This window comes from Pieris rapae, chromosome 24 (assembly GCF_905147795.1).
Source record: "Pieris rapae chromosome 24, ilPieRapa1.1, whole genome shotgun sequence".
In the NCBI taxonomy this organism is placed as follows: domain Eukaryota; kingdom Metazoa; phylum Arthropoda; class Insecta; order Lepidoptera; family Pieridae; genus Pieris; species Pieris rapae.
Genome location: NC_059532.1, coordinates 2,326,553 through 2,398,641, shown reverse-complemented (window position 1 = coordinate 2,398,641; position 72,089 = coordinate 2,326,553). Strand labels below are relative to the sequence as shown.

The following is a 72,089-nucleotide window of genomic DNA, read 5'->3' as shown; positions in this document are numbered from 1 at the left end:
ATCACTGCTCAGTTATTTGAGCCACGTCCATCACACATTGGCACGGTTTATGTCTCCTTTTGTTTGACAACTGGTGGAAGCAAAATCAACTACGATAGCATTCGCCCATACAATAAATACTACATAATTTTTCTCGACTAAATTTGTATGTATTTAGCCTTCAAATCAGTCACTAGATAGTGGTTATAGGTAATGAATGCTACAAACAGCACTCACAAAAACATTTACCTATATACATACATTTTTCATACTTGTGAAAACATTCCCTGTATACAATATGATGACTCGCAGAGGATTGCCTTCTAGCCTACTACTAACATATCTAGATAGCCCTTAAAGACCTATCGATTGATACTAAATTTGTAATTTTTGGACAATCATCAGAATTTTTAGGGGGCAAAAACTAGTATTTAGCCCCCCATTCAGCGGCGCTTTTATATTTTATAAATTTTTTAAAATCTCTTTAAAATCCGCCAGAACAAGGGCTATCCGTAGACATTCTGGTCACCAAAATCGGATAAGAAATATCCCCTCAATCCAGTAAAAAACAGTTTTTGGGGGGAAAGTGGTTTCAAACCATTTTTCATCACCACCAACATATACCCATTAGAAGGACCTAATTGAGACGCAACTGACAACACCCAGATCAAGCGGTTCCGTTCACTACATCCGGAGCCAGAGCCAATAAAAAAAGGAAAACGGTGATAATGGTGATAAATGGTGGTGAGATACCGTGTCATACATCATTAAAACGGCCTTTTAAAGGGCTTTCATTGTATATACATTTAATGATTTGCTTAAATTTTTTCCAAAATAAGGGTATTTGCAGAAAGTGGTCGAGCCCTTAAAAGTTTGCCACTTTCTAGCACCAATAATTTGTTTAACAGCTCATAATAGATTTCAATAGTAATTTTTGTTGCTTTCTTAGTCAATATTTTCATTTTCATTTTAATTGTCTTGCAAGAAACGGCCGCCGACACCATTACCGTACCGCTTAAGTTTGTCGGCTTTCTAGCGGACAAACGGTGCGTCGGAGGCAAATTCTGAGCGAATTTTCATTCACTCTGCGTGAAACAATCTTAAGGGCAACCGACCCAACGGCACCTTTTGCTGCCCCCCCCCCCGCAATAAAATTTCCCCCTCCATCCCCACCCCCTCGAGTTGGGTATCAAACGACTCAGCTCGAAGAAGTGAATCCAAATACATACTCCTATAACACTTTAGCCCCCCCCCACCTCTCCCTTCAACGTCAAAAAAAATGTCTTTCTTTTATACTTCTACATTATGATTAAACGTACACCTCCTCACACACCCCGGGCTCTCAGCCCCTCGAATTCAGCCACAAATAATACACTACAACACTCCATACCAACAAGTAGACCGCTAGGTCAATTTCTCGCCGCGGCTCTTTCTGGGTCTGGACCCACCGCTAGGGCCCCGCGTCTAGTTAATTCAAACCTAACTACACACGCGGAGGCTAAGTTGTGGCTCCAGAAGGCCAGGGAGGCCCTGAACACGTCTAGAAATCTTAAAACAGAGCTTAAAGCGACCATCGAGAAAGCAGTGCAAAAACTCTACGATCTAGCGGTCTCACCCGTCGTTCCGCTACCTTCGCCCCAAGCTGAACCCCACCTAGTTCCTCAGCCCACGCCTGACATCGCAGCCTTCACCGAAGCTGCACACGCCCTTACGGCCAAAATCGATGCACACACCAAGGTACTACAGGACAGCAAGAATAGTATAGCACAAATAACTAATAAAATAGACTCATTAAAGAAACAAACCCGCGCTACACCCATTTCTCACCACACCAAAGATACAGCCCCGTCATATGCCACAATTGCGGCCACCACCTCCCCCTCCCCGAAACCCACACCTGGCCCTTCCATAGTAGTCAGCGGCGGTCCTGAAGCTACACCGCAGACTATTATTGAACATGTTAGAACAGGCATTAATTACCGACAGGGGGGATACGCCCCTCTCAAAATCGCCCCCCTCTCAAAGGAACAGAATTGCCTGTCTGAACAGAAAACCCTGCAGAATTGTTAGATGCTGGAGAAACAGTCAAACATGCTCTTTCTACACTAAAAGAAACTATGAGCAATCGACAAATTCAAGAAGATTATGAATTTGACTTCCATGGAAAACTTATAGCTAAAAAGTTAAGAAAATTACCCTATAATGAACGAACGCGATTTGTGTGTGAAATATATAACATGTTTTTGCATGACAAGGTACTAATAAGGTACAAATGTAAATCTTTGTTATTCGTTCAGTCTCTTTTTCTTTCTTTTATAAAAATATGTTAAAAGTAGGCGTACTAATGTTTTTTCTGTCTTGTTATTTAAAAGCTTTTATTTAATTTTTAGGTATTCTCCAAAATCCTAACCACAAAGAGTATGTTCTCAATTCACATGTACTCCGATGTGCCACAATGAGTATGGTTAGATGTTACTGAAAATCTTTCTGCTCAGAGTCCTGCGGCTTTCACCTCAATTACTGCTTCAACTTCGCCTGCTCATGGTTCGGCATCTAATCGGCAAACAAGCGGAAAAGTAATGATCTAACAAAATACGTTTTGCAATCCGTTCAGGACCACTTCAAATGGCCGACATATCAAGAGGATCGCTACGACATTCTCGGAAAAATGGTAGCATTGAAACTTCGAGACTTAAAAATAAACAGCAACAGTTGTTGGCTGAAAAAATAATAAATGAAACTTTATTCGAAGCTGAGATGGGGAATCTTACAATGTCTATTTCGCTTTTTGGTATTTAATCCAGAAATACTAAAGCGGTAAATATATTGCTTTAGAAAAAAATTACGAAAATATTGGATTGTTTCAATTTTATAAAAACATTGAAGACCTACTGAGAAAAACTAAAGTCTTACCACCAACTGAAAATCTCTCAACCTTGAATATTTCTACAAACATTCTATAAACAACGAGAAGAAAAAGACTGAATTAGAGAATCAGAAAAAAAGGAAGACTGAAAAAGCACGAAAACTTAAGACTGATAAGAGGTTATTAAAGAAAAGTGAAAATATAATAAAAAAATCGGACTCTATTTACAAAAGTGCACAGAAAGAATGAATCAAACTTATTCGATATTACAAAACTGATCCCACCATACAGTAGACTATAGAGGATGAAGATAATTATTAGCATTATTATGTAATGCTATTTTATTTTTATTTTTGGGGGTAGGAGAACCGGAAACTAGGAAATACCTAGTGATATTTCTTTATTTAGATTATTATTTATCTATTTTGTTTTTATAAATTTAATTTAGTTTTCTGTGTTAGTATGTGATAAAGAAACTAGTTTTGTTTGTCTATGATGTATCAGTCATTTTTAATTTGAACTGTTTAAATTTAACTGTTTGTTCTTAGTAAATAGAATAAAAAGTGATTTAAACTGAAATAGCAAACTTTACATATTGCTTCTTAAAATAAATATTTTGCAACACATTTAAGTTTAATTTCCTCACATAGATATTACAAATATGTTTGTATTGTCCAAAAAGTAACTAAAACAGAAATTGAAATTATGGCAATAGTAGCATGTGATAAGTATAAAATAATTTTCAAAGAAAATGATAGGGATACCGTTGCTATAACTGAATCCCAAACTTCATCAACAATAACACTGATATCGCATTCATACAAGAGCCATACATTAATATTGTACTTCTGTATAGTAGTCATAACCGTTTGCTTTGTTTGTAATATTTTTCATGTTGATTAGTCTAGATCCAACCAGTGTACTTACAGCTCAATAAAAATTAAATATATTTAAAATTAACAAAAAAAATATATTCTATTTTGGTCCGTTTAATCCAGATTGAAAATATTTAAGATTTAATCTTGAGCGTAATCGCGTAATACGATTAAGATCATTCACTAATTCATTCGAAAAAAAAATTCATTCATACTTCGACGTTATACATTTACTGACTGGTTAATCACCATATTTGTTTTATACCAAATAGTTGAATTTATTCGGAGTTTACGGTACTACAGTGTAGCCCGTCCTTTGTTTTCGCGCCACTGTCAGCCGAACGAGTTAAGAGTACCAACCCTACTCATATAAGCTTTACTAGCACTAAACCAAATGTAGGTTGTGTGTCAGCAAAAGTGAATACTTAGTAAGTAATTTTGAATGTATAAATCCGTGAGGAAATAGATATTAAGTTGATTATTGTTTAGTTCTTAAGTGCTGTCACTCTGTTCATTTAAATAAATTTTTTTTAAATCTAAAGTCCGTTGCCGTTCCTTTACTAACGCGCGACTCGATGAACGAGAGCGTACGAGCTGAGTCACTTGAGACTCTTAACTCTCTTGTGCCTACAAAACAATTGAACAGCTCGAACTTAAAATTAACAGTTAGAATCTTCTCATACTCAAAGTCTGTATGAAGAACTGGTCATGTTAAATAAAGGTAAATACTGTATCGGGTCCACTGCAACAATTGACTTGACTGGTGATGACTCTGTATCGCATACACCAACTCAATTCAATTGTAACAGCAAAAACAAATTAAAGAAATATATTAAATTGCAAAAATTCATTGAAAAAACCAAAAGATTAATAAAAGGGATAATATTTACAGGAATCACATAAACTTATCAAACAAATATAGGAATGTAATTAATCAATGTAAAATATTTTTAAGTGAGGTTGACTCTGTAAAATATAAATATGAAGCTGACATTTTTACATAAAATACGAGGATTACAAGTCTTCATGATTCCCTTGAAGACATGACAGATAAATACAGTTGTGCCCAACAAATAGGGGAACACATATCGGCCATGGATGAGATTCTGTTGTTGTCTCAATACAATGAACAACGCTTCCTGTCTTTGACCAATAACTGTCAGTGTCATTTTAATGAGACAAATGTGGAACCACTATTGTTAACAAGTAAGCCTAGATAGTGTTAGTGACAGTTTCTATATAAAAGTGAAATTTTGTTGTTAAGTGATGATACAGGGAAAAATTATATCAGTCCTCCGACAAAATTTTAACTAATAATTGTATGCCCGGAGCCACCCCTGTAAACATTTTAGACAAAGTTTTGTGTGGAAACTATACAAGTAACACAACCATAATATTGTTTTTTGGTAGAAGGGGAAATGTATGACAAAATGAATTGTTGATATTTATTGACAAATTAAAATCTCTTACAGTCCGGTCATTTTAGACAATTGAAATAAAGAAAATTCCGACAGAGCCAAATCTTCGTAGAGACCTTAGGTTTACCACAAGGAAAAAAGTGTCAAAAGTCCCCATCAGTCCCATGTGAGCTTAGGGACTTATTGGGGGCCCAAGGTCAAAATTTTAGGTTTTTTGGATTTTTCTCGAAAACGGTAAATTTTACCTCAGAGCAAAGTTGTAGATCTTAAAATTCTCTATAAAAATAGTTCCTATGATTTTTCCTCTAAGACCCCTCTATTTCCCAGATATTGCGCTTGTAAGAATCAAGTTCTACTTATTATGCACACATATGCTACGTATATACATATTTAGGTACTCAAGCAAGCAAAAATGCCTACTCAACATACTAGTAGTATTATGTTCATTGTGTTTGTGTAGTGTGGATTGTCTTGTATATGCGAGTACTTTTAATTTAAAAATCGGCTCACAGAGTTGGCCGTAAATATTTTTTTAAAAGTGGAGGTGGTTTTTTAACCACAACATTGCGGGAGGTTAAATCACCAATTGAGTACCATCGTCTCCGCCGTGATCAGGCGGTTTGATTTCATACCTCATAGTTGAGATTGGGAGAAAGAAGAAGGAATTATTGACCTAAGCATCATTTTTAGCTAGATAATATTATAAGACGCCATCTTGTTATTGACAAGTAAGGTGCAAAGGACGGCATTGTGTGGCGCCGGTCGTCTGGCGGCGGTCTGACGTCATACGGTTTATCGAGTGGGCGTTCAAGTTTCCGAAATGGATAGAGACGATATTCTTAGTTTTAATTTTTAGTATATAATTTAGATTAAAAGTTAGAATTAAGATTGTACTATAATATTATCTCTATTCATAAATATATTAATTATTTATTTATATATTTGGTGGGAGGACTTTCTGTCTATTTCGCAAAATGCGAAAACGGCGGGTTAAGCCGCAGGCCTCGGACAGCGAGGAAGAAAACATGTCCAGGGCTGGCTCAAACGAGCGGAGAAAGCGGTCCTTTTTTAAAAACCCTATTAGGGATGGGGACGAGGACGTGTTTCCTCCTCCTAAGGGTAAGCCGCCAAAGAAAGCGGCTGCCCACAGTGAAGGAATTAAGGAGGCGGAGGAAGAGTTGCGTGCTCTCGAGGCTCGCTCTCTTCCTGGAGGTGAAAATAGTGGTCCACCAGCCAGACGGGGCCTCGACAAGTACAGGTCGGGCCCCGGACGGGCCCCCGTCATCGTGGGAGGACTACGAGGACGATGTGGTCCTCCTGGGGGTGCCAGAAATAAAAGAGAGGTCGGTTTCCCGAGTTCGCAAAATTCTAGAGATTGCGGCGAAATCGGGAAACCTAAAAGGTACGTACGTCCGCGACCTGAAGGTCGCGGCCAAGGAAATTGGAGATATCGTGGAGGATCTCGCCGATAGGTGTCTGGGGGGGGAAGAGGGCAGACGCCTTCAGAGAGACAATAATCGTCTGAGGGCCCAGGTCAAGGAGCTGGGCCTGGAGCTTGCGGCAATCAGACGGGAGTTCCACGAGCGCACTGCGCAATTTGCGCAATCAAAGGGGGACAACAGGGATGCTTATTTCTGTTATTGGGCACATAACTTGTTTCTTTCAGATTTAACAAGAAGACTGAAGATAGCTTTACAATGAATAAAAGCAGATACCTTCTTGTCTTCGCACAAGTAAATTCGCAGCATTGTATTATTTACTATTTAGGCAATTCTTCAATGAAGTTGATGAATTTTTGCGACTGGCAAACTTAACTGACTTAAAGAAAATCAATTTAAAGGGTTTAGATTAAGTTAAAAATAAGAATTGTGTATAATATAAAGTGATTGTACAGAGTTTATTGTTGCGAGAACTTGGCCAAGCAGGGAACTAAAACCGACTGTCCACTCAACTCCTTAACCCGGGGAGTATTTTGTTCTGTTTAAGTTATATTTACTGACTACACAACATCACAAAACACTGCTCAGTTATTTGAGCCACGTCCATCACACATTGGCACGGTTTATGTCTCCTTTTGTTTGACAACTGGTGGAAGCAAAATCAACTACGATAACATTCGCCCATACAATAAATACTACATAATTTTTCTCGACTAAATTTGTATGTATTTAGCCTTCAAATCAGTCACTAGATAGTGGTTATAGGTAATGAATGCTACAAACAGCACTCACAAAAACATTTACCTATATACAATATGATGACTCGCAGAGGATTGCCTTCTAAGTCTAAACTTTAATTACAACTGACTGAATTACAATCTTGCAGGGATTTATGTACCCAATTAACATGTAAAAGAAAAAAAAACGAAATGTCCTTGCTATTTCAGGAAAATACTTCAGTTAAAGATGACTGAGATATGCTTCAGCAGGAATTAAATAAACTTGACAGTTATGGTAATGAGTATGAAGTTGTTTTGCAAAGCATTAGAAGTCTTGAAAAACAGCTATGGAGGATCAACAATATATTAATCTGGAGGCAGTATCACAAAGTGAAAAATGGCGCACCCACACATGCATTCTTTACTTGCGGCACGCGCGGCTTACATATACCATAACATAATCAGATAGAGGAAAATGTGAAACCAAAGGAAAGGAATATTAGGTATTCCGATGAAACGAGTAAGGACATGGATACAATTAAATAATGGACAAACATTTATAAACAGCTGTTATCCCAATGCCACATTCAAAAACATTGTGAAAAATCATAATTTAAAGATCAATTCTAATTGTAATAATTTAATTAATAATTTTTGTAGAGAACAGGGTAAATCGGCGTCGGGACATGACCACCCCATCGACCACTGGTGAAATAACCTGTGACAGAGGTTATTTCATCAGTCAACCCCTTCCTAGTGGGAGTGCCATGCTGTTACCTTCCGGCTGCAGCCAAATGGGCAGGCACGACCGGGGCAGTACCACTGTCTCTCAGAAAACCGGCGGCAAGTGATGCAATGGGTTCGCATACCCCAAAACTTATGAGGCTGAGTAAGATAATAACACCATTTTATCCTGAAGTAGGTGCTGACATAGCTTGTGTCCCACAAGAAGACATCACAACAAAATTGCCAGGACCAAAGACATGCAACAAAACCAAATGTAGTAGCTCTATATACACATTTGATAAACCTTTATGGGTAAACATAATATTTAATCTTAAATAAGTTTTTATACTATTTAAGATGGTTTTTCTTTGTTGTTAACTTTTATTTTTAATATAAAGTTTTTTATAGGCCATGCCCGAGCTTTCCACAGGCTGTGTCTAAACCTCCCTGCCATTGGGAGTATTAGGGACTTTAAGACTTAATTTCTGAAATTATCTCATATGTTGAAATTGATTATAATTTTAAGAAAGTTCCTTCCAAGATGTAGCCAAATATGTGGTGCAATAAGAATTGGCAATGAATGTTGATTAAAAAATCTGATTTTTTATGCATTAAATTAATAGTGCCTTCGCACCTCCCCGACAATTAAAAGGTAAGCTGACAACTAAAAAGATCTGAGACTAAGACTACAAAAACCAAGACTTTGTTTGAAAAAATAAAATAATGAGAAAGAGTACTTTTGTCCTTCTTTGCGGAAAATCTCTCAAAACATTTCATTGAGAAGCCACGCATACCAATAGAACAAAGGCTGTCGGTGGATAAATAGTTGTGTGTTACCAGTTGTAAGTTTTTTAAAGAACACCCACTAACTCAATGTCCTCTATTAACACACAAATTTGAGATTTATTCAAGCCAAGATATTTCTTGTTATTACTTCTTCTTGTATATTTACAGGGAGAGTAGATGGAGAGCCTGATATTAGAGCAACGGACACCATTGTAAATCCCTTGTATTGACAATTCCTAGACTTCATTGCTATTCGTTAATTGTTTAGCAATGGATGGTATTCACTGTTCAGTAAAACAACAGTAGTAAGAGAAAGCTACGGTGAAAGTCAAAACAAGAGGAAGCTTTGGAGAAAGGGTTTCTTCACATGGTTGTATTTCTTGACATAGCCTGTGTGTCCTGGAAGGACAACAAAGTTGTCACACTTTTATCTACATATGTCAGTTCATTAACAGTATTTACGGTTAAAAGATATGATAATAGCAAACAAGAGAAGACAATTTTATGTTCACATAGTACAAAAACACATAGAGAAGTGGATTCAATGGACAGTTTTCTGGTCAGATACCATGTAAAGTAAGGTAGAACATGGTACTTGAGAATAATAATTCATTTGCTGGACTTAACACTTAATTCTTCAACAATATATACACACAAACAAGGTGTGTTGAAAAATAAAATTCTTTGCTTGGGTTAGTGGCACATGAAGTTGGCTCATGTTTTTTGCACTTCAGGAGACAGAGGAAGGATAGGGTTGTCCAAGCACAAGTTCACTTAACATTAATTGTGCCTCGAGATAAAGAAGCCCAGCTACCGTTCCTCCCCCAAATAACATTAGAAGAGATAGGATGACCATTAGCAACTACTGTCTACTTCTCTAATATGTAAATATCCAAACAGTAAGGGCTATTTCCATAATTAATATCACCATAATTCACTGTAACAAAACCACAGACACTGACTTTAATCTAGAGCCTCAATAGGAGTATAGAAACTCCCCCATCTCTTGCACAATATTGGCAAAATACAAGCACTTGACATATTCTTCTCTACTTCACAAGGTGGATTTATTAATTTGACTATGTTTTGGCATATTGGTTGAAGCATCCTGGCAAGATATTTGAGTTCCAAATTTAAATTTTAAAGTAACATTAGAAAACTTATGATTATTCCAAAATTGATTACTAATTTCGCCTTGTCTCATTTTTGTCCTTGTATATTTTATTTTTGTCCTTTGTCAAACAAAACATTAACATATTATGTATAGATTAACACCCAATGTTCAAAATGGCTTTATAATATGTTTCCAAATATTAATAATACCATGGAATCATAAACTGTGCTGTATTGAATAACCTCCAAACAACCTTTCAACTGAATTAACACAGATGTAAAAAGCAAATCAAAACAATGACAACTTGTGCTCACCTCAAAACAAAGACAAAACAATAACAACAATATTCATACCAAAAAAAATATATTGATCAACACAAATGACCATTAAAAGGAAATACAACCGTCAACCACTATCCATATGTTGTATATAAGTGAAACCTATTGTGGATACATCTAATGTGTTTATTTTATGTTTAACGTTATTTTTATTGTTAAGCTGTATGTTTTGTTATAAATATCCTCCAACTTAAGATACAAGCATAACATACATTTTAGGATGATTTTCAAAAGCATAAAGAAATATACCAAAACAACCAAATGGAGGTATTTTTAAGGACATCAGAAAGAAAAAACACTCAATAGAAGTATCAGACAATAAAGATTTAAGGCAACTTGGGACCAGTCAAAAGCCTATGTATGGTATTATATATAAGACCGTGCGTTATTATTTGTTTAATTTAGATAGTTTTTAATTCAAAAATAAATAAATAGAAAAATAATATATTTTGTAACTAAGTTTGTCAAGTCATATTTCAGTTGTTTTGGTCCAAACATTGTAATCTATAATTTAAGGGAAGTTGCGAGGTTGCTCCATCACAAGTATTATTTAACTTACTGGGGCTACCTCAATTTTACATGTATGTTAATGTTTGTGAAAAACAAACTATTTTATTCATACTTTTAACAAAAAAACACTAAGAACAGAAAAATTCTTACATTAACTAGATATAGCTTTTCAAAATCTGAAGTGGGACATACATATTGTCATTTACAATGAAGTATGAATGATAGGAGACAAGACTTGCACAGAGACAAATTTAAGAGTTTACTTTAAGTTGGCTGAGGCATAGGCGGATTTGCCCAAAGGCCGAGTAGGCCCCGACCGGCAGCAAGATGCGAAGAGCTGCAAAATGTGCCAAGTTTTTTTTTAATTTGTCCACTATTTTCACTCAATGAAATGCTTTGCCCCTTGTGGTTTTTTCAACTATCTGTTATCTGTGACTATAGACAGAAGACAACCCAGACACAGTTTAATGAAGATCTTATCACAGATTTGCTGCACATGGATATCATAGTATCCGAGACACTTCCACACCCCATTGCCGCTTCCCTCCCATTACTACTTGCAGTGCCAACTCAGTGCTGAAAACTCCTTCAAGCCAATTTCACCATCAAAGGCCATTATCGACTCTTTGGTCAGGTTGTGCAGTCACATGCAAAAGTTTACAAAAGAACATCCAACAGAAGAGAGCCGTCGTATGCGAAGCAAGTTTTGAAACGGCCCTCATGACTGTTTTTTGGGGATGACTGGATCGCATTAACGCCACAAGCAAGAAACTTGTGTGGAAATTGACATTACCCTTGTCATAGAACTGTACGAGGCTTTAATACATTTTGTTGGCGAAACTAGAGACGAGGCGAGAGAGAACTTGGATGATTTCGAAAAGACAAGCTAAAGAACTGTCCTTCATACAGGAATAAGAAAAAGATTATCGACTCAATCGCAACCATAAGCTGCTTCCTGGCGAGACAAATGCAAATGCATAGCACTGTATTAGAGTGCTGTCCCTACATTTACTTAAGAACCCATGGAACTAAATACAATTTTTAAGGCTCCTAATAACAGGTACACTTTAGCTTACAGCGGAAACAGGACAAGTTCTCTTGCCGCAGTCATTACACATTTTCCTTAGCTTGTTGACCCGTAATGAAAAACTATAAAAATTGAAGACTAACATGACGAATTAACCATTTACCATTATATTTTTGCCATTTTGTTTTATCACAAATTATTAAATGACTGCACAGTGCACGCATCACGGTAGTCGGTACACAGATAGCCAATAGTCAGTGTTGCCGTTCTACCAAATTAGAAGTCCCTAGTAATATGAAAAAATCCGCTAGATATTGGTAAATATATTTTTAAAAAATCCGCTAGAAGTCGCTAAATCGTATCGCACACGCTCAAGTCTATTTTTGAAGTCCGCGCCTCATAACTTGGGGTTTTAGAGGGGGCCGATCGTCCAATTTTGGCAAATATTTTCAATTTTCGCAAAAAAAAACTAATCCATAATATTTATTCAAAAAATCACAATAAATGTTCTGGATAATAAAATCTGAAACTGTTACATATACTAACAATTACATAATTTATTTTTATATTTCAAAATCACAACATGTCAACCGGATATTCAGTATCAGTGGAAGTGGAGGCTTCTCCAATGCCTACACCAGCTTCTTTGGGCATTGGTTTTCCCACTTGATTAATTACTTCATCTGGTAGATCGTATCGATCTTTATTTTTATTTTTTAGTTGGTTTCTAATAAGTAGAATGGAGTTTAAAGTTTGTTCTGAAATTCTTCCTTCGCAAAGATTGTTATGGAAGTGATCATGATTGAGGTGATCTTTTATTTTAAGGTTGATAAAATCTTTGTCTGTTGTTGCCGTAGTTGGCAATATGATTCTTTTTGGCATACGGGACGCAGCAATGCCATTAAAAAACTTAACAGCTTTACGGAGTTGGCTTTTTCGCTTTCAAATATTTTTATGGTTTGTTATACTTCACCCAAAATGCTTTTCAAAAAGACCATCATCATTAAGTAGAGAAAAAAAGTTTGTGAACGAGACAAATTTTGGGGTTGCTATTTGAGGATATTTTATGCCAGAACGGATGTTTAAGGTTGTTCAGGTGTAGTGGTGGTCTTAAAAAACACATTATTTTCCAATTTTTTTTCAAGAAAAAGTCGCATATGCGACGGCTCAAAATCCGCTAGAAGTCTCTAAATATTTTTTTGTCGCTAACTCATTTTTTTTTGCCGCTAACCACACGTGAAAACCGCTAGATCTAGCGACAAAGTCTCTAGAACTGCAACACTGCCAATAGTCCATAGTCGGCTGTTTGCACCCCATAACCATAGTCTGCAGTCCACAGTGTATAATTATGTAATGTTACGATAGAGTCTGGCTGACGAAAGTAGATACTGGATTTTTTTGCAAACGTTTCATATGACAACACTAAAGTGTTCCTATCATCGGATATTTACCCTACAAATTGGGGTATTTTAAGCAGAAAGTACTTAGGAACAATTAATTCCAAAAAGGCATTTTCAAAACAAACTTATTTTAAACATTTTATAGATTCAGTTTTAAAAATTCGTACGTGAGCTAAACTTGTATTCATCGAAAATAAGTATCGTATGTACGTGTTGGGGATCATTTGAAGAGCAACACTAAGCCTTAAGTTGGTCTAATAAATAGCTTAATTAATTTCGTACACTATTTACTGGAGAAAAACTTGGCAAAATTATTTTAAAGAAATTAATTTTCGGCTGTTTTCCAAAAGATTCGGTAAAATCAGAATCAGTGTATGGTATCCCTATCTCTGACGCAACAAGATGGCGTGTTGTTGATGTTTCGTTGTGGTTGACTTGGTATAGTTTTGTTGTGATATATCCGTGTTAATGCTATAAAAATGAATTAAACTAAAAAGAGTGAAGTGCGAAAACTATTGTTTTGTATGATTTCGAAATATGAAGAGAAAAAGCTTGTGAAACAAGCCGTATTGCGAGAAAAACAGGATTGTTTACGTACTGTGACTGATTTTTTTGGTTAGTAAGGTCAAAATGTCTTGATATTTTTTTATTTTAAATAAGTACATATTAGTTTTAGTTACTTTATAAAATGTTATTGTTCTTTTACAGATAGTCTTGAGGATAATGCACGAAATGCTGAAGTAAAACAAGCAATTGAAAAAATCACAGATTTAGATCAAAAAGATATGATGAAATCGCAGAACCAGTACTTAGAAGAACTATCTTCACTCACCGGTAAGTTTTCACTCAACGTTAATCTTAGACTAGTTTTGTAATACTTCTGTATTTTCTATTATTTCTTAGTTATGAGACTCACGATAATTGACATTTTATTTTATTCTTTTTACAGATGTAAGTGTTATTACATTGAAGAGAATTAAAAAAGAAGGTGCGGTGAACGAAGGGGTCTGGAGGACTCCAGGTAAAAAAAACGACCTCACCCTTTAAAAGTGTCGAACTTAGATAGTTTCGATATGGATGTTATTCGTAATAAAATAAACGAATTTTACATTGTGAGGAAACAAGTACCAACATTAAGATCTTTGTTGGTAGAGTTAAAAGAAAGTATAGAATTTGGTGGATGTCGTGAAACTCTCCGTCGCATATTATTAGGCAACGGTTATGAATTTAAGAAAAATAAAAATGAACGTTCCTTATTAATTGAACGGTATGATATAGCTGCATGGAGAAATCGCTTTTTGCGTACCATTGCATCGAAACATGCAGAAGGCAAGCCAATAATCTACTTAGATGAAACTTATGTTAACAAAACCTATAAGTCTTAAAACTGTTGACAAGGTCCATCAACAAGTGGAATAATTGAAAATATATTGTCAGGAAAACGATATATTATTGTGCATGCAGGATCAGAGAAAAGCCCTGTTCCAAACTCATTGTTGGTATTTAGCACCAAATTGAAAATGTCCGACTACCACCATGACATGAATTCCACAAACTTTAACAAATGGCTTCAAGAAAAGCTTATGCCCAATTTGAATGAACCAAATGTAATTGTAATGGACAATGCATCATACCATTCTGTCATAATAAATGAAGGGCCCACATCTCAATGCTATAGAACTCATATGGAGTCTAGCAAAAAGAAATGTGGAAAGCAAAAATGTAAGCCAAACTCCAAAAGAGTTCGAGGATCTTATAAAACAATCTTTTGAGTGTATTACAGCAGATGATTGGAAAAAAATGACAGACCATGGCATTCATGTGGAAGACAAGTACAAAAGAAGAGACCATATAACTGAAAATAATCTAGAAAGCTTCATCATCAATTTAAGAGACAGCAGCGACTCCAGTGATTGTGACGATTCACTTCATGTTGAATTTTTAGATTCAGATTTTGATTATAGTGATTAAAAAACAGTATAAAAATATATGGTGTTGTTTTCTTTGATACATACTCACATAGATTTACAAATATTTAAAACTCATGATAATATTGATACTCATGATAGTGTTTGATAGCCTGTTTGTCCCTCTATATACGCCACAATGGAGTGACGTATCCGTGTGATAATAAAGAGTTAACAAGTGATATAAGCTACTTTTAATCTTGTCATAACGCGGACAAAATTTTGCAATTTTGTCCACTAGTAAAATAAAAATAAATGTCAAAGTATCAAAGTGAGTTGTTCCAACTTTCCTTTTTACTTTAGGGCTGCCATACTGATATTTTTTTAATTTGCCGCGCTTTTTCAGTATCAACTTTCATTAGACAGACTTTAATAAGATATATAAGAGAAAGAAAATTTTAAATTATTAAAAAGTAGAAAGGAAAGAAGTATGGACAAGTAAATAATGCTATCATGTTAATGATTTGCAAGGATACGTTGCCATTAAATACAGTTGAAAAAGAAGGTTTCACATACTTAATGAAAACAGCAGTGCCTTTATATAAGCTTCCTTCACGGCAGAGAATTACACAAATGATAGATGCCAAATATGATGTTCTTTCTTTGCAATTTAGAGAAAAGCTCTTAGAAGTACAGTCAATATGTTTAACTACGGATTTATGGACAGATACACATAATACTAGAAGCTACATGGGTTTAACTCAGGGGCGTAGACACCGTATTTGCCGTATCAATTATACGGGGCCACAGGGGCCCCCAAAGTGTGTAAGGAAAAAGAATAAAAACTTTCTAATTTTTCGAAATATTACAACCGGAGAAACTCCTATCTTCTTCAAGCGAAGAGATATTAAACGCTTCCAGAAAACTGTCTGCTAAATACAGTAAAGACATCTCACTTAATCTTTGTGACCAATTAAAGGCTCTAAAAACATGCTTAAATTCTGAAATTAAAAAAATTTATTCCATTAAAGAACTCATTGAATTATTGCTAGTAAAATTCAATAGTCTTGCATCCAGTTTTCCCGAGGTAATCACAGCATGATTTTTAATCTTGACCCCTCCAGTTACAACCGCAACGGCAGAAAGAAGTTTTTCAAAATTAAAACTAATAAAAAATTACTTAAGAACTTCGATGGGACAAGAACGGCTGTCAGACATCTCACTATTGTCCATAGAGGCAGAAACTTTAGAAAAACTAAAATCATCATCAGCCATAAATGATTTAATAAATCAGTTTGCCGATAAAAAGGCAAGGAGAGTGAACATTTAAAATTCGATTTTTATTTGTAAAATGGGTAAATTATGTGATTAATAAATATTACTTCTCACAATATTTTTTTCTTTTGTGAAAAATCTTTACGTCCGTATAAGGGCCTCCAAAAACATTTTTATACGGGGCCCCGACAAGGCACGCCACTGGTTTAACTGGACATTTTAAACATGAAAGTGAACTGATTTGTATAAATTTTGGTGTGTCCCATTTAACTGAGCCCCATAATTCTGATTATTTGTCAAATATTAATAACAATGACTGAAAAATGGGGTATAACCCCAGAAAAAGTTGCAGCAGTTGTTACGGATAATGGTGCGAATATCGTCAAGGGCGTAACAATTGCATTTGGCAAACAAAAACACTTATGGTGTTTCGCGCACACACGAAAACATACAGTACAATGAAGACGGAAACAGATGTTGGTGCTGCAACCAAATATTTAATATTGGAAGAATTAAAAAAGAGATTTGGTACAGTGGAACAATTACATGTGTTAGCTATCACCACACTACTGGATCCAAGATTCAAGAAAATTAATTTTTCTGACAGTAAAGCATGCTCCAGAGCTATTGATAAAATTAATAGTATGATTGTATCTTCAAAAAAACAATTGCAGAATAAATTAAGTAATGAAGATTCAGAGAATAATATGGAATGCCAGCTGAAGGAAGCAGAAGAATCTAACATTTGGGAATTCCATAATATATTAGTAAAAAATCAGCTACAATTATTTCAAGCAGAAACTGAAGGACAAGGTTTACAAGATGAATTGAAACATTATTTAACACAGCCTGTCGTCGATTTTAAAACGACGGCTCCTATTACATATTGGTATCACCAAAGAAATTCGTTGTACAGCTCAATAACGCCGATTGCTAACAAATACTTTTGCATAGTTGGAACATCTGTTCCATGTGAAAGGCTTTTTTCTGTTGCGGGAAATATTGCTACTGACGAAAGGAGTCGTTTAGATCCTGAGCCATTAGATAAGTTAATTTTCTTAAAGTCACTCGACTTAAAATACTGGGAAATATAATTTCTTGTTAAATTTGTATTTAACTTTAATAAAGTTTTATAAACTTAAAATTATTTTTATATAATTTATTAACCGACTTACAAGTACTTAGGCGAGACTAGAAATTTAAACTGCCACATTAGTTTAGTGGTCGCAACTCGCAAGCACTACTGCTGAGCAAAAGATTTGAGATTCTTTCGAAGGAATATAGGCGTGATATTATGTTTATTAATTTAATAATACTTCTATCCAATTACTTGTATTTGCAGTAAATGGTCATCAATGTCCTGTACCTTTATTAGGCAATTAGTCATGTTTGAAATTGGCTCGATTAATCGAAAATCGATCTTTTAATGCTCGATTTAAACAAGAATCGATTCTAGTATGTCCGATTTGAATCGAACCGGAGATCGATATTTTTAAAAATGAATCGACATGCCTACTTTCTGGCAACATTTGGTGTTTGGCGGGTTAAGCTGACAGCTGTCGTCGAACGAAATGTCATATTTTAATATTACAAGCGTGGTGGCAAAAGTGAAACTTCAAACTATAGTGAAAAAGAAAGCGCGGTAAAGTTCGAATAACAAGGGCGCCTTTTTTAAAAAAAAATTAAGTTAAAATAACACAAATTGTTATTGTTGTAAATTTTATGTATTCAAAAAGACGTAAGAAAAAGGAAGATGTCGAGGGAGACTCCGAGGAAAGCGCTGCGGTGCGGGACTCTGAGTCTGACTCCATCATTTCTGAGGAAGATGTAGATAAGTATATCCCATTTAAACTACCTAACTATGTCCGTTTCTATCCTGAAGATGGTGGAAATTTCGAATATATTGTCTTTCTAGAAAGCAATGACAGAGACAAACCAATTGGCTCGAGAGACATGATGTCACTCGCCAACGCAATAAAAAGATACAACAAAGGCGTAAAACAATTAAAAAGGATCAATAAAGCAAAAGTAGGAGTGATTTTCGAGAGACCAGCTTTGGCTAATGCAGCTCTTAGCAATATAAAAGTTTCTGGATAACCACAAACTCTACGCTAGTATACCAGCTGCCGCAACTGAAACAACTGGCGTTATTAGTCACGTGCCAATAGATCTTTCAAATAAACAGATTTACAGCGCTTTGACCAGCACAAAAAATATAGTCTCGATCAGACGCTTCATGCGTAGGACTACCGAGAACAGTAACATCAAATATGAACCTACAAAAACTGTGTCCATCACATTCTCTTGTCCAAACTTACCTGAGTGTTGACTGAAATAGTTGGAGATTTGAAGTTCGTGCCTACATACCTCCAGTAAAACAGTGCCTCCGTTGCTTGAGTTATGGTCACATTGCCAAATTTTGTAAAAATGCTGAAAGGTGCTCCATCTGTGGAGAAGGTCACAACTTTAAATCTTGCAATGTTAACCCCAAAGAGGCCTCTTGTTGCCATTGTAAAGGGAACCATATTTCAATATCTTCTATATGCCCTATCAAAAAAGAAAAAAAATCAGCAAAATAAAGATAAATTACAAAATAAAAGTTATGCACAAGCTCTTAATAGCATTAATTTTCCCTCACATAGTAAAACAGACCAATTCCTTTCATTACTCAATTCTAAGTAATTCTCAATTAGAAGTAATACTTAAAACCATTACTGAATCACTTGTTAAATTAATCACCCTCAACAGGACCAATGAATCCAAAATTTGCTCTGAAACGATAAAAGATGTTTTAAAAGATTCTTTCAAAAAGCAGAATAGTAAACAATCTTTAATTATATCCTAATGGATACTTTAAATATAGTATATTATATATAGTAGAATGCTCAGAGTATATTGCACAATCAACATATTTTCAATCATTTTCTTTTCGATAACAATATTCATGTGGCCATTCTTTGCGAGAATTGGCTTAAACCTCATCATAAATTTAAATTGCGTAATTTCGATGTAGTAAGACTAGACTCAGGAAACTCTCACAATGGTGTAGCCATACTTGTACATAGATCTATCTCTTACTCTAATGTAAATACTGTTTATGATAATTCTCTTCAAAATATAGCTATTAAAATTCAATATTCAAATTGCAAGGAATTAACTATTGTAAGCCTTTACAGCCCAGGTAATTGCAGCCCTCCTTTTTCACCACATAAACTGAATAGTTTAATTAAAAACCTCCCTGAACCAATTTTCTTGGCGGGGGATTTTAACTGCCATAATATAGTTTGGGGCAGCCAAACCTCTGATTGCAGGGGCAAAGACATTTTAGATGTCATTCATAAAAACAATTTAGTCCTACTTAATGATGGCCATGTTACTACAGTCGGCTCTCACATATGGAGACCTAATGTCTTGGATTTAACCATAGTCTCTCCTTCCATCTCTTTACAATGTGACTGGATGGTCTATGACGATCCATTAGGCAGCTATCACCCCTCCCTGTAATAACAAAAATTCTACTCAGTTTTAATAATTCTTATTCTTTAGATATACCCGATAGTAATCCTCTCCCTTCTTCTTGTAATTTAAAATTAGTTGATTGGGATCTATATTCCACTAAAGTTGATTTGTTATTTTATAATTTATCCTTTAATACTCAAGATCCTATTTTAACATACAACAAGGCTACAAAGCTAAAGTAGGAGTGATATTTGAGAGACCAGCTTCGGCTAATGCAGCTCTAAGTAATCAAAAGTTTCTGGATACACACAAACTCTACGCAAGTATACCAGCTGCCGCAACAGAAACAACTGGCGTAATTAGTCACGTACCAATAGACCTTTCAAACAAAGAGATTTAAAGTGCTTTGACCAGTACAGAAAATGTTTTCAATGTTCAAAATTTGGCCACTAACTAAAGGAAGTTTTATATTTACCATGAAGGCACTGCTAATAAATCTGATGTGATGATGAGGTTTGTTCTTTTTTATTGGGCTATATTAATGAGAATGTATCTTCCAATATTAAAAAGTTATACTTATTTTGTGATGGCTGCTCAGGTCAAAATAAAACCCATACTCTTATGAGAAATTTGATCTGATTGTGCAGTATTTCCCCATCAGAGGCTACAGTTTTTTGATATGTGAAAGAAACTTTGGATGTGTTAAAAGACAGATCCGTAAGCATGACAGAATTTATTCCATCAGTGAATATGTTGAGTACATACCGAAGTCTTCAAAAATCAACAGATTCAGTGTTAAACAAGTACTCACAGGGGACGTCTTGAATTTTAAGGATTGGTGGCCCAAATACTACAAAAGGAATTGCCTTAGTGATGACTCGTATGGGAAGAATGTTAAAAAAGATCAGAAGATCACATTTCACACTCAGTACATGCAATTCAAACATGAAAAGGCGAGATCTGACAAAGTAGTGTTGCCAGTACATAGACGGCCTAAATGAAGAGATTTTCTCCATCCTGCGTGACAGAACCAAGCTTGCCTTACCTGAGTCTTCTGAATACTGTTATCCTGTTAATGGTTTACCAATAAATGTCAAGAAAATTGAGGATGTTAAAAAGCTAGACAGTTACATTCCTGATACTTACATAGAATTTTATCAAACAATATTTGATTGGGCTGTTGCACAACAGTGGATGATATGGAATAATATAATATATGATAAGTGATAGATATAAGTCATAAAATAAAATATTCTTCCCACATAAGAAAAAATGTTTATATTCAGCTTTCCAACAAACATTTAAGTAAATAAATAATTACATAATCCCTTTTTATCATAATAAGACTTAAGATCATAATAAGTCCATCAAATAAGATAGTTAACAATAAATGAAATGACCTACATTCTTTTTTTATCCATTAGAGTAACTTTTGCTAAGAACACATGTCCATCCAAAAATCTAGAGTTTTTACATACCTACTGTCATAAAGTCCATATTAGTTGCAGTAACAACACAATTCAAATGTAAATATCTCAAAAAATACAAGTAGTAAAAAACTATAGATGTGCTACTTCAGACTAATTAATTCAATAATTTGTGAGAAAAATCAACAAGACTTCAAAAGAAAATACTCTGCGAAATCAGTTTTTTATGTCTCCTGAAAAGTAAGCAGATTGTGACTAATGTTCTTTTTGAAACTACTGATTCAAATGACAAGACATTACTACTTGAGTGACTGTAAACAAATACAAGTTTTAGTATGCAAAAAGTTCTTTGAAGATACATTGTGTCTTTTGTTATTAAGAAGTAGTCTACTACTAGTAGACTACTTCTTAATAACAAAAGTTCGGTGACAACTTCACCTCTGGATCGCCGAGGTCAATCAGTATCAGCCAATAAAACACCCAGTGATAAGATCAATGAAATCAAATATTTCATCCACTCAATTACTTCATATGTGTCTCAATATTCATTGCATAAATCAATAAACTAACTTTCTTAATAAAGCCAGAGTTTGTAACCCTACTTCCAAGTCCGCGTCCAGACGCCAAGTAAAACGGTCGACTTTCAGTGTCAATTCATATATCAGTAGATGCGGAAAAATCTGCTCTATCTTTTAGTGTAAAGTGCATCTTAAAAAATTTTAATTTTCTATTTTTTTTGAGTAAAAAACTGTAAAAAACTTAGTTTTTGTAAATTTAAAAATAGTAATAGTGCTTCAAAAATTGTTTTTAGTGTCTCATTGTGTCGATCTCGTTAAGGCGCACATTTCGACCCTTTTGGAGGATAAGGGTGCAGAACTGAGAAAACCACCACCCAAAAACTGGTAAAACTTAAATAACTTTTACGGAAGATCTATGACAGTAGTGTTTCAATAGCTTATCCGATAGTCCTTTTCAAGGGATACCAAATTTGGATTTTTGCCATCAACCCCCGATTTTTGGAGACCAGAAACAGGAGTTTCGCCCACCAGTCTGCGGCGCTACTATTCACAACATCATATATATATACGAAACAAGTAATTTCTTCAGCGGTGGTTCCACCTGGAACCAATCACCTTAAAAATCAATAATTACATCCCAACGATAGCATCAATTCCGCGCTACCCTGCTGCATCGCCGCCAACAAGAAATCATCGACTTCTGCCGAGCTGGTCACCGACTTTTCTGGTGACTAACTGGAACAGCCCCATCACCAGCACCATCGTGTAGACCTCGTCGCGGGCTTCAAAACGAACCCAAACTCCAACATCACCAGTGCAGCGGTGCAGGAGTTATCCTGTGCGGAAGTACCAGGTAAGGCGGATGACCAGCCTCATCTTCAACATTACATTCACATATATAGAAATACATCGAGTTTAGGCTCGTTCAAACCGCCTCTTCAAGGGAAACGTTAATATAGCCGTACAGACGTTCACAAACCTTCCCTTCACCCCACAAACTGAATTTCCCTTCCCCCCCCCCCCTTAAAATCTCAACCACCCCTCCCCACCCCCTCGTGTTTAGTATCATCTGAATCGGCTTTTAAAGGCGATTTCAGACCACTAGACCAAACCCAGTTTTGACCCCCCCCCCTCCTATCACGAAACAATGTTACCCAGAACCCCTCCCAAAACATCGATCCCGTGCACCCCTTCGCCCTCGTCCTCTAATCCTACCGCCCGGCGGACTCTGGCAGAGATGCTGAGCCCCGCATTCACCCGTAAAGTCCAACCTACGGAGTCTACTTACATCTCGATGGCGAGAGAGTACAGGAAAAAGGGTCTGGAGGCCGTCGCTGCCTCCAGGAATCTCAAAACTGAGCTGAAGACAGCCATCACTGAGGCGATTGATGGCCTGTTTGGAGTTGTCGCTCTTAAGTCCCACACCTTGCAGGCGACCGATTCTAACACTAACACCAGCATTAACATTAATGAACAATTTACCAAAGAACTCATGCACAAACTCGAGGCTCATGCCGGGCTACTGGAGGAATCTAGCAGGGTAATTAAAGAGCATACGAAAATTATTAAGACGCAACCCAAATCGGTGCCTGCGGCCCCTATACCGAACACAGCAGAACAGCAACATCTGGCATACCAGTCGTACGCTAAAGCTGCGGCTACCCCGAAACCCCCTGCTGGCCCCACCATTGTGGTCTCTAGCGAGGGCCTCGACACAACGGAACAGTTATTAAAACAAATCAGCAAAACCATCGACTTCCGACAGGGCGGATACGCTCCGCTGACAATCTCACTTAGATAATACAACACTAGGCTATCATCCGCCTTACTTGCGGAACTTCATTTTTAAATTTATCTTAGATTTTTACTTTATTTTAATTGTAAATACATTTAAATAGTTTATCATAATTTTAATGTTATAACTTTTTTTTTTACTTTTTTACAACAACAAATTTCATGTTTTATGTTTACTTTTAGCTCATTACTCTTATTTTTATTTTTATATTTTATTTAATCATGGTTACGACGCTGGTGGTTGAGCGGAAGGGATTGTATCCAATAGCATGACCGACCCTCAACCAACACAACAGCGGCTATACCTCCTACCTGAGGAGTTTAAATTATTAAATTCTGCGTGCAAGAGCTTTTTGTACTCTGCTCTATCTTAATCACGGTGCGGTTGGGGGCGGCTGAGAGGAAAAAATTGTATCAAATAGCATGACTGATACTCAGCCGCCTCAACCGAACCTACAATCACTAGCCTAAGTTATTAATGTGTAAGACGAACTAATTGTAATTATACCTAATCAATAATAATTTTAATTTGTAACTTTTTTCTAAATTGTAATTTTATTAATAACTTATTGTAACTAATTTTAAGACCTTCTATCATATATACTTATCACAATAGTATCAAATAGCGAAGCCGACCCTCAGCCACCTCACCTACCTTTATACATTTTTTACCTGAATAAAGATTCCCTCTGAAAAAGTTATTACCTAGCTTAGCTTCCTCGGCCCCGGGGCGAGAGTCGCCGGGGAGGTAGGCCCACTATAAATTAGCAAAAAAAAAAAAAAACCCTACTTCCAAGTTTATTTTTAATAAAACTTTTAATGAAGAGTTTAACTTGAGTTTTCATGCCCTTATTACCGACTCTTGTAAGCGCTGTGATTCATTAGTCTAATTAATATTTTAAACGTAAGACTTTTCAAGATATAATTTTTTTTCTCTCCAACCACGTGCTGGCTAACTTTTTATCCGGCAAACCCAGAAGGCCGTGCCATACAACCGCCGTTCGAAGCGCTTTTTAAATAAAATTTTTCACCCTGAGGCAACCTTCTGAAAATTTTTTTTTCAGGGTTAACTCAATAACTGCAGTCTAACTTCGTTTTTTCGACATCATTAAAGCATTGTCCGAAATAACGCTGAAGAGTTCCAATAAATACGAACGTAGGGAAGCAGAGATTATAAAATCAAAAATGCTGAATTTTGAGTTTGTATTTCTTTGTGAATTCATGCACAGCGTATTGAACAACATCAATTATGTTTCCAAAGTTTTGCAAAAACGCGATATCGTTTTGGATGAAGGATGAAGGCTTTGGACGAAACAACGGATAAATTGAAAAAGTATAGAAATGACTTCGAGTCCTTCAAATCCAAGGCCACCGAAACCGCGAGAAAATACGATATCGATCCTACCTTTCCAGAAAAGCAACGAAGAAAAACTAAAAAGCATTTCGATGAATTGGCTTCTGATCACCGATTCGAAAACCAGGAAGAAGTCTTTAGAGTAACTATTTTCAACAATGTACTCGACATAATAATTAATCAATCAGTTAGATGCGCGTTTTATTGGTATGAGTGCAGTTTGTAAATCGTTCGACTTCCTGATGCCAAAAAACTTGCTTAGCTGGAATGAAACGATTTTACTCGAGAAATGTGCTAACTTTCAGAAGAAATATTGCAATATAATTGGACCCAATTTTTCGCTCCAATTTTTTAATGTATATCATCTGATTCTCCCTCAATTGATGGAGACGTGGTCTATTCGCCAGCTTTGCAAAGAAATTATAAAAAAATTTGGCGTGCTCGAATGTGAATGTTACGGAAGTGTATACAGCGATGCTACTGTTTCATACAATTCCTGTTACTTCCGCGGCAGCAGAAAGATCTTTCAGTAAACTGAAGATTATAAAACATTATTTAAGAAACAGCATTCGACAAGATCGCCTCCGACATTTATCGTTAATTGCAATAGAAAATGAGGCGGCATCAAACTTGGATTTGAGTGAAATTATAGACGAATTCGCAAAAATTAAAGCGCGCAAGAGATTGTGAATTGGGCGGGGAAATTCTGTTAAAAAATCGTTTTTTCCATTAATTAATCTCATCTGTATAATAAATATTCTATATTGTCATGTGCGTCGTTGTTTATTTATTCCCTTTTTCTTCTATTAAACACATGGAGATTCTAATAGAGACGACGTATGGATTTAGCCGACTAGGGATAAGTTCACCTCCTGTTTTCTATTCTTATTCTTTCTTATCAATAATTTTGAAGGCCAATATTAGTTCAAACTGCGCGGAAAGAGGGGAGGAGGAGGGCCCGATTCTTGCACCAGGGCCCTTGTCTCCCCCTAGCTACGCCACTGAATGTATTTCCTTAAAACATTGCAAAGTGTGAGCATTTGATTATGTACTCTGACCAATGTGGCGGCCAGAACCGCAACATTAAAATGGCAGTTCTATGCCAATACATTCTTTCCAATCCTGAGTTCACAACAAAGAAAATTTACCCACAAATTTTTAGTAAGTGGACAAAGCTTACAAAAAGTTGTGTGCTCAATTAACATTAGAGAGAGAGGACAATGAAAGAGAACTATTGGATGTGCTAGAGGCCAATAAAAAGCTCAAAGCCGAAATATCATTGATATTTCAGCAAAAAAATTCACTTCAGGATGAGTGTGACTTGCTGAAAAGTCAATTGGACAAGCTTGATGGCTATGGCTTAGAATATGAAAGTGCCTTGAAACATATATCTGATCTTGAAAGGTAATTGTATGAGGCTAATCAACATATCATAAAGCTTGAAGAAGCCTCTCACAAGAAGTCACAGACTTTAACACAAGACCTTTTCAAAGTCTTAGTTTGCAATAGGTCAGAATCAAATTCCTCTACAGCATATAAAAGTATTAATGGATGTAGCAAAAAAAGAATAATAAAGTAAAACAAAAAAATTAATGAAAAAGCACAACATTGTATTAGACAATAAAAAATTAATAAAAGAAAACATTAAACTCAAAAGTAATATCGACATCCACTTAATTGAACTGGAAAATAGTAGGATTAGATATGAATTTGACACTGAACTATTACAAAAGGAGATCTTGGAACTTCAAAACATAGCAGATTCCATGGTATCGAAATTCCAGGAGTCTCAAAACATGAACTCCAAATACTCGGCTGCTATGGAAGATCTTATCAAGATCTCCACACATGCAGCACAATGCATTGAGTTTGAAAACTCAAGCCAATCTGTACAGGTGTAACCAGTATGTAGGGATAACAATATTATTACAAAGCCAAAGTTAAATGTAATGTACTCTGACCAAATAGGCCATCAAATGAGCCAATTTTTAAATAAGGAACAAAATCTTTTAAACAGCTGTTACCCAAATGCTACTTTTGGATATATTGTGAAGAATATTGTAAGAGAGTCTATAAGTAAAACTAATAATCTTATTATATTTATAGGCAATAGAGGGAATTTAAACAAAAAAGAGCTAATTAACTGCTATGCAAAATTATGCTCACTTCATACAAAAAATCTGATTATGTTTACATTCCCTTACAGTAAAAACTTCACTCAACAAGAAAATAATGTAAGACATATTTTAAATCAGACAATGCATACATTTGCTATACAGCCAAGAATTTGGCTCGACAACTTGCTTCTATTGAGCAGGTTTTAGTTAGACCTTGGAAGATATTCCAATACATAGTATTTATAATTTAAATTAGATACTAAGACAACAGAGAGTCTCTCTAGCAAAGAATTAGTAAGATAAGTAAATTTAGGGATAATAATAATAATAATACTATCAATCTGGTTCATAAAAATATACAAGGCATGAAAAGTAAATTACTAGAAATTGAGTTGTTTTTGAGCAGTGAAAATATTGACATATTGTGTATTTCAGAACACTGGTTAAAGACATGTGAACTTATGTTCAATTTTTGTAATCATCAGATTGGTAGTTTGTTCTGCAGAGGAAATGCAATATGCGGTGGCTCATTAATATTGCTTTATAAAAAATTAAAATTTAAAGAAAGGAAGGACATAGTGAGCCTCTCTGTGGAACGCCTTATTGAAGTATCTTGTGTGGAGCTGGAGCAATTTATCATTGTTAGTTTGTATAGCCCTCCTTCAGCTCAATATGATAGTTTAGAAAAAATATTAGAGTAAGTTCTGTACAAATTGCAAAAATCCAAGAAAAAGTTGGTCGTTAGTGGAGACTTTAATGTAAATTTGGTAGGTACAATTTAATAATTTTATTGTACCTACTAGGGTAACAGCCACCACGGCAACATGTATTGACAATATCTATACTAATATAGTTCCTCTCAACACCTGTATTATCGATGTAGCTGCTCTATTAACATTCAAATAAAATTTATAGATTAATAAGCTGGTATTGTATTGAAATAATTGTTTTATATTCATCAGTTTTGTTTCTGTGTAGATTTTTTGTGTGGAAGTTAAGTATGGGTAATGAAAAAGCAATTTAATTACTTTATTTTGAGCATTTAAGTAAATACATCATTACATAATCCCTATTTATCATAATAAGACTTAAGATCGTAATAAGTCCATCAAATAAGATAGTTAACAATAAATGAAATGACCTACATTTTTTTTATCCACTAGAGTAGCAAAAGAACACATCTCCATCCAAAAATCTAGAGTTTTTACATACCTACTGTGATAAAAGAACATAAGTCCATATTAGTTGCATTAACAACACAAGTCTAAATATCGTCGCTTTGATGGTGAAGAGAGTCAAGCCACAACTTGGTTCAAAATGAAAATAAGTATTCCATTAGAATTAAAACAATATGATTTTTAAGGTGGTGAATAGAGTCTGTAGAGTGTAGCGTATCGTAGATACGCACTAAAAATATAGTACATCCCATAAATGGTGACCCCGACGTGATTTTTTTTTTTCGGAAGTGAATTTTCCGACATGATGAACAACGAAGAGCTCTTATCCCAAGTAGAAACTTTAAAACTACAAGTTTCGAACCTAACACAGCCTTCAACAATAGGGGCTGTTAGTCAAGCTTCCTAGCTTTTGGGCAGATAAGCCAAAAGTGTGGTTCGCCCAAGCCGAGGCGCAATTCGAAATCGCTGGTATTTATCAAGATTCCACGAAATATGGTTACGTCTTGTCTATGCTGGATACATCTAGGAGATAGAAAACCATCCTTGTTTCTTCGTCATCTACGTTCCCTGGCTGGGGACGCAATGGGAAATGAAACAATTTTGAGGGAATTGTGGATGCGGAGACTTCCTCAAGAAGTTCAACGAATTCTAATTGCACAAAAAGATCTTGCATTAGATAAGGTAGCAGAAATAGCCGATGCTATTGTTGAGAATTCTTCTCCGGGTCCTACATCTGTCCACGCAGTTGGTATCAGCCGATCTGTTACAGACTCACCATCTGAGCTCTCAAAATTATTAAAGTCTATTGAGCAATTAACAAAAACTGTTGAAGAGCTTGCAACCAGGAATGCAAGATCTCGTTCTCGAGGCCCTCCTCAACATCGCTCCAGATCTTCTTCTGGTACCAAACTATGTTGGTATCATGGAAGGTTTTCTGAAAATGCCAGGAAATGTATTGCTCCATGCTCTTGGACCGCTAGGAACAACCAGGGAAACGGACAGAGCAATCAGTAGAGGTGGCATCTGATTGTGCAATCCACGGCCGCCGACTCTTCGTGGTTGATTCCAGGACAGGACATCGATTTTTAATTGATACTGGTTCTGACATTAGTTGTTTCCCGCGCAGTTTGCTCAAGGGCCACTATAGCTCCACGCCAATGTTCTATATTTTTATAAATCACAACCCATTTTTATCTTTGTTAAATTGATATATTTCTTCACAAACGACGGTAATTAATTTATATTCTTATAGAAAGGCTCATAGGAAAAAATACATGTTCACTCATCTTAAAAGTCTGTTCTGAGTGACCAGATGGCCTGAAGCTTGGCCTATGCATTCAATCACCGCTGAGGAAGTAGCTGAAACGTTCACCCGTGAATGGATTCCACGCTTCGGTGTCCCAGCTGTTTTGACAACCGACCAGGACACGCAGTTCGAGTCGGATCTTTTCCATCGTCTGATGTTAAGGTTTGCCACAAGGCGTAAAAGAACCACTTCTTATCATCCCTGCGCAAACGGCATGATTGAGCGAATTCATCGGCAACTTAAAGCCGCCCTAACTTGTCACGATGACAAGTGGACTAGAGCGTTACCATTGGTATTGCTGGGTATGCGGTCAGCACTTAAGGAAGACCTGAATTGCTCAGTTGCAGAAATGACTAATATTTTAAGTACCTTTTATTTTATTGTTGCATACTATAATTTTTCTACTTAGCTTTTCTGTCTCCGTAGGGGGGTGATGTAGCGTATCGTAGATACGCACTAAAAATATAGAACATCCCATAAGTCTAACTGTCTGTAGTTTAGTTACAAAAATAATCGAAAAGGTGAAAAGATGTTATTAGAACTACTATACATTACTTATAAGTAACATACTTGAATGTTACTCTGATGCCGACTATGCCAATGATCCTGACACCAGAAGGTCTATCACTGGTTACATCTTCATGAAAAATGGAGCAGCAGTGACGTGGAGCACTCAACGACAATCAACCGTCGCTCTGTCTACCACTGAGGCAGAGTTTATGGCATCCTGCTGTGCTTCAAAAGAAGCTCTCTGGGTTCGGCAGTTAATGCTTGATATTAACGAATATAAACAGAGTTGTATTAATCTTCATATAGATAATCAAAGTGCTATTTGTTTGATCAAGAATAATGATTTTCATAAACGATGTAAACATATTGATATTAAGTATAACTTTGTAAAAGAAAAATACGCACAAAAATTGATAGATTTGAAATATGTTAGTACTAATAGTCAGTTAGCTGATATATTTACAAAAGCTCTATGTAAAGTAAAATTTCAATATTTCAGAGAGAAACTTGGTGTGATTGAGAAACCAAAAAAAAAAAAAAAAAAATGTAAAGCTATCATATTACTGTGTTGCTCAAGTATGTTTATATAAAGTTTTATAACTAAGCTATTTAATGTTTGGTTTTCATTTGTAAGCTTTAATAGAAGGCTCAAATTTAGTAGGAGTGTTAGTCTATGGAATGTAAATTTGGTGCCTTCAGCAATTATTATAGAATACATTACTTATTGTCTATGTTATATCTGGTATCTATGATCTGCTCTGTGTAATATAATTAAGCTTACTTCCTTTTTCGCCATTGTCTGGTTAACATTAAAATATAATTAACACAGTGATTAAATAAAATACTCGTTTCATTTAACACAACCTATCCAAGAAGCACAGATAAATGCCCCACCAATGTCAGAAACTACTGCAACCGGTATTTCCTCTCAAACTGCGACGACGTCGAGTATGGTACGAACTCATCCGTCCAGCATATCAGCATTTCTGAGACGCGATTGTAATAAAATAAAAAGGAAATTGATGATCACTTAATGAATCTTTTTGTATGTGACATGCAGCCTTTTTCCATAATAGAAGATAAAGGATTTCGTGAATTGATCAAGTTTGCATTCCCAAATTATATAATACCATCAAGAAAATATTTTGCAAACAATTTATTGCCAGGGCAAAAATAAAATAAATAAAATTTCTGTAAGTGAAGATGCAAGCAGTATATGCTTAACCAACGATATTTGGACGTCGAGAAATAATGACTCCTATCTGGCGATCACGGGTCATTACATTGACAGGAATTTTATTCTACAATCTGTACTTCTAGAATGTAACGTTTTAGAAAATAGTCACACTGGCCGGGACATTTGGCCGAAGAGATAAAAAATGTAACTCAGGATTGGTCTATTCCATCTGAAAAAGTGCTTCTTGTAGTTTCCGATAATGGTGCGAACATAAATGCTGTAAAGCAAATATTAGGGTGGAAACATTTTAGCTGTTATGCGCACACATTAAATCTAGCGGTACAAAAGATATTAGGAAACTCCTACATTAAAGACACTTTAAGTAAAGTAAAATCAATAGTGTCATATTTTAAGCGTAGTAATGTGGCTTGGAACAAATTGAAGACTTACCAAGAGCAAGCCAATAAGGTGGTGAAGAGGCCTCTTCAAGACGTCCCGACACGGTGGAATTCCACATTTTATATGTTGTCACGATTTGTCGAGTTAAAAGATGAAATTAATTGCGCAATGAGCAATTTAGATGTAGTGAATTGCACTCGTTTAACAAGTTACGATTGGGATATATGTCAATCATTAATTTGGGTGTTGCGTCCATGTGAGGAAGTTACCAGAGAAATGAGCGGTCAAAAATATGTTAGTGGTAGCTCGGTGATTCCCATAACGGTTGGCCTTACCAATGCTCTGCAGGAAATTGCTACTGAGACGTACCGACAAGAAAACAATATAAGTATATTTCCAGACGAAGTTGAATTTTGCCGCCAGGATTTACTCTCCGAAATTAATAATCGATTTCAAAATTTAGAAAAGAGCCGTACCTTAACTATCTCTACAATTTTAGATCCAAGATATAAATTATATTTCCGAAATGCAACCGTAGCAGAAAATACTAAACATTACGTTGTGGGTTTAGTAACATCTATGATCCAACAAACAAACTAATCAACCTACAACTACAGGCTCTGAAGCACCACAAGATGTCCAAGAAAAAAAATCAAATAGTTTAATTTGGCAACATTATATTAAAACCATGAAAAATGTACGGCCAACTGGTACAGCCCACAGTAGGGCTATCATAGAAGTACAAAAATATATAGATGACAGTGTGTTACCACAAGACATGGACCCTTTGACATGGTGGCGAGCTAACCAAGGTATTTAACCTAACTTAGCCAAACTGGCCAAATTAAAATTAAACGCAATGGCCACCAGCGTTCCATGTGAACAGTTATTTTCCGTATATTGACAGAAAGAAGATCGCGGCTTGGTAGTCGAAAAGTCCAGCAATTAATATTCCTGCAGCAAAATAAAAAACACTAAAAACGGTACAAAAAAAAGAACAAAAAACCTGAAAAAACTAAAAAAAATATTGCAAATTAAAATTGTAAATAAATTGATTTGAAATCTTTTAACTACGCCGGCTAGTTAGTTTAAATACAATTAATTTTATTTTGCATTAATTTACTTATATAGAAATAACTAGAATTCATTAATAACCATCGTCATATTCTTAGCTGACAGTCCTCAGCCTGGAAGTAGGTAGTAGCAGTAGGAAGGAAAGATTTCATATCTCATAATGCATAATTACGTATAGGTACTTGAAACATCGTACCTACATTATATTGGAGGCATACCATACTTATCGCATACGTTTACTTATCGAAATCCTACCACACCCAAATACTTAGAAGTATTTTGATACCTGGTATTTGTACCAGGTATTTAATGATACCCAATACCCATACCTTAAAGGCCGGGTATGCAGAATGGCAGGTATATCTCATCTCTAGTCAAGTGGCATAAATCATTAGTTTTTACTTTTTGAACGAACTCTGCATTTAGAGCGCTATTTTGTATGGCTTGACATCTGTCATGATCTGTTAAAAATGCCTTGTTTTCGCGCGTCGGCGTTCCTTGCAGAGGCAAGTCTGTGATTTTACTGTTTTATGTTGTCTATTTTGCTTGTTAAGTTTCTTGGATTTGTATTAAATCTATTGAACAAAAGACGAGACGGCAAAATGTCCAGGTATAATAATTATCGCTCAAAGTTAATATTGAACTTGGTAAACAATTCCAAGAACTCGAATGATCGTGATCAAGACGACACGCATGACTTAAATTTGTGCCTGCAGCTCGATCAGTACCAAGAACATTACATTGAAACCCCTGTCTACATGGATCTGGATGTAATCACAACTGGTGAGATACGTAACCTTTACGTAGTTAGAACTTAAAATTGTTATTATGCCTTTCTTTTAGTAGCTACTTACATCTTTTTTCTAAACATACCATTCTCTAAATTAATCAGAATCTCAGTTTTATAATTTCAAGGTAAACCACAAATAATTTATTTTGGACCACCCCAAATCTTCTTGTGGGTATTTTTAAGGTGACTAAGGGAATAAAGATTTCTTATGTAGTGTTCTTGTGGGCAAAAAGATAGCTACTTATCTCCACTTGACATGCCATTCCATCCTAAAAATGTAATGCTTGCATTGCTTTAACATAGCAACTTTAGCATTGCTATAACTTCATTCTAAAACATTGAGTTAGTTGTTGTACCAATGACAAGGGATTAGTCATGAGTTTATATATGCATGTATGTTATTCCGTTATTAAATACTATCTGCAAAGCAGATTGATGTAGATTCACTTGATCCAGAAACAAAAAGCTCAAACAAAGGTAATAATACTACAGCTAACTGTTTTGTAGATCCTGAACAAGTATTATCAGATTCTGACCGTTTCGCTCAATCAGATTGTTCAGAACATGATCCATGTTATATACCAGAATCAGAAACTTCACATTACAGTGATAGTGAACCTGAAATAGTACAAAGAGAACAAGAGAATTTAAGAAATAGTAGCCAAGATCTTCAAGAGGTTGAAAACAGTAACAGTGAAAAAACTTAAATGCATAAAGTAGTAAAACTGCAACATACCATTCAAACGACCATAAAATTATTAGTATGAGTTCAATGCATGCTGTTGGAGGATTATTACTATCATGGTGATATATTTAATCGAGTGGCAACACTTTTTTTCTTCACGACTGTCAAATTTAAATTGATTTTGACAAATCAAAGCCGATCGTAATTTTGGAGCGGATGAAAATTGTGTATTTGCTTTGCAGTGTAATTATTTGGTTTTCGAAGGTACATTCAAACAAAATTAGTTATTTTACGTAATAATTCATCTTCTTTTCAGTACAATTTATAACTTATAAAAAAAACTTTTGGTGTGTTCAGAAATTTTGTTTATTTTGTGGTTGTAAATCTGCAACAATATGCATTTACTAGAAAATGTCCCTGTTTAGTGACTAACTATCACTTTTATTGGTTTTCAGATGCCATACTTGAATCAAAAGCAAATAGAAGAGTATGTAGCTCTAATAAATTATGGAGAGATTTCGGAAGATGATCTTGAGGACTCAGATACAGAAGGTAATGAGAATTTTTATGAAAATGGAGACGATTTGCTTCACGATCTTGAGAGTCCATTAGAAGAGGAAAATGATGACCCCGATAATGATCCGAGCTAGTCGCCGAGCAACTATGAGAGGACTCGTATGGAAGGTAAAAAAAATTGTTTGGAATTATGACCAGACAGCTTTTCATGGAGACACTACATACCCACCTGAACTGAAGGATGAGGCTACTACTGGTACTCCCTATAGTATTTTTTCACATTTTATTACATCAGAAATAGTTCAAAGCATTGTGGAAGAGTCTAATTTGTATTCCGTTCAAAAAAATGTGACTAAACCATTAAATTTATCTGAAACTGAGCTAAGAAAGTTTATGGCGATACTAATATACATGTCTGTTATAAAATATCCCAATATACGGCTATACTGGTCAAATACTGTAGGTTTTCAACCAATCAAGGACATAATGACTGTCAACTGATTTGAGACTATTCGTAGATTTCTACATTTCAACAATAACGAGAAACATTTACCCAAGGAACACCCACAACATGATAGGCTCCATAAGATAAGGCCTATAATTAGCCATCTAAATGAGAAATTTGCTTTAGTTCCTATGGAACAAAAACTCTCAATTGATGAACAGATGTGTGCCACAAAAGTGGCACACTTCATGAAGCAGTATTTACCTAATAAGCCCCATAAGTGGGGGTTTAAATTATATGTGATGTGCATCGTGAAAGGTTATGCTCATAAATTTGAAATATATACTGGCCAAGAGAATGAACGGCTTCCAGATGAACCAGATTTTGGGCCAGTGGGAAATGTTGTAGTCCGGCTTGCTAGAGGTGTCCCAAGGCATATAAATCATATAATTTATTTTGATAATTTTTACACCTCTGTACCTTTAGTTACCTATCTTGCCAAACAAGGAATTTATAGCCTAGGTACTGTGCAATCTAACAGGCTAGTGAACTGCAAACTGCCGGACAAAAAAACAATGATGAAGAAACCTGTTCCTCGTGGAACTCATGAAGAGCAGATGACTGAATTTGACGGTATTGATTTGACAGCAGTTACTTGGAAGGACAATAAAGTTGTAATTTTTCTATCTTCATATGTTGGAGCAGACCTGTGGGCCAAGTAGAAAGATTTGATAAGGCAAATAAGACTAGAATTTAAAATTTCATGCCCACATATAATAAAGGAATATAATGCTCATATGGGCGGAGTAGACCTAGTGGATAGCTTTATTGGGAGGTACCGAATTGCAATGAGAAGCCGAAAGTGGTATCTTGGTATCTTTTACCACTTATTGGACATGACGGTAATAAATTCTTGGCTTGTGTATAAAAATTTAAAAACAACTTGAAGCCAATTCATCAGTTCTAAACCTATGTAACTATAGACTGGAACTGGCTAAGGTATTAGCCAAAGTAAATAACTCATTTGAACTCTGCAACAAAAGAGGAAGGCCGAAGTGTTGAAATGGAAATACAAGCAAAAAAAAAGGAGAGGACCAGCTCAACATATTCCTCCTAAGGACATAAGGACTGATAATGTTGGTCACTACTGGCCTGGTAATTGTGTTCGCAGCAGATGCAAAATGCCTGGATGCAAGGGATACACGCAAAACAGGTGTAAGAAGTGTGGAGTAGCTCTTTGTCTTACCACAACTGTATCTATATATACACTTGTATCTTTTTACCTCCCTGTTTATTAGTAGATTATTTTCAAAATATCTAAATGGTGAAAAGAGCCAAAATAACAATTAACAGAAAAACTAGTTTAATTACAAAAACGATTAATGTACTGAAAATACAAGAATCATGTTTAGCAAAATCTATGCCATTCTTATTAAAATCTAACTTACGGTTTAGATGATATGGACTAATTATTATTTTTTGTTTAACCTCGCCACTTAATTGCTCATTATTTTGGAACTTTTTATGTGTGGGTTGACTCTCTTCACTACCAAAGCGACGATATTATAAATGTCAGAAAATACAATCTCAAAAAATACAATAAAAAACTGGAGAAGTGTGCCGAAGTGAGAGTTGCTGGCCTTGATGACCCTTCACATCAAATGACATTAAATTGGCGATAGCGGAGATGGGGGGCTAACCGGAAGCAAATAACGGTGAGTGAGGCCTTACACAACTAGTTTGTTTGGGTCCGGTGTCCAATCCTTGCAGCCAAGCAAATTACAGAGGGCCGACTGCTCATAGGCTGGCCGCATCATCAGCAATATCAGGTGTTACCGGTGCCTTCAGCTTGCAGCGCATAATGACGAACCGCGATGTATTAGAAGAATTCATACAAATATATCAAAATGAAACCTGTTTATGGAACGTCAAAAATAAAGATTACCATAATAGAGATAAGCGGAATGCTGAATGTAAACAAATAGAAAAACTTAAAGAAATCGAACCGAATGCAGATCGTGACCTGGTGACGAAAAAAAATTAGACAAAAAGGAGGAACATAAAGTTGCGGAGTCTTTGAAGTCGGGGGCAGGCGTTGATGAAATATATAAGCCAAAGTTATGGACTATGATCAGCTATCTTTTCTTAAAGATCAGTGCATTTTTTTTTTTTTTTATAGAACAGGGGGCAAACGGGCAGGAGGCTGACCTGATGTTATGTGATACCGCCGCCCATGGACACCCTCAACGCCAGAGGGCTCGCGAGTGCGTTGCCGGCCTTTTAAGAATTGGTACGCTAAACATTCCAAGAAGTTCACGTTCGAGCATGTCTGATCATGTTGAATGTGAGGTATAGGAGGTGAGGAGGAGGAGATAATACACCTCCATCCGAAATCCTGCCATTGGTATCAAAATCGCACAGCAAGAATTGATAATTCGCATCCACTATTGCCATAAGAACCATGCTATGTTTTCCTTTGTAATTAAAATAATATGATTCACTATTTTCTGGACTAATATCTACGTGCTTCCCATCAATCGCTCCAATTCAATGAGGGAAATTCCATCTTTCTTTAAACTGTTTGGATATAAATTTCCATTCCTGTTCAGTTCGTGGAAACTGAAATATAAAAAAAAAACCAATATCATATTATTTTCATACATTATAATCATGGCATTAAATTTAATTAACAATTGTTAATTAAATTTAATGCCATGATTATATGATATATATATATTATATGATAAGACCGATATGATGTAGGCTAAAAGTCTTGCGATCAAAATGCGTGAATTATCAAAAAATCAGCATATCATTGCAGAAAAAATCAATTATACCCTTTTTGAAGGCGAGTTTAGTAACTTGACTTTGTCCCATAAGTTGTGTAATGATAATCATACGCAACAGTTTACATTAGGTCAACAGCCGCAATATTCAGATTCTCCATTTGCTTGGTTTTTTCTCCATAACTTGGTTTCTCCATAACCTACGAACGTCAGTATGTAATTCAACAGTGATTTTTTCAACAATAAAGTGAAAAAATTAATCCTAACCAACAACAAAATGAATTTTGCAATATCACTGGAACGACACATCAATATCGATTAAGGTAATAACGCCATCTAGAGGATTTACTGAAAACTAGCTTAGCTCGAGGTAGCCAGCCGTCAGACAATTAGCGGGCAACACAAGTATCATAAATAAAATTCCAAAGACAATAGTGATTGGTACATAAGTTTTTTGAAACGCTACTAAAAAACCCTGAACAACTACAAAAACTGCGGATGGATGCCAGGAAACCGTTTATTGTGTATGATTTTTATGAAAAAAAGGCTGTTGTAAAAGAAAATCTCATGCACATTTATAACGAGAGTGACATTCAGAGCGATTCCAGTAAATTACGGGCTTCGGTCAAAGGTAAAGCATTTCCATCCCACAGCTCTTCCTTCATAGACAATTCATTTAGGATTTCCGCCATTAGGCTGTGGAATATGCTGCCTGAGTCTATACGATTGGCTTCCTCCCTATCGTCTTTTAAAACTCTTCTTTATAAATATTTCCTTACCTTATCATATCCTGATCAATCGTGACCTGTGTAATTCTTGTATCTCCTGTTCGTTTTGTAATTCTCTATTTGCTATTCTTGAATTTGTAAGATTAGCTTTTTAGTTTTAGTTAGTTATTATAATATATATAGTTATTAATAGATTAAGGTTCTATATATTAATATAAATTTATTTTGTTTTTTATATAACTTCTTGCACCCATCATTTTTTTTTAAATTTATTTCATTTCTTACTAGGGTTGCCTGGAAGAGATCGCTGTTAGCGATAAGGCCGCCCGTTGCATCCCTTGTAATTTATATATTTTGTGTTTCTTTCTAGTAACGAAGTGTGAATAAATAAATAAATAAAGGCTGAGTCTGGAGATTTTATAAAACTACCGCGGATACAGTTACCTTCATTTTCTGGCAAATATAGTGAATGGCAGACATTCTATGATTTGTATTGTTCCATAGCATAGAAGAAACGGAGACGAATTTAAAGGAAATAATAAAGCATTTAACATTGTACCAATGAAGCTTGATGATTATCTAAATTTTTCGGACTTAAGTTCGAAAAAAGGACCATTCACAATTAACCTCTGGTTATAAATGTGTTATGGCAACCTGTAAAATGGCTGCAATATAAAGATCCCATAGGAGAAATTCGTTTCAAGACAGATTTGGACAATGAAAGCTCTTTTAAAGTAATAAATTACAGAAAAAGGGGCAAACAAAATGTTGACAACATACAGCTGGAAGTTGTATCCAAAGACACTTTACCGATAAGTAAAGAAAAAAAGAAGGATTTGATGAATCTATTACCATTAATAGATCCCGCATTTCATGAATTTTATAAAAATATTAAGACCGATAATAGCACTAACGACAGAGATACAGATTAAGATACGGAAGACCCCGATGTATTATTACGATATTAATACCAGTAATAATAATATACATGTAAAGAAAACCACTACCTTATTGATATTGTTTTTGTTAATTAATTTAATTCTTATTCTCTATTTTTTAATTTGGCGCCATATAATTAAACAGATGTCTCATGTCATTGTAACTGTCAGTTGGTGAATGTGTTATGTTATGTTTTTGATTTTATATAGGATCAATACCTGAAGTAAAGGCTTTAAATGTTGTTTTTTGTCTTACAGAAAAACGCAATTAAGTCTTATTTTACTAGAAAACCGAATATTATTATAAAACAACATTTTCTGCACATATTTAAATAAGCATGGAGAAGTTGAGGTTTGATTTTGCTGTTTAAACTGCAGCGGATGGAAAATCTAATATTATTTGCATAACCTCAATAGGTACACCTACTTGACAAGTTTTCAGTATACCGGATGAATTTCAGCCTGCAAGTTTACATCAGGTTATCACAAGTACCTCAAACTATGCCAAAGTAAGAAACGATTCTTAACATTTTACGTCCACTTGAAGCGGCGACTAAGGAAATATCTGGTGATAAATATTGTTCTAGTTCCAAAATCATTCCATTAGTGCACTGCATGATATCAAAACTGAAAAACCTTCTTATTGAAGAACCTTTAATCAAGGACAAAAAAATAGTTAAGAATATAACTAAAAGACTGAATGATAAGTCAAAAAAATTTCCTAAGAAGACTAATACAGAGAAGAAAGACAAAAGGTTAAGCAGCCAAAGAAAATGAAAGAATTTAAGGATATTTTATGTTTTTTTTTGCGGTGAAATATATATTGAAGTAGACGGTAAACCAATTGAAAAGTGGATTCAACGTAACATTTGTCAACAATGGTGTCACGAAGATTGTTCTACTTTTGATGGCACCCAAGGTTATACCTGTGATACTTGCCAATCTTAATTTTCTAATTTTATGGTCAAGTTATGGTTTTTTTTTCAGTTTATCAAAGTTATTTCAGAGATTGAATATGGGTATTCACTTTGACGTGTGTGTACCGTGTTCACGTAAAGTCAAATCGATCAGTCGAATCAAAAGTGAAAATGAATCAAGTGCCAATCAAAAGATGATGGTGCGATCTTTTTATTTAATTCTTATCTACCCTACTTTTGTTACATTAACTTAATAAAGGAAATTTTTGTTTGTTTGTTTGTTTATTTTGTTGTAGATATTATAAGGATAATGATCCTTTAGCAACAAAGTTTCGTCAAACGTGACGGCATAAGACTACGAAGACGTCCCACTGTTCAAACATGACAATTATTTGACGATCTTTTAAGTGAACAAATAACACAAAAATTTGCGACAACTACGAGTAGAAAAGAAAAACGTGCAATTACAAATTTAATTGATGTAAAGAAATTCAAACATTTTAAAGTTTCCACAGATCTTCTATATATATAAAATATATATAGAAGATCTATATATATAAAATACAAAAAATGACAGTTTGAATGTCCAAAAATTGGTAAACTTATGAAGACGATATAAATAGTAGCATTGCTCCCGGTAAAAAACAATATAAGAAAAGAAATTGAACAGTGAAGCAAATACGATATCTTTTAAAGTATTTTGTGCAAGAGAAAGAGGACACTATGCTACTACTTTAGAATGTAACTAGATCATTAAAAGCTACACCCGACACTAGTGAGGACGTAGTGATGTTTAAAAAAACGGTACAGTGAAACTTGGTTAAGTAGGACCTGGATAAGTGAGAAACCTCCATAACTGGAACTCATGCTGAGGTCCCAACACTTTGGCTCTGAATTACCTCTGTTAGTGGGACGAGGTAAACCTCTATATCTGAGATTTGTTCTTTCGATTTATCATCATAGTTACCTCTATAACTCAGACAGCGAGTAAATTTTATATGCATAAACCTCTGTAACTGAGATAACATTATTTGTTTACTCATTCTTATTCTACCTTCTTCTTCAGTTTTAGTTTCGCTTGTGTCATCAATGTAATCAATTGGTCACCAAAGCATATTTGATAAAATTTATAACATCGAAAAACATCTGATGGGCTGATACTTCCAAACGACAAACCAAAATGACAGATTTTTATAATTCATACATTCTGTTTCCATATTCGTACATATTACGTGTAAAAACGTGCTTGAATATTTTTGTTGATTACCTTTAAGTACTATTTTTTTTTATTAAAACTCATTTACATACATAACACGTTATTTTATTTAATGATCGCACCTGCATAACTGAAATAACCAAACTTTAAAAATACGACCAAGGTCACAGAGCGCGTAATAAGCGCTACAGGGATATCAAATTAAGGCGCGAAAAACAAACAGAAATAAAATCAACTTTAAATCAGTTTAGGTTGTTTGATTGCTGCAAATGTACATCAGCCAATTCATCTCCCTGACAACCATAATTATTAATTATGGTAAAAGTAGCAACATATTCATTATGCAATTTTAGAAACCCTAACAATGTGAACCAAGAAGAAATGATAACTGATAATAAGCCCTTCTGCTAATAAACATTTATTTTATACAGGGATATAGACACTATGAGTGGAGCCAAAAGAAGCTCTAAAAACATTGACAAATGTGCCATGGCGTCATTTAGTACCGCCAAATTATCAAGGTAGCTGACATGACGTTTCAGGGATGACACTAAAACAAGAAACACCTGACCGTGACCTTGTGGAAATTTGTGCTTTGAAGGAAAGAAAGGGTAATAAATATAACCATAATTCATGGTAACAAAACCACAGACACTAACTTTAATCTAGAGCTTCAATACTCCCCTATCTCTTACACTTTTTTGCAAAATACTTGACATTTTCTTCTCTACTTCACAAGGCTGTTTTATAAATTTGACTATATATTGGCATATTGGTTGAAGCATCCTGGCAAGATATTTGAGTTCCAAATTTAAATTTGAAAGTAACATTAGAAAACTAATGATTATTCCAAAATTCGTTACTAATTTCGCCTTGTCTCATTTTTGTCCTTTGTCAAACAAAACATTAACATATTATGTATAGATTAACACCCAATGTTCAAAATGGCTTTATAATATGTTCCCAAATATTAATAATACCATGGAATCATAAACTGTGCTGTATTGCATAACCTTCAAACCCTCTTTTGCTGAATTAACACAGATGTAAAAAGCAAATCAAAACAGTGACAACTTGTGCTCACCTCAAAACAAAGACAAAACAATAACAACAATATTCATACCAAAAAAATGAATATTTTGATCAAGACAGATGACCATTAAAAGGAAATACAACTGTCTACCACTATCCGTATATAGTATATAAGTGAAACCTATTGTGGATACATCTAATGTGTTTATTTTATGTTTTATTTTTAATGTTATTTTTATTGTCAAGCTGTATCCGTTTTGTTTCCAGATAAATAAATAAATATCCTCCAACTTAAGATACAAGCATAACATACATTTTAGGATGATTTTCAAAAGCATAAAGAAATATACCAAAACAACCAAATGGAGGTATTTTTAAGGACATCAGAAAGAAGAAACACTCAATAGAAGTATCAGACAATAAAGATTTAAGGCAACTTGGGACCAGTCAATAGCCTATGTATGGTATTAAAAACAAACTATTTTATTCATACTTTTAACAAAAAAACACTAAGAACAGAAAAATTCTTACATTAACTAGATATAGCTTTTCAAAATCTGAAGTGGGACATACATATTGTCATTTACAATGAAGTATGAATGATAGGAGACAAGACTTGCACAGAGACAAATTTAAGAGTTTACTTTAAGTTGGATGAGGCATAGGCGGATTTGCCCAAAGGCCCAGTAGGCCCCGACCGGCAGCAAGATGCGAAGAGCTGCAAAATGTGCCAAGTTTTTTTTTTAATTTGTCCACTATATTGACTCGATGAAATACTTTGCCCCTTGTGGTTTTTTCAACTATCTGTTTCCTATAGACACAAGACAACCCAGACACAGTTTAATGAAGATCTTTACACAGATTTGCTGTGCATGGATATCATAGTATCCGAGACACTTCCACACCCCATCCCCGCTTCCCTCCCTTGTCTTGCTCTCTCGCGAGAGTTACTTGCAGTGCCAACTCAGTGCTGGAAACTCCTTCAAGCCAATTTCACAATCAAAAGTCCATTATCGAATCGTTGGTCAGGTCGAGCAGTCACAAGCAAGTTTACAAAAGAACATCCAACAGAAGAGAGCCGTCGTATGCGAAGCAAGTTTTGAAACGGCCCTCATGACTGTTTTTTGGGGATGACTGGATCGCATTAACGCCACAAGCAAGAAACTTGTGTGGAAATTGACATTACCCTTGTCATAGAACTGTACGAGGCTTTAATACATTTTGTTGGCGAAACTAGAGAACTTGGATGATTTCGAAAAGACAAGCTAACGAACTGTCCTTCATACAGGAATAAGAAAAAGATTTTCGACTCAATCGCAACCATAACCTGCTTCCTGGCGAGACAAATGCAAATGCATTATGCATAGCACTGTATTAGAGTGCTGTCCCTACATTTACTTAAGAACCCATGGAACTAAATACAATTTTTAAGGCTCCTAATAACTGGTACACTTTAGCTTACAGCGAAAACATAGGACAAGTTCTCTTGGCGCAGTCATTACACATTTTCCTAAGCTTGTTGACCCGTAATAAAAAACTATAAAACTAACATGACGAATTAACCTCTATATTTTGCCATTTTGCTTTATCAAATTAGTAAATCTAAATGATGCACAGTGCACACATCACGATTCACGGTACACACTACACAGATAGCCGATAGTCCATAGTCGGCTGTTTGCACTTTGCACCCAATAACCATAGTCGGCAGTCGGCACTCGGCAGTCCACAGTGTATAATTATGTAATGTTACGGTAATAAATATAGGAGAAAGAAAACTTACAATTTTAAATTTTATTGCTAAAGAATTTTCCAGTGTTTAATCATAAGTTTATATTTAGCCACATTAGCCGCAAAAATAAAAAACTAGAATTAAACAAATAATATCTGTATTCATTTTACAATCATGTGCTACTTGTGGTGACTTGAATTCGTGTATGCGGTGATGTATCTTATTTGCGTGTTGTTCCTACTGCTACCTACTACTGATAGAGAACAAATTTTTGTTCTTTTTATTATTAGTACTAGTTTCATTACTTAAATAATAATGGTTGCAGCACCTTGCAAACATTTTGTTAAACAAAAAACTTGCGATTAAGAAGAGTAACGGACAGTTTAATGCCAGTTCTTTCTCGTCCCGAACCCGTACAGCCTTAATTAGCAGTAAATATAAAATTTGAAGCATTTAATAAATGACTTGAATTTTGAATTACATATAGTTTTATGTAATTAACTGTATATTTTTAGAACAATTAATATTATTTTAAAAAAAAAACCGTGTTTAAATAAGTTTATGATTTCATAATATTTTAGAGGCTCTATACATATTTTAGTATGTTTTTATAAAGAAATACTGGGAAACCTATAGCTTTGCAAAATCGGGTTATAAAGTGTCATGTAATTCTAAACAGCCTGCCTATTATTAAAATGATGGTATATGCTACTTATAAAAATATTTTTAGCAACCAGAAGTGATAATTAAATAAAATAAAAAAAAAACTATTCAAAATAACCTAAGAAGTTTTTTATGAACAAACTTAAGAAAACACGGTAATTTCAAAATCACACTAAAAATTATCTTAAAACTGACTTATACAAACAAAACAACACGACTTTAGATATTCTAAAAACAATAAAAAAAAATCACGCCGAATAAAAATAACATAGAACGAACTCACAGTACGCGGCTTCGAAACCGGCGACCACTCTAGTCGACGTCCGGGCAGCGAATGTCTATTGTCTTCGTAAGTGGAAGCAGAAGTAAGCGTATTAGTAAGCGGGTGGGGATCGTAACCACCTACTGCCCTCTGTTCAGTTTCTGCTTATAATATTATTGATGTCTATGTTCTGTGGCTTTATGGGCTCTGTGTTGTATTTTTAATTACCGCTTCTTAGTCTGTGGTCATAAGCTATAGACGCTAGCCACTGGCTAGGCTGCAGGATGACATAGAGGTCTATGTTACCAGGTCATAAAATTAAAAAAAAAGTAGGCTGCTTTATTTACAATTAACAAGTTTTAAGTACCTACTAGTTCTAAGAATAAATAAATTAGTAAAAAGAAGCAATATTTTAAACGAAAACAGAGCATAACAATAACCCTATGTAACACAAATGTAAAATAAAATATTAAAATGGTGTCAAAAGACGCTAGTACCTGGATTATTGCGAAAGACCTGTGTAGATGTTGTCATGCTGAAGGAGATTTTTTCAATTTGGCGACGCCTAATACATACAATAATCGAGAAGAAATATACTCCGATATGTTAAGAACCTGTTTTGATATAGAGGTAATTTCTCGCATAATGGTTTACCACAACAAGCATATATTTAAAAATCTTGTATCACCATACAAAACACTCAATAAATCATATACATTTTAAGATTGATGAAAATATTTCTTATATTTTATCTTTACAAATGATTTTATACTACTATCTTTAACATTCTCTATTGTAAAGACTAAATTTCAATTGGGATATTGCTTTACTCTTTATCCTGTTCAATTTTAGATTGATCCTGTGCCAGGAGGTCTCTGTATTCCAACATATTCAATATGTTCAAAATGTGTTGTAAAGTTACGTGAATCAATTTCTTTCAAAGAGCAAGTATTAAAATGTGAAGAGAAATTCTATGAATTATTAACATCTTCATCAATTGCTGGTAAATATTAATTGGATATAAATAGAAATATTAAATTGTTCATATTTTTAGGCAACACAATAATATTGGATCCATAATAAGTACATTGGATCAGTTGTGAAAAAAAAATTTAAATAATAGATTGAAGTAGTATCTAACTCATTGTAAACAAAATGCACTAAGCCAAGCGTTAAAAAGTAACGGCTTTTTAACGAATAATCTGCACTGTAACACTAACACACTGTTCTGGCAGATTGTTTTTTGAAAATTTTGTTTTGTTTGAAAATTTCTAATATTGCACAAAACATCGAAAAAAAAAAATTAATTAGCTTAAATTACAACTCAAGCAGCATAAATTACTCCAAATCTCACAGAGGTTTTTGAATCAAGGTCCCCCGAGACTCCGACATACTCAGTATAATCAAATTCAAGGTATTGAATATAAGATCCAACCCCAAGCGTTTTACTTTAAAATTCTGTTTTTCTTTTTAAATTTTCAGTGTCGACACAAATTAAAAAGGAACCTGAAATGGATATTGAAGGTATTTTTTCCTTATATTTCTGTGTAATTTTATTGATATATTAACTGTTGCTATAGCATTAATGTTTGATTTCATGCCTGGCCAATAATTGTTTGGGCTTGGTACAGAATGTTAATCTACTTGTGGATGAAAACTATAACAATAATATATATGTATATCACATTTACCTTAAGATTTTTGTTCAAATGCCCAAGCTTATATATTTACTAGGGACCTAAAACCATGCACTTTATGATCCATGCTAAAAGATATGCTCATTTTAATAGTACTTTTTACTTGTCAAATATTTATTATCCTTATTTGTTTACATATAAAAAACTTACTAGTTTAAAAATGTGTATAAGTATGTATGTACTAGGTTAGTAATTTTTGTAACATGTAAACCGATTTTCTTCAGTTACTACACTATGAAAGTAATTTAGAAAATTAAAACTCCCTCAAAGCCCACAAAATGGGTGTCTATGGACTGTGATGTCTGACATTTTTTGGCATCCCGTATATGTACTAGTTTTTGTTTAGGCAACTTTAAATACTTATTTTCTACCTATTATACTTTTTACTAGCTTACTGAAAAGTCAGTATGCCCGTTATCTATTATGCTATACCACAATTATAATTTCAGATTACAATGATGATATGGATGATGATTTAGATGATGAAATGGATAATTATATAGATGATGATATAGACAATGACATGGACACAATTGACACAGATTTAAAAATTGAACCAAGGGAACATAATGAGATTGAAGGTATTTTTTGTAGCTTTATTAGTATTATTATTATACAAAAAATTGGCTGTAAATGCCCCTTAGTGTCTGAAAATGAGAGATTCAATATACAAGCTGGACACCATGCAGGTTTTAGTCAACCATAGACTAGTAGATCTTTATAGTATAGGTAAATAACTGTTTGAGCAGTGTCTGCCTGTGTGCGTCTTCCAATCCTTGAGGACGTAGGTTCAGTCCCCTGCTGTGAAGTAATGGACTTTCTGTAAAGCATACAAAAAACGTTTATGTACTATGCTAGCTTTGCTTAGTTTTGCTGAAATAATAATATAATAATAATATTTATTTATTTCTGAAATATAATAATATTCGTGTGTAGTGGGGAATATAAATTTCTGTAAATCTTCTTACGTAATACTTTGCCACACTCAAAAAGGCGACAGTGTGTGTCAGGCACAGGAGGCCTTGAACTCTGAGGCCCAGAACTAAAAGTTTTTTTAGTTCTGATTTTTGGGTCTGACATATAGATTTGACATTTTAAATGTATGTGTTAATAAACCAACAACTCTTTTTATTTTAAGAACACCCAAAAAGGCCACTTAGATCTAGAATTCAAAAAACAACAGACGTGACAGAGACTAAGGCAGCGCAGGAGGCCAAACCAAAACCGAAGCCCAAACCGAAAAAACCGCCGAAAGAAAAGAAAGTGACAAAAGAAGAGAAGAAAGTAAAGAAAGAGAAAAAGAAAGAAGATGACACAGAGAGAAAAGGTTAGTTTAGTACTTTTCTTTTAATTCAAAATGGCGCTTGAATAAATCTCAAATAAATAGTAAATACATAGTATTGACTTCATATGTATACATTTATATATTATGCGGTAAAACTTTATAAAAATATATCTAAAAGTTTTAAATGTAACGTTCAAAATGGTTGTAGAAAAGTGCCAATTATTAAAAGGCCGGCAACGGACCTGCGAGCCTGGTTTTAATATGTATGAATTAAGCGCCATTTTGGATTATTTTCCTATAATTAATAATAAGTATATGTAATAAGTAGTATATCTAGGGTCGGCTAGCAAAGGTTGTAGTGAGCAGTGTTGGCCTTGTGGCTTCAGTGTGCGATTCTCATACCTGAGGTCCTGGGTTCGATCCCCGGCTGTGCACCAATGGACTTTCTTTCTATGTGTGCATTTAACATTTGCTCGAACGGTGAAGGAAAACATCGTGAGGAAACCGACATGGCTTGGACCCAAAAAGTCGACGGCGTATGTTAGGCACTGGACGCTGATCAGCTACTTGCCTATTAGATTTAAAAATGATCATGAAACAGATTCAGAAATCTGAGGCCAAGACCTTAAAGAGGTTGTAGCGCCACTGATTTTTTTTTTAAAGAGTAATTAAGAGTTATATGTGTTCAATGTCAAACCAAAAAAAATCTTCACAAAACTAATAGAAATCTGTCGGATATCGAATAAGTTTGTGTCGAGCTTATAAAATTTATCTATGGTGGCCTGCTGTTTCTTTAAATCCTGAATCTTTTTTTTTAATGAGGTGGAAATGCACTAATGCAGGCCCGCATCAAGAATATCGAACTTGACGCGGGGACTGGATTTTCACTCACATCCCTCTGCTATTCAGAGGGGTAGCGAGACCCCACCCACTAAAAACACCTCAGCCCATCACACGCCCTTAAGATGGGCCCTCGGGGTTCGCTAGGCATTCTACCCAAGGCCCTAAAGTAATCTAATTAACCTGGATTAGCCAGGCTGTGCATTTAGCTCACTCTCTTTCTTAGTTTTATAAGCGTGGTGATTTTCTAAATCGTTGGATATAAATAGTATTATTTTTAGTATATTGTTTTACGTGTGAGTGTGAGTGAGTGGCCAATATAGAGTGAAACATAAATTATATAAAGGAGCCCGCTAACCCAGAACATTGTTTTAGTTCGTTGTTCCTGAGATAAACGCTTTTACATAAACTCGTTGTCATTATTAGTAATTATTAGTTATATAATTTATATAATATAAATTATGTAACCAATTCGACTTAGGGTCCTCGAGCCCTCTGGCATTGAGAGTGTCCATGGGCGGCGGTATCACTTAACATCAGGTGAGCCTCCTGCCCATTTGCCCCCTGTTCTATAAGTAAAAATATATTAATGGCTTGTAAATTACATAATAATAGTAGGTATTATTATGTTATTTACAAGCCATATGCATAATTTCAATTATAAATTAAATAAAACTTAACATTTAGGTGAGAAATATGTGTTTGTCATATCTAGCTTCTAATTGTCAAATGTCATAATTGACACGGACAACTGAGACTTGATAAATTGACATCGATGAAATATTAATCTATTTATACAAACGAACTGTGTAAACAACATCTTGTCTACATTTTTGAAATAAAAATCAGATATTTATTGAAAAGTAACCTTACATAATTTAAAAAAGTAATTTTCGCGTGGGCACACATTTATTTATTACAAATACTCTATTTTATAGTATTAAACTTATACGATATTGCCGAAAATAAATGAAATATATAGTTCTGTAATGTATACGATATTATAGCGATTATGAACACTCTGCAAACCTATAAACATGTCGATAGTCCGAGCCTGTAACAGTAGGCAAATACATACAACGTCTTTGTCTTTCGAAAAAGTCTGTTGCCTTGGTTCGGTCCCTTGGTATTAGTAGCGGCACGAAACTCTAGCGCTGACCGTTATTGCGCAGAAGTAATGAAAGCCCCCCTGAGGGGGGCTAGCGGAATGAAGATCGTCGATTGGCTCTCCAGTCGCATTCCGTTCCCCCCCCCCCCCCGCACCACAGTACACATGCGCAGCAATCCCCTCCGCGTATCGGCCAGCGCTAGACTTATGTGCCGATATTTATATCGCAAAGAACGTTCAGGTACCCCAGTTCTTGAAGAATAAGAATATAATTGAATAAACAAAAGAAAATAACTTTTTGGGCGGATTGTTAGTAGTGGCTAGTCATATCTTTTATTGTCATCTTGTCGTGTTTCATATACAGATAGCTATTAGTGTAAAATAAAATATACATTTACTTACATCCAATTACATAACTTAACACACTTTACCCATTGTGTGCATATATGTGACGAGATTCATGGAAAGCGGATTTAAATGTGATTTTTACAAGATAAATAACCCCCAAAAAACTTGACATTTGTACATATTTACAAGTATGTTACGTCATAGGAAGTAATGTGACGCCATCTTGCATAGATGCGTTGTGACGGGTTCTCAAAGTTGTTCTTAGTACGCCTATTAAGAAGGATGATGAAAATTGTTTTAGAACTCGTAGATATTTCACAGTTTTTATAATGCTTTATAGGATACAAGACTTGGATAGGATTTAAGTTGACACGATTTATGCTTAAATGTACTAGAGCTCAGTATAAGACTATTCTATCGTCTGGAAAGTATTTGAAAGAAATTCTGTCCAAATGATTAGATCGAAGCCTGAGAAGAAGATTAACAGAATTTTCTCTTTTAGGCACGAAGCCAAAGTTCTCCCTCCGGCCGGGCGATTTTACATACAATAATGGGACCTATACATGCACCCGGTGCGACACCCCATACAGCGCAATCCAATCCTTGAGGTATCACATCCGCTCGAAACACTACAAGCTACCGAAATATAAATGCCAATATTGTGACCAGGAGTTTATGACGCTAGCACCATTTGTGGTGCACAAACTAAACGCCCATAATGTGGACGAGCGCTACGAGTGTACCGCATGCCAGACTAAGTTCAACGCGCCAAGTCAGTTACGGAAACATAAAAATGGATTTCACATGTTGGGGGAGAAATATAAGTGCGATTCGTGTGATTATGAGACGTTCAGTTTCGAAACGTTGTATAAACACAAGTTTAAGCATAAGACGGTGAAGGACTATCATTGTAGGTTTTGTAAGAAGGCCTTTTTGAGGAAGGCAACGCTAGAACTGCATGAGAGGATACACACGGGTGACAGAAGGAAAGTCTGTAAAATATGTGGACAGGCGTTTGTTCAGAAGGCCAGTTTGAATTATCACATGACAAAGTATCATCCCAATGTGAACTTTTAGATTAATTAAATGGAAAAGTGAATTATTTGTATATCGTTGGCGATTCTCGTGAGATTTGAATACACGATTTTTATTGAACGTATCAAAGAAATTACATTAATATGAACAAGACATCATTGAGTTGACATAATGTTTTGTCAGGAGTCACATCACAATAGTATACATCATATAGTTATTTATTGCTTTAGTTTCTTACATCACAATATCCACTAGAAGTAGAAGATTACACAGACCAATCGCAATATAGATAAGGCAAGAATTGATCGCAATATCACTTAGAATTAATGAAATTTTAAAGGTTTTATAAAAAATGAAGTTATTTTACTTTTATATATTTTGAGGGTACTCACAATTTTCAATTGTTACTATCATTTGAACAAAACTAATTATGTTTATTATGAAATTTATATAGTATTATAAAAATGAATGTAAGCAAATGTTTTCTTATTGTTAGACGAGCCCCATAAAAAATATACCCTATACTGTCCACATGAGTCTTTCTAGATATTGACGTTTACGTGCAGTATTTTTTGAGCGTTGGCTTGTTTTTATAATATACTAGCGACCCGCCCCGGCTTCGCACGGGTGCAATGCTGATACTAAATACACTTCAGAAAATCTGTGAACGTTGTATATAAAAATGTGGGTTATCCATCAGAGATAGACATATACCATCACGGACTTTTCTGTAGACCTTTTCAATGTGTACAATACTACGTTAGTACATTATTTTGATAAAACTGGTAGGGTTCAGCCTACGTTTGCAATGTAAGAGGAAAAAATGTAATTATTTACATCATATTAGAAACCTCAAAAATAACAGTACTTCTCCACTATTAAATGGATGTTATTATACATATAAACCTACCTCTTGAATCACTCTATCTATTAAAAAAACCGCATGAAAATCCGTTGCGTAGTTTCAAAGATTTAAGCATACAAAGGGACATAGGGACAGAGAAAGCGACTTTGTTTTATAATATGTAGTGAAACGATATATATATTCTTTTGCAGAACTTAATCATATATCTCTCATCGTTAAGGCACCGTTTCTTACTTACTTAAATTAAAATTAAATTATTTTTTTTATTGTTTCTCAAATTAATAACTACGTCTACCGCAAAAACGTCTTCATGTTGATATTGACCCGAATTAATCTTTTAGCTCTTAGTTCAAGACTCTGTAAAGTATTTGAGATTTATATAAAGCTTAATCCACCGTAATTGACCAGAATTAGGCTTAATCTTTTAGCTCTTAGTACAAGACTCTGTAAAGTATTTCAAAGACATTCTGTCGAAATGACTGATTGTTTACGAATTAACAGAATTTTCTCTTTTAGGCACAAAGCCAAAGTTCGTCCTCCAGCCGAACGATTTTACATACAATAATGGGACCTATACTTGCACCCGGTGCAACACCCCATACAGCACAAACCGAGCCTTGAGGGATCACATCCGCACGAAACACTACAAGATTCCAAAATATACGTGCCAATATTGTGACCAGGGGTTTATGACGCTAACATCATTTGTGGTTCACAAACTACATGCCCATAGTGTTGACGAACGATACGAGTGTACCGCATGCCAGACTAAGTTCAACAGTCTGTGTCAGTTCAGGAGACACAAAAATGTGTTTCACATGCTGGGGAAGAAATATAAGTGCGATTCGTGTGATTATGACACGTTCAGTATAAAATCGTTGTATAAACACAAGTTTAAGCATAAGACGGTGAAGGACTACCATTGTAAGTTTTGTAAGAAGACCTTTTTGAGGAGGACAACGTTGAACATGCATCAGAGGATACACACAGAGGACAAAAGGAAAGTCTGTAAAATATGTGGGAAGGCGTTTGTTCAGAAGGCCAGTTTGAATTATCACATGACGAAGTATCATCCGAATGTGAACTTTTAGAATGTTAATTATGAAATTCGTGTTATAAAAATTTATATAAGCAGATTGATTTTATTGTAAGACTTGCCCCTTTAAAAAAAATTATTCTAAACTGCTCCCATGACTCGATCTAGAATATTCTAGATATTGAGGATTACGTGCAGTAGTTTTTGAGCTTTTGACCTGTTTTTATAATATAAAAGTTATATATATGCTTTTGCAGAACTCAATTATATATCTCTCGTCGTTATGGCAGCGTTTTTTACTTAACAAATACGACTACGATAATATTAATTTTTTTTTATGCAGAATGTTACATCTATAGTAACCAATAAAGAAAGTTTAAATAGCGGATTGTTTACAAGTTTCAAGATATTGCACAAATTATAAAATAATAATTTTTCAATACTTAGATTTGCATCTAAGTAATAGTTGGAGTTGCCTCCGGCAGCGTAAATTGCTACTCCAAATCACACAGAGGTGTTCCAATCAAGATTCCTACATAATATATAGACATAGTGACACTTTAAATAAGACTTATTAAGCAATTAATCATGATATATATTCATCAAAAAGAGATCATTAAGAAACTCTTATAAAAATAGAAATCTGACAGCTTGAAAGGTAGATGTGGTATAGACGCTAGTCTTAATATACCAATTATAATGAAATATTAGAACTTTCAGATCAAGTTTGTAAAATACCTTCTTATTTTTACAATTTAACGTGATGACTTTTAGATTTTTAAGTGGAAGTGAGGCAAGATATATAACTTTGCTAAGTGAATTAATATTTTTTTTATTACGTAAATGTAGACGACGTTAGAGCGCGGGGGCACCCAAATTGGCGGGGCTCGTAGCATTTTCTACTCTTGCTATGTGGCTAATCCGGTACAGCATGGGCGGTTATCACTTCATTCAAAATGTCCCGCCTGCTCATTTGCTCCTGTCATGAGACATGTAGGAACAAAAAACATCGTATGGATTTTTTTGGATTCTTTATTGAAGCCGATAATCGACTAAACTGATCAATTTACCTATTACGAATTGAAACAAACCCAAATAACTTATATTAAGTGTTAGATTCAGATTTCAGTATGACTTCAGAAGAAGGATAAAATACCGTTTCTAGATACCTTTTAATCCATGTTTTATGACGCCCAATGTTTTTATAATATTTTAAATTGTACTAGTGAAGCATCCACAAGAATTAGTGTCATTCATAAAAATTTAAAAATAGGCTTTCAACACAGACTAGATAAGGAAGAATATTTATAAACAATAAGGACGATTACAAGAGGAGAAACAGAAGTGACACCATCTTTTGTTCTAGGCAGCGACGAGTATTCAATAATCGAAGAATCTGGCGACTACCAATGCAGAACATGCGGAAAAATATTTAAACAGAAGCGTCTATTTATCCAACATTATAGATCTGTGCACCTCAAACTGACATCTAAAATGACAGGCTGTCATTTCTGCGAGCTGAAAGTGAGAGCGCATTTGCGCGCGAAACACATGGAAGAAAAACATGGCGTCCCCGCGCCTACGTGTAACGCCTGCGGGCGAAAGTTTTCATATCCACATCAAGTGATACACCATCAAAAAACCTTTCATATGGGTGAAAAGAATATTGCCTGTCCGGTTTGTGATATGAAGTTCGGTTCTAAGGTGAATTTGTACCAGCATAAGGTCAAGCATTCGACTGAGAAAATCCATAAGTGCGATTATTGTGATGAACGATTCAAGTGGCGGAAACAGTGGTCCAGGCATATGTCGAAGCATAGACAGAATTAATATATAACTTTACTGTGTGCTACGAATAATAAAGTTATATTGTCACGTTTATATAAAACTAATATACTATGGGGTAAGATTAAGAAACGAATTAAAATGACTCAATGTCAAATCATTTTTGACGTACCTAAGTTAGACTTAGGGCTAAGTCGTTTCTGAATAGAGTCTAAGTTTAAGATGGCGTTGACTTAGTTTTATTATAAACCTTACGATTACTTTTGACTAAATTTTGTTACTTCAAAATGAGTAGTTTCAGTCGTAGTTTCCATTTCGGTTAGAAACGACGCGTATTTCTTATTGTAATCGAAAAAGTGCAACGCGCTGACGCAGCGCTGCGGTCGCGCTACGATGAATCGTTGACCTAATTGTTACTGTGTAATGAATTAAGGCAAGGTTTTTGATTTTATAATTTTAATTATTTTAAATTTATCATGGCATCTCCAATTGTCAGTGAAATTAAAACCCACTTATTAATAGCTGAATTGAAAAAGGAAAGAGCCCGATGCTCAGACCTGGAAACTATTGTCCATGAACTAAAGGAACGGATAGCTCAGCTCGAGCAAAATCAACCCTTAACACAAAGGGATGCGGCAGCCGCTGAACCTATCCAGTATGAGACGGACGAAGAAGAACTGGCTAAAGAAACGGAATGGGTGCGACAAAAAAGCAGAAAGAAAAGGAAACTAAACACCTCCCCTTCCCCCATGAAAGAAGTTACTTGTAGTGAAGTAGCCAAACAAAAGTCCAAAAAGGAACCCCTTCCACCCCCGATTATCGTCGAAAATGTGATTGAATACCAATCATTTTACGACACTTTAATGAAAAAAGAATTAAATAAAGACTCCTTTACAGTAAAAATGCTCAGAAATGGATCGGTGAAGATCAATACCAATAGCGAAGCTACCTATAGATGTATCACAAAACATCTAAAAGATGAAGAAGCCTCGTGGTTCTCTTACGAAAACAAGCAGAACAGACCAATAAGAGTTATGGCAAAAAATCTGCATGCTTCTTGCAAGCCTGATAGGATAGTTGAAGACCTCATCCTCCAAGGATTTAAAATTTTAGACGCAGCCGTTAAATATAGCTGGAAAAACAAGGAACCGCTGAACATGTTCATTCTCTCTTTCCATCATGAGGAAAACATAAAGAACATTTATCAAATCAAATCGATACTTGGCTGCAAAATTGATGTACAGCCACTGAAATCACCAAAATTGATTCCTCAATGCAAGAGGTGTCAGGCTTATGGGCACACACAGAAATACTGCTCCAAGGAGCCGAGGTGTGTAAAATGTACTGCAAAGCACCTCACAGTAGACTGTAACAAGCCTCGAGACGCGAAACCGAAGTGCGTTCACTGTGGTGAGTCACATCCAGCTAACTATAGAGGCTGTGCAGTTGCAAAAGAACTGCAAAAAATGAGAAACGTCTTAAAATCAAAATCAAATACAGAACCGGTCAAATCTGTAAAACCAGAAAAACTAGTTTCCAAGACTGTTTCTTTTGCTCAGGTCACTAAAGGACCAAAGGCTAAATCCTCAACACAACAAAACGAGAAAGCTAACACAGGCATAGATGAAAAGATTAACACCATACTTTCATTATTGACATCTTTTGATGAAAGACTTAAAAAACTAGAAAGCGGCACCATAATAGCAGCTTCTAAACGTCTGAAGCAATGATGTCTTTAAAAATAATGGCATGGAATGCTAATGGGTTATTAAAACACCAAAGAGAACTTCATATTATTCTTAAACATGAAAACATTGACATCTGCTTGGTATCGGAAACACATTTTACCAGGGAGTCATACATTCAACTTAAAGGATATCAAGCCTACCATGCCCTTCATCCCAGTAATAAATCCAGTGGGGGAAGTACAGTTATAATAAAGGACAGTTTAAAACACCACGAGACATTTAAATATGAAAAAGAGCATATTCAAGCTGTGGCTGTAAGCGTAGCAATGAAACAGTGTCCATTAACAATTTCATCTATCTACTGCCCACCTAGACATGCACTTAAGTATGATCAGTACAAAAGCCTACTAGAAAGTCTTGGAAATAGATTTGTGTTGGGAGGCGATTTCAATGCAAAACATACCTACTGGGGATCAAGATTAATATCGACTAAAGGAAAAGAACTGTTCAATGCTATGAAAGATTTGAGATGTGATACTATTTCGACAGGAAAGCCTACCTACTGGCCAACAGACAAGAATAAAATACCAGATCTTATAGATTTCTTCATATTTAGAGAAGTATCACCAAATGTTCTCCAAATAGAGGAAGCCAATGATATGAACTCAGATCACTCACCAATCTTACTCACAATTGGCGAAGACCCTATAAAGCGAAAACTGAATCCATCTCTCGTAAACCCGCATACGGACTGGGACAGCTTCAAAATTTATCTTGAGAATATGATAGACCTAAGAGTACCTTTAAAGACTGAGGAACAATTAGAATTTGAAGTAAATAACTTTACAAAGAACATCCAACAAGCTGCTTGGAGCAATACTCCTAAATTTAAGAAAAAGGTACAAAACAACTACTTTCCAAAAGAGATTATAAATCTCATACAGACAAAACGAGCTCAAAGAAAAAGGTGGCATTCCACAAGATGTCCTGAAGACAAAAAACATCTGAATAATCTTACTAAACAACTAAGGAGAGAGATAAAAATATATAAAGATACCTCAATAAATAAATACCTAAGCCAATTAACATCTGATGGTTCCACCAACTACTCCATCTGGAAAGCGATAAGAAATATCAAAAAACCTACAACACATATTCCTCCCTTACGAGAGTCTAATGGGAATTGGGCTGCAAGTAACATACAAAAAGTTAGGAGGTTTGCTGATCACCTAGAAAATATATTTCAAATCGATGAAGAAGATTCACTTGACTTCGAAGAAACATCGTTAGAAGAGTTAAACATCCGTCTAGTCACACCGAAAGAAGTTATAAGAGAAATTAAATGTTTAACTAAGAAAAAGGCGCCAGGTTTTGATTTAATTACGGGTGAGGTACTACAGCATCTCCCCCGTAAAGCCGTAGTTAAAATGACAACCTTAATTAATGCCACATTTCGACTTCAATATGTTCCCAGTATGTGGAAAGTTGCGGAAGTTATAATGATTCCTAAGCCAGGAAAACCACCACACGAAGTAACATCTTACCGGCCAATCTCACTGTTACCTGTTATAGCAAAACTATTTGAGAAACTCTTTCTCAAACGTCTTAACCCCATTATTGCCAAAAAGCAGCTCATACCGGATTACCAATTCGGTTTCAGAGATAAACATTCTACCATAGAGCAGGTCCATAGAATTACAAATAATATTGAAATAGCACTAGAAGAACAAAAAGTCTGCTCCACGGTCTTTCTGGATGTAGCTCAGGCTTTTGACAAAGTGTGGCACCGAGGACTTGTTTACAAATTGAAGAAACTACTGCCTCGTCAATTTTCAAATATCCTCGAGTCATATTTAACACAAAGAACGTTTAGGGTACGACAAGAAGATGATTATTCAGAACTGAAACAAATAAAAGCTGGGGTGCCGCAAGGGAGTGTATTAGGTCCGGTCCTGTACCTCTTATACACGTGCGATATCCCTGAACTAGAAGATAACATAATCGCGACCTTTGCCGATGATACTGCTATCATGTCTACGGCAGCTACTGAAAAGGAAGCGGTAGTAAAACTACAAAGAGCTATAAATATTGTTGGCTTGTGGACCAAGAAGTGGCGGATAAGACTAAATCAGTCGAAATCAGTTCACATTAACTTTTCCAACAAGACATCAAATTACCTGCCAGTATACATTGATAACGACAAAGTTCCGTTCGAAAATTCAGCTAAGTACCTAGGTATGACGCTGGACACTAAACTACGATGGAAGGTCCATGTTAAAAAGAAGCGCGAAGAGTTGGATCTCCGTTACACTAAATTGTACTGGTTGCTCGGAAGGCATTCCACCTTATCAGTACAAAATAAATTATTGATATACAAACAAGTCCTGACACCTGTATGGACTTATGGTTGCCAGCTGTGGGGCTGCACCAGTAATAGTAACATCCAAGTGATCCAACGTTTCCAAAACAAAGTGCTCAGGGGAATAGTCAATGCTCCCTGGTACATTCGCAATTACGACCTCCACCGGGACCTTAATGTTGAGGACGTCGCTACAGTAATAAAAAAGACTGCTGGAGCACACGAACATAGGCTCCACCATCACGTGAATGTCGAGGCTATCCAACTCCTTGACACCACGGACTTAGTGAGAAGACTGAAAAGGACAAAACCATTTGAACTAGTGATTTAGTGATAATGTACGTAAATATCAAGTGCTAAAGAGTGTCTGCAACATAGAACACAAGAACAGAGTGTCTTCTTCCCTTTAATAGAGACTGTAAGTAGTGTTATTGGACACTCACTTATATAATAATCCTTTTTAGTAAATTAGGTTAGACTTAAATTACTTATTAGTCTTAAGTTAGGCTAGATCGTAATGTTCCATGATGTCTCAGTGAAGACACATGTATATAGAAAAAAAAAAAAAAAAACTTCAAAATGAAATATAATTATATAGTGGTTATCGTCAAATAAAAATCTGCGAAAGGCGTGTTTATTAAACTATTAGCATTTATTAAGCATTGTAAAGTATTTCATCTCAGGCCCCGATCTTTTGTTTTTTCTGTCAGTGTTCAGCTATAGATAAAACACAGATATAGTTCATATATGAATTGATTAATTATTAAGAAAAAATGTGTTTTCTGTGTCGTCGTTACTCAAATAGGTAGAACCATAGTGGTTAATTTCAAATTAAATACTTCCCGTTATATGTGCAAGTTGACTGACAAGTATCCTAATGTCAACTTCGTGTGACCTAAAACAATGACACTATTTAACGCGGCTGTAAAGTATACAAGAATGAGTCGTGAAAATATAAGATGTATCATAAAATAAATACTTAGCCGTGAAGTCGCTAAATGAGGTAGCGAGTGGGTTATTGTATAATAGAAATAAATAGAAAATAATCTAAAACTGCCGAACTATTTATCGAACTACCCAATCCATCATTTTTATCGGCCATATATATTACTGTCATGTATTTTTAGTACTGTTATTGTAAGAGGAAATGACAGGCCAATTGTGTTTTTTAATTCTGTCTAGTTTTTACTGTTATACAGATAATATTAAATTACAGTTAAAAATTAGTTTCGCAAAAAAATTAAACGATGTTAACTTTGCAGTAAATAAATAAATAAATAATAAGCAAGTGGAGGTTTCAGAAACTAGTTGGTTTACGTGTGGGGTAGATACAAATAAAAATAAGGTTTATAGTTATTAAACTGGCACTGCAGTATTGGCCTTGATTATTCAGCCTACGACTGTCATTCATGTGATCGTAGGTTCGATTCCCAACCGCACCAATGGACTTTCTATTGACGCATATAACAGTAACTCGAACGGTGAAGGAGGCTTGTCTAATATACAGTGTAAATTTCAAAATCATGTTCTTTATAAATTTTCGTCATAAATTGAATTCAAAGTGTCAAAAATTGTCTATTATTTTTTTTTCTATCGAGCGAAGTTATTTAAATCGATTATGTAGGTATCTTTTAAAATAGATACATAAACTCCTAAAATCCACGATATATTTTTTCCATTTTCCCTACTTTAAGTAACGATGACTAATAATGGAAAGAAACAATGAATTTTTTTGGAGTGGTGATCGAATAGGTCCCTAAACTCATACAAGACCAAGAGTTAGTGTCGCCACTCAGTGGCGCAGCTACCCAGACACCCGGTGCGGAAGTCACCTCATCAAAAGTAAAAAGCTGAAAAATTTATATGATAAAGGACATGGATCCTTTATTAAATGATCGCGGGTATGGTACGGGGAATCCCCCACAACAGCGTCAATCACTTTTGCGGGAATCCCTGAATTCTACGTAGAGCTGTACTAGTGCAAGTGGAGGAATCTCTGAAAAATATTTTTTTATGCTAGCGATTTTTTTTTGTACACTGTTCTTACAATTGAGAGACCGGGTGGGTGACACCTTTTTTGGGGACCGCCCCCGCCGCCCCCCTTTTGCTACGCCACCGTCGCAACTTTTTACACTCCATAATTTCTTCAAGGATCTCTTTTGTTTTAGAATCGGAATATTGTTCAACACTGCTCGAAGAGGATGGCTCACAAACATACACATGCAAAATATGTTCGAACACATACAAACGAAAGGACTCAATCAAACAACACTACAGGCACGTTCACTTGAAGCAGAGACCTCGTCTGCATGGATGTTATTACTGCACCGAGAAGGTCAGAGCTTACCTTCGAGCGCAGCATATGGAGGAAGTCCACGGTATACCGGCACCTACATGTGGTGCTTGTGGAAAGAAGTTTGCCTTCCCATTTCAAGTTGTGAAACACCAGAAGACATTTCACATGGGCGAGAGGAATTTTGTATGTCCAGTGTGCAATATGAGATTTGGGACGAAGGCGAATTTACGACAACACGTCATCAAACATACGACCGAACGGCCCTTTAAGTGCGACTTTTGTGATGAGGCTTTCAAATGGAAGAAGCATTTGAGGCGGCATATGGCTGGACATTTGTATAAGAAACGTTAATAACTATAAAGCCTATTAAAGCATTACATAAACTCGGACAGTCTAAATGTATTGTCTATTACTCATTTATTTAATTTTTACGTTGGTATTTGGCGTCGGTAGACAGTACCGGTGACCACAGAGCGCTTTTAAGTCTCAACGAATAGGTATCGCAATACATATATATATATATATATATATATATATATATATATGTGTCATAACATTTAATATTATTTTGTAGTAATAACAATAAAGAATGTACATTTTTATATATGAAATTATTAATAAACGAGATATTAATTACTTAAACTTAGTTTTATTTAAAATTATTCAGTTTAGCATCACGTAGACATCACAGACAAAGGATTCTCAAGTGTCAACTTGACGTAGCTATATTTTGACAGATATTAATAGACATTGTGTATTAACTAATTGTATGATGTCCATTCCTCACTTGTTGTTTAATTCAAATTGTACCATTAAGTATCTGTTAAATTCAATAATATGTGTGAGTGCGATGTTTGACAGTATAAAAATAAAGTGTCCTTGAGTGTAATACAGATGAATGGATTTTATACAGATAAATAACTAAAATATTAGTAAACAAACAGTAAAAATATCATTAAAAGTTATTCTACTCATTAATTTATCTAAAAATCGATATATATATTGATTTATACGTCATTCACGTGACACAAAATGGCCGCAGATTAGTGGAATCGATAATGACGTACATAATATCTTTTACATGGCAGTGCATAATATCTTTTAGTTTATTTTTATTTTTAACAAAATAAGCTGTCATTATAGATTACTTCAATGCGGCGACTATATATACATTAATATCACATACAAAATAATTCAAACATACAAAACAACACAATATTAAGCAGTAATATATAAAAATATTTACAAAACGACTTATTTACTACAGTAGCAGTTGAAGCAGACCTTTTGTCAGTTCACTCAATGCTCAATTAGCTTTTCCGACGCCATCTTGCTGTAAAAACGTTTTGGCGGGAAAATTTGACGTCTGTTCATGTGACGACTCAGACTGCCATGATTGGCAGATTTCTTGCGACGCCATCTTGCTAGAGAAGCGTTTTGGCGGGTTCTTGAATGTTTAATTTGAAATTTAAAGCTGAACAAATATAATTAACAATAAGAATTTGAGTTAGTTATATCACTAAATAATAATCTAAAATTGTTTTTAAAATCATATCAAAAAGTCAATTGTGACTTTTTGATATGTTAAAGTTTTTATGAGTAAATGTGAAACTGACGAAAATGATGTGAACTGTATATAGCACAAAACCTGTAATAATTGCATCCTTACGTCAGTCACATTCGATAGAACGCGGAATAATACAAATTACGTTTATAAAAAAAGTAATTAAAAATAAAATATTTTAATCCCTGTGGCAATTTTAAAATTACATTTCATTTAATATTTATATTTCAAATTCTAGTTTGTTGTAATTTATTTTTATTGTAACATTACATGTTGTATTGTTGTGAATCTACACTAATATTATAAAGAGGAAAACTTTGTTTGTTTGATTGTAATGAATAGTCTCATAAACTACTGGACCGATTTTAAAAATTCTTTCACCATTCGAAAGCTACATTATCCACGAGTAATATAGGCTATATTTAATTTTGAACAAAAATAGGGTTCCGTAAGATATTAGGGTTTTTCGGACACAAGGTGTAAAAAATCAACCAAAAAAGTTACTTATTTTGCGTACCCTGCCTAAACTATTAAAGATAGAACCATAAAATGTTCTAAGTAATTGTATATCTTATAAATATCTACAAAAAAGTCCGCAACACACTATACCTATCTATGTCGAGTGAGGCACAATAACCATAAATGATATACATGGCAAAACGACGTTTGCCAGTTCAGCTAGTGTCTTATAATTTTATGATAACCTTTAAATTTTGTGTACATTGATGTAGTCATTGATGTATGTATGCCGTGTGTACTCTGTGTTGGTATGTTTCGTTAGTTTGCGTTTTTATAATACATAAAAAAATAATATTCTTATTTGCTAGCTTTTATTTCTAAAATGGAATGTTTTTGAATACAACAATTTTATTATAGTTTTATATATATTGTCTTTTAATTACAAAGCTTTTACGCATTTAAAGAAAACACTTTTACCGGATTGAAGCTATGTATTATTGTAAACCTATAATTATTTAACATAATTTTACATTTATCCGACGTTTCGCGTGCTTTATATGCGTGGTCACGGTGATTGAAGACAAAAGGTGTTAAATGTCAAAAAAGTATCACAGCTGTAGAGTTGTATTATATTATGTATTTATTTCCCCGGAGTTGGTATCGACTAAACAATTTCTGCAGAAATTGCTCACGGTGTCCTCCATTTTCGCGGATTGTATGTATTGAGATTTTAATTTGGGTATTAATGGATCCCTGGTGTTTGATAATTTTAGGCCGTCTTCTCTATTGAAATTGTCGTGTTTGCGAAACGTCGAATAAATTTAAAATTATGTGAAATAATTATAAGTTTACATACATACATAGATTCAATCCTGTAAAAAAGTGTTTTCTTTAAACGGCTCTAGTAGTTAAATGTTCAACTGACAAATTCTCATGAAATAATTTGTTTCCAGATGAACGTGATATAAAATTTATAAAAAGGGTAGAGAACGGTTCCACCGAATGGCAGTGCGCGGATTGCGGCCGTAACTTCAAAAAACGCGCCCTTTTGACCCAACACTACAAGTATGTGCACCTCAAACAGCGTCCCAAATTACGCAGTTGTCATATGTGTTCGGAAAAAGTGCCAACACAATATCGCCCGTTTCACATGGAAAAGGCCCACGGCTTGCCTCTACCCAGCTGCGGCGCATGTGGCAAAAAGTTTGCCTTCCCAAATCAGGTGTTGCGCCATCAGAAAGAATACCATATGGGCGAAAAGCAGTTGACGTGCGCAATTTGCGAGATGAAATTCGTGTCGAACACTTTATTATTAAAACATTCCATTATACACACAGGGTTACGTCCATATAAATGCAGCTATTGCGATAAGAGTTTTAGGTGGAAGAAGAATCTGAAAACACATATATACATGCATTTGGATGTAAGGAAACATGTCTGTAATATTTGCAACGAGTCGTTCGTGCAACAGAGCAGTTTGAAGTATCACATTACGAAGCGGCATACTGATATGTTGTGAGATGAGAACGTTCTGTCAAGATCCAACGTACTTGCACACGACGCCATCACCGCGTGGCCTCTGTTTGATTATTTTATAAAAAAAATACTTTTAAAGAAATTACTGGAAAGTTTTTAATTACGAAACGTTTATAACTTTAGTGGAGGACAGAAAAATGCTTATAACAAGAAAATGTTTTTTTTAATTTTACTAATGTAATGGAGTGAATCAAACAGAGGAAAAACGCGCGGAGGCGACGCGGCAGGATTTGATTAGTGCGAGTGCAAGTGATTAGTAATTGACATTGATTAGTGCAAGTACAATTATGGATAAGTGGCTCTGTTTAGTAAATTAATTGTCATATAGTTTGGCAGGCGCGCTGCAAGTGAGGGGGAAGGGAGGGCGCAGTTTACTCGCAAAAAATAGAACACGCCTCTTACTATTCAATCACTTTACTACGCAGGCAACTAATCACCTGCACTAATCACTAATCAGAGTGAATACAGACCTTTATGATATGTTCTGAAACGCTGTCTAGAGGGAAATCGGAATGTACAAGACTAGTCGAATCTGGCGCCACCAAACGCACAATTATGTTATTTAAAAATACAGATGAAATAATGTTTAACATGTTACTGTTTACTTAACTTTAAAATAATAAATGTATTTATTTGTTTTAAACCGAAATTTCGCTTTTTATTTCTATTATTCCATAGTGGTTATGTTTCGCTTGTACGGTGAAGGAAAACATCGTGAGGAAATATATTGTCTTAGATTCTCAGATAATTTTTCTAATAGGCAAGTAGTTGATTAACCTAACAAATCCTAGTTTTTTACAAATGTACCACTCAATACGACCAAGTCCCTAGATTCTTCACATGCTGCTGTGATGTCGTTAGTAGAAAAATGTGTACCAAATGTAATATTACATTTCAGTTTAACCTAGCTTATTAATAAAAGAAATTATATGGGGTATGTCAACAGCCATTTTAAATTCCGTTATTTATGTAATTAGCTGTGAATTGCAAAAAGTTGGAGGAGGCCTTCTTCCGGCCGCATCTTAGTTAAATTTGTATATACAGTCAAAATCTGTTATAACGACATTGAAGGGACTACTCATATTTAGTCGTTATAACCGATAGTCGTAATAGCCGATAACATATTTATTAAGAACCTAATACAAAAGAATTCAGCCGGGACTATTGATGTTGGTCAATATAACCGGTATGTTGTTCTAAACGATGTCGTCGTTAACGGTTTTGACTGTATTTCCATACTATTAAATGTCGAATAAATTTGTTTTAGTATGTACTATTGTTATTTACATAATATTTAAAATATTGTTATCTAACAATATTTTTATTTAATAAACAATTTTTAAATACAGCACTAATATAATTATTGTTAATTGTTAATTAAATTTATATTGTAATTTTTTTGGTTATAAAATCCCAAGAACCTCATGAAGAGGGGACCCTTCGGTGATCACCAGCCTGATCGATCTACGGCAGCTCGAATGACGTCACTCCAGCTTGTCAGTGCATAACTAATATCTTAAATTTAAGTTATTGTAAATGACATAAAAATAAAAATTATTTTTCTCTCATTATTTGACTTGTCCACAAATTCTTATTTACAAGCGTTGTGTTATCTAGCTGTTACATATTAAAAATAAATAAATCAGTGGCGCTACAACCTCTTTAGGTCTTGGCCTAAGATTTTTTGAATCTGTTTCATGATCATTTTTAAATCTAATAGGCATGTAGCCTCCAGTGCCTGACACCTGTCGTCGACTGTTTTTTAGGGTCTAAGACATGTCGGTTTCCTCACGATGTTTTCCATCATCGTTCGAGCAAATGTTAAATGCGCACATAGAAAGATATTCCATTGGTGCACAGCCAGGCATCGAACCTACGACTACACTAGGCCAACACTGCTCTTCATCAAAAACATCATTATTATTAGATCCAAACGACGTCATTGGTTCGTTCTTTATCAATTTAAGATAAAGTATTGTAATGAATACAATTTCTACCAAAACTACGGGATAAAATTACAACAAAATCTAAATTTTTTAATTTATATTTACACGATAAATATACTTTAACATCATCTTAACAATCTTAACATTGCGATATACAAATTTAAAAGGACAATATTTTCCAAACTTAATATTCTGTGGCACCATGATTATTCAAAGTTACCTTAGATTATAACATTTTTTTTATACAACAGAAGGGAAACGGGCAGGAGGCTCACCCGATGTTAAGTGATACCGCCGCCCATGGACACTAAATGCCAGAGGTCTCGCGAGTGCGTTGCCGGGCTTTTAAAAATTGGTACGCTCTTTTCAATAAAAATGGTACACGGCGTATCATTTGTATACCGAACCACTAAATGCATTACAGTTGATCCCACAGCAGGTTCTTAAAAATTGTCTCAAATATGATGACCATGTTTTGTCCGCATATGCCCACGCCAACTGCACCGTTGCACGAACGTCTGACCACAGTGCTCGCATTTGTATCGCCTATCGTTATCGTGAATTCGCATATGCTCCGTCAACGTATTCTTCAACGAAAACGACTTGGAACAAATCTGACAGTGGAAGTTCTTCTCCCCCGTGTGCTTATGAACGTGCTTCCGTAGACTGGACGTGTCAAAGAATCTCATGTCGCAGTATTGGCACTTATGATTCTTCTCCAATAGATGGCATCTCCTAAAGTGTAAATTATTAGCACTCTGATCCGAAAATTCTCGATCGCAAACGCTACATTTCACTTTCGTCAGCTTTGGTACAGCAATGCCGTGCTCTTTGAATTGGTGCTTCTGCCTCTCCCAGAGAGTCTCGAATTGCTCATCGCAGTGTTCACAGTTCTTTATTTTGTTCTTCTTCGTGTGTACACCCCTTTCGTGGTAGTAGACCTTTAGTTTTGTGGTAAAAACTTTTGGACAGAAGTTGCATTTGAATGTTCCCAACTCGTGGGTGAATTTCATATGAATTTTCAGTCTCTCATGCGTGATGAACGTTGAATTACATAATTCGCACATGTAGTTATTGATGTGACTGTTCATATGTTCCAATAACGTTTTGAATGTACCGAATTCTCTGACGCACAAACAGCATCTCCACTGCTCCGATTCGAATTTGAAAGGAATTAGAATATTTTTTATATCAGTGTTAATAACACGCTTATGCTCTCCCATTAAATGTTGGACGAGGTCTTCTAAACTGTTGATAGTGGCGTCGCATTTGCAAGTTAAAGCAGTAATGTCCAGCTTTATTGTGGGAATAAATTTCCCGTTGAATATTTCATTGATGACATCATCGTGTTCAGCATCAGAATGTCGAATGTGCTCTTCCAACGTATGCTTTTTTAATTCACCGGAAACTGGGAATTCTATAGAACATAGATGACATACAAAATTCGTTCCTACTACGTTTCGAAACGGGGTCGCATTTGTAAAAGTAAATATTTCCTTGAGATTTGACTTGGTTTTACTGATAATTGTGTTAACATCTTCTTTTCGGTTCTTCGGTTCTCCAGATCTTGGTTCATATTCAATACTTAACTGGAGTCCGAGTTCTTCTTTATTACCTATGAAATAAAATTCATTGATTAATATTTTGTTCGTAATATCTGAAGCTAAGCGAATTCAATGAAAGATATATTTTTGTGAATCATGAGGACTTAAATAGCACAGCGCTAACTAGATCCATGCAATCGGAGTTGCGCAATCCGCGGAAATGGAGGACACCGTGAGCAATTTCTGCAGAAACCCTACATTTTTTAGTCGATACCAACTCTGGGGAAATAAATACAGTTAATACCTACAACATTTTCTACGGCTGTGATACTTTTTGACATTTAACACCTTTGTCTTCAGTCACCGTGACCACGCACGCTGAAAAGCACGCGAAACGTTGGTTAAATTTAAATTATGTTTAAATAATTATAAGTTTAAATACAATAATAATTTATTCGTTTTGTAATTCTCTATTTGTAAGATTAGCTTTTTAGTTTTAGTTAGTTTTTATAATATATATAGTTATTAATAGATTAAGGTTCTATATATTAATATAAATTTATTTTGATTTTTATATAACTTCTGCACTTCTTGCACCCATCATTTTTTTATTTTTTATTTATTTCTTTTCTTACTAGGGTTGCCTGGAAGAGATCGCTTGTTAGCGATAAGGCCGCCCGTTGCATCCCTTGTAATTTATATATATTGTGTTATTTGTATTTCTTTAGCAACGAAGTGTAAATAAATAAATAAATAATACATAACTATAATACGTAAAAAAGAGCTTATTTGGAATTTATCCGTACATTGTGAAACAGCCCCTTATACTCACAATAGGTTATGCGTTGACGTCGAAGTACGAGTTCTACGAGTTGTTGTATTACATCATTTTATCGTCTCATTATATTTGGAATGTTGGATAAACGCTGTGAAGATAAAGGAGCTAGAACAGTTTGCTAGAGGTGATCCATTAACAGAATACGAATTTGTCTGGGAATATGTTTGGTGTTAACACGGTGACTCAGAATGCCTAATTCTTATTAAATTCTGCCAGTTCGGGGTACCCCTGATTTAATAATCTAAAGCTACCTTACGAACACAGTACCAGATATTTCCAATAGATATAAAGGTTTTATCTTTATAAATGAAATATAATACTTTATCTAACTCAGACGCTTTTATTTAACCTTGTTTTATTACAGTCGCACCTATAAACGAAACCGAATGGATCCTTTGGTACCAATCCTTAACAAAACCATGAGAAAAACACAATGTTGATATTCATCAGACAGGTGATCCTTTAGTGCCAATAAGCCGTAAAAATAATTGCTGTAGAAATTGAACCTTCAAAGTACTACGTAATTTATATATCTTATTTTATATCTTTAAACGAGCAATTTTTGTATATATATATATATAATTGGAATCTCGGGATCGGCTCCAACGATTTTCATGAAATTTAGTATACGGGGGGTTTTGGGGGCGATAAATCGATCTAGCTAGGAATAAATGATACTTAATAACAAAAAGGTGGTGTTTGAGTAGTCCCAATTTAAACTGAAAAATGTATCTTCCTGACATCTATCGGCGAATAATAATACTATTTTTTTAAATTGCTTTAACGACACAACAACATATAGCTATTACAGCATATATATTCTATATTGTTCATATTTCATCATTTGATTAGTATGTAATTCGTACTTAAGTATAACATCCAAAAAACACAATTTATAAAAAAATAAAAATACCGAGCAAAGCTCGGCCATCCAGGTACTGTCATTATTATAAAACATAACCTGGGCGCCTGTCAATTGAAAAATACCGTGCGTATTTTTCAATTCTCCTTCAAGAAAAATTTACTTTTCTCTAAGATTTATGCCTGATTGAGTTTGAGTCTAAGTTGGAAAAATGAGTTCACCAACCATGCTCTATTTATATCAAAAAGGATTACACTGATATTATATTTGGTACCTAATCGTAAATAATTTGGAACAATATTCAATCTATTGGTTTCAATTTAGTCAAAGATTATATTATCAAACTGCAATGATATACAGGTAGAACAATGTTTTGAATTCGTTAAACATAAAACAACCATGTAACAATTAATCCTCATTTATTCCTTGAAACATTCATCAATCTTTATTAAAGACACACTTAAAATTATAAACTTAAAACTAGAAACAATATTATATTTTTTTGTTTTGGCCAGTTCTCTTATAGAATTTAAGCCTCCTCATCTGTCTCCATCTCTCTGTATCTTGAGCATTCTTCTACCAATATTCTCCACCAACTTCTTTTAGATAGTCAGCTCATCATGCAAGAGGGCGACCTCTTCTTCTTTTACCTGGTGGCCCTTTCCACCTTGGTGCCCTCTTTGTCAATCTGCTATTGTTCATGCGAGCGGTGTTGGCCGCCCATTTCCAAATAATATAAACATATTATATACAGCAATTATTTTACCGACGACATGAAAACTTAATCAAATGCTTTCTCAAAGACTTTTTTAGCGCGAAAGCCTTCATACATAAATCACATTGATAATTCTTCTCTCCTGTATGTTTCACTATGTGTATTTGCAATTGTCGGATATCAAAAAACCTCATTTTACAATATTCACATTGGTGACTCTTTTCCAACAGATGAAACCGTCTAAAATGCGTTTTATAAGTACCCACATTGGGAAATTCACGAACACATAATTCGCACGTAACCTTTTTTAAAACGGAAACTGTGACTCCATGAAATTTGAACTGATGCTTTTGCTTCGCCCATTGCGTTTCAAAATTCTCATCGCAGTAGTCACATTTTTTTACTTCGTTCGCCTTCCTGTGCATCCTCCGTTCGTGTTGGTATAATTTCACCTTCATGTTAAATATTTTTGGACAAAAGTTGCATCTGAACTCGCCCAATGCGTGCCTCAGTTTTATATGAGATTTCAGTCTATCCATAGCAATGAAGGTGGCTGAACAAAGATCGCAAACAAAGTTAGTCGTATGCGTATTCATATGTTCAACTAAATTTTTGAAAGACGCAAACTCCTTGGAACAAATGCAACAAACCATCTCATCCGTCTCAAACTTGAAAGGTATTATTAGATTCTTTATATTGAGATGCATTATTCGCTTATGAATTTCAACGAGATGTTGCAAAAGCTCCTCCAAAGTATTAATTAACATTCCACATAGTTTACAAGTCAAATTTGTTATATCTAATTTGATGAACGGCATACGGTTCTTTCCATCAATTATTTGCTTTAAAATTCTTTCGTTGCGTTGATCTTTATCTAACCT

The 72,089-nt window shown here is 35.0% G+C and overlaps 3 protein-coding genes and 1 pseudogene across 8 annotated transcripts; all 4 read left to right on the top strand.

The window, feature by feature from the left end:
- Positions 1 to 13,557: 13,557 nt before the first annotated feature.
- Positions 13,558 to 14,861, top strand: LOC110995998. 2 transcript variants are annotated; one of them, XR_006751044.1, is made up of 3 exons: positions 13,558 to 13,816; positions 13,906 to 14,031; positions 14,147 to 14,861. XR_006751044.1 is itself a non-coding variant. In XM_045633794.1 (3 exons), the coding sequence occupies exons 1-3, from the start codon at positions 13,722 to 13,724 to the stop codon at positions 14,242 to 14,244; spliced, it is 315 nt and encodes a 104-aa protein (XP_045489750.1). In that variant the 5' UTR covers positions 13,558 to 13,721; the 3' UTR covers positions 14,245 to 14,861. The 2 variants fall into 2 exon arrangements, 1 of the variants encoding a protein (XP_045489750.1); XM_045633794.1 differs by having other exon boundaries at positions 13,558 to 13,812.
- A 17,033-nt stretch (positions 14,862 to 31,894) lies between these two features.
- LOC123690385 lies at positions 31,895 to 32,596 on the top strand (annotated as a pseudogene).
- An 854-nt stretch (positions 32,597 to 33,450) lies between these two features.
- Positions 33,451 to 37,744, top strand: LOC123690384 (piggyBac transposable element-derived protein 3-like). The gene is given in 4 exon segments (XM_045633845.1): positions 33,451 to 33,475; positions 33,990 to 34,169; positions 34,623 to 34,654; positions 35,242 to 37,744. Coding segments are annotated over 4 exon segments (1,071 nt in total). The 3' UTR covers positions 36,076 to 37,744.
- A 7,918-nt stretch (positions 37,745 to 45,662) lies between these two features.
- LOC111000552 (myoneurin) lies at positions 45,663 to 65,624 on the top strand. Of its 5 annotated transcripts, none has more exons than XM_022270031.2 (6): positions 45,663 to 46,032; positions 46,255 to 46,405; positions 46,885 to 46,926; positions 47,549 to 47,680; positions 48,238 to 48,426; positions 64,721 to 65,624. In XM_022270031.2, the coding sequence occupies exons 1-6, from the start codon at positions 45,877 to 45,879 to the stop codon at positions 65,284 to 65,286; spliced, it is 1,236 nt and encodes a 411-aa protein (XP_022125723.2). In that variant the 5' UTR covers positions 45,663 to 45,876; the 3' UTR covers positions 65,287 to 65,624. The 5 variants fall into 5 exon arrangements, with proteins under 5 accessions (XP_022125723.2, XP_022125722.2, XP_022125725.2 ...); XM_022270030.2 differs by lacking the exon at positions 64,721 to 65,624 and adding an exon at positions 53,097 to 53,898; XM_022270033.2 differs by lacking the exon at positions 64,721 to 65,624 and adding an exon at positions 54,983 to 55,690 and having other exon boundaries at positions 45,664 to 46,032.
- The last annotated feature ends 6,465 nt before the right edge of the window (positions 65,625 to 72,089 follow it).

Bases quoted from the DNA above. Each gene is read 5' to 3' on its own strand.
- LOC110995998 (XM_045633794.1), top strand. From the start codon at position 13,722: ATGATTTCGAAATATGAAGAGAAAAAGCTTGTGAAACAAGCCGTATTG. The intron at 13,813-13,905 runs GTTAGTAAGGTC...GTTCTTTTACAG, and splicing joins TACTGTGACTGATTTTTTTG to ATAGTCTTGAGGATAATGCA. The intron at 14,032-14,146 runs GTAAGTTTTCAC...TTCTTTTTACAG, and splicing joins AGAACTATCTTCACTCACCG to ATGTAAGTGTTATTACATTG.
- LOC111000552 (XM_022270030.2), top strand. From the start codon at position 45,877: ATGGTGTCAAAAGACGCTAGTACCTGGATTATTGCGAAAGACCTGTGT. The intron at 46,927-47,548 runs GTATTTTTTCCT...TTATAATTTCAG, and splicing joins ACCTGAAATGGATATTGAAG to ATTACAATGATGATATGGAT. The intron at 48,427-53,096 runs GTTAGTTTAGTA...TTTCTCTTTTAG, and splicing joins AGATGACACAGAGAGAAAAG to GCACAAAGCCAAAGTTCGTC.